Source organism: Zingiber officinale, chromosome 4A (assembly GCF_018446385.1).
Source record: "Zingiber officinale cultivar Zhangliang chromosome 4A, Zo_v1.1, whole genome shotgun sequence".
Classification (NCBI taxonomy): Eukaryota; Viridiplantae; Streptophyta; class Magnoliopsida; order Zingiberales; family Zingiberaceae; genus Zingiber; species Zingiber officinale.
In genome coordinates, this window is record NC_055992.1 from 126004053 (window position 1) to 126070942 (window position 66890).

General features: G+C 40.4%; 3 protein-coding genes across 3 annotated transcripts; all 3 read left to right on the forward strand.

The window, feature by feature from the left end:
* Window positions 1-1486: 1486 nt before the first annotated feature.
* LOC121972762 (putative uncharacterized protein DDB_G0271982) lies at window positions 1487-31807 on the forward strand. The gene is made up of 2 exons (XM_042524398.1): window positions 1487-1730; window positions 31377-31807. Exons 1-2 carry the CDS (start codon window positions 1487-1489, stop codon window positions 31805-31807), a joined length of 675 nt encoding a protein of 224 aa, XP_042380332.1.
* Window positions 31808-55815: 24008 nt separating this feature from the next.
* LOC121972763 (LOB domain-containing protein 24-like) lies at window positions 55816-56295 on the forward strand. The gene is made up of 2 exons (XM_042524399.1): window positions 55816-55971; window positions 56053-56295. Exons 1-2 carry the CDS (start codon window positions 55816-55818, stop codon window positions 56293-56295), a joined length of 399 nt encoding a protein of 132 aa, XP_042380333.1.
* Window positions 56296-56931: 636 nt separating this feature from the next.
* On the forward strand, window positions 56932-62345 carry LOC121971011 (uncharacterized protein At2g38710-like). The gene is made up of 5 exons (XM_042522066.1): window positions 56932-57235; window positions 59827-59946; window positions 61330-61444; window positions 61613-61706; window positions 61999-62345. Exons 1-5 carry the CDS (start codon window positions 57132-57134, stop codon window positions 62199-62201), a joined length of 636 nt encoding a protein of 211 aa, XP_042378000.1. The 5' UTR covers window positions 56932-57131; the 3' UTR covers window positions 62202-62345.
* The last annotated feature ends 4545 nt before the right edge of the window (window positions 62346-66890 follow it).

Below are 66890 nucleotides of genomic sequence, written 5' to 3' on the forward strand. Positions count from 1 at the left end.
CTCAATATATTGAGAGTAGTGTTTTTTTTTTAAATATCAATATATTTGAAAATTTTAATCCATGTTTAAAAAATCATTGCTCTCTATATTTTAAGTCAAATTGATATTTTGAGAGCATAAATATAATCAGGAGAACTAGTCGAATATATAGAATATAGTTTCATGTCAATCCAAGGTTATTCGGTCCATCAGCCAGATTTTTTTAACATGAATAACATTTTTAAAATATTTTTATTTTTAGAAAATCATTACTCTCAATATATTAAGTCAAATTGAGGTTTTAGGGCATGAATATAATCAGGAATTAGTTTCATGTCAATCGAAGGTCATTTGGTTGATTTATGAAAATATTTAAAAAATTTAATCCATGTTTAAAAAATTATTACTCTGGGTCAAATTAATGTTTGAGGATATGAATATAATCATTAGAACTAGACGAATACCTATGATTTAGTTTCATGTCAATTCGAGAAAATTTGGTCTATTAGTCAGATTTTTTTAACACGAATTAAAATTTTTAAACATATTCACGTTAAAAAAATCATTGCTCTTGATATATTAAGTTAAACTGACATTTATGGGTAGAGATATAATTAGGAGAGGTAGATGAACACATAGAAATTAGTTTTATATAAATTCAAGGTCATTTAGTCCATCAGCAAAATCGGCTAATGTGATAGGGTATGAATATAATAACAAGAGATAGTCAAATATATAAAAACTAGTTTCATGTCAATCTGAGATCGTGCATCAACTAATTTTATCTAAATTGACTTTTAAAAAAAATTAAATCAATTGATTGATTTTTTTCGACATTTCGATATAGATTAAAATCGATTTATTTATTTAAAAAATATAAAATAGGAATGAACATGTGATTTAATAATTTTAAAATTACCTAATTTGATAATTTCAAAAATTTATCTACATGGTTCAGTAAAGTAGTTAATATTATATTATTTATTTTTAGCAATTAAACTTATTAAAGTTAAAAACTAAAAATGGAAAATAAAAACTCAAATTATTTATGTTTAATTATGTAATTTATATTCTAAAATATTTATTATCAGTTTCCAAATTTTTTGCATACTCCGGGTCACAAACGGCGGTTTATTTTCTGCCCTGTACCAGTCCCCAGCGCCGCCGCAGAAGGAGGTGCTCCGGCGCCGCCTTCTTCCGGTGTCGCAACAAGGCCACCAGGCTGGAAAAGCGCCACCTCCACCACTCTTTCCTCCTTTCCTCTTCCCTGACGCCCCCTCGCATCGAGGACCGCCCCGCCGCGACTGTCCTCGACCGGAACAGGCCCGAAGCCGACGGCGGTAGCGGCTCCTTTCTCCCCGCCTCCGCCGACCTCGAGAAGGGCCATAAAGAAGTCCAAGCCCTTCCCCGGCTCTGGCGCCGAGACCTAGACGTCGGATCGTCACCGGTGGTCGGGAGGTGGGGTAAACCCATCGATCGGGAACGCCGGAAGGCCGGCTCGCTCTCGATGAGCAGCGAGACGGGACCCACAGGGCCTAACCCGGGCTCTCCGCCGGCGGTCCATCTTCCAGTTCCGGAGGATCCGGCGGCCTCGGAGGAGGAGGAGGAGGAGGAAGGGGAGCAGCCACAGGGGCGGAGACTGTGGCAATCGGGGCAGAGGCAGAGCAGGCGATCTCGAAGGCAGGCAGAGCAGACTCCGCTGGGAGACCTAAGCGAGTGCCTGCAGCATCTCCACTCGGCCTCCTCCTCCAGCACCGCCTTCTCCTTCTCCTTCCCCTTCCCCTTCTTTTTCTCCTCCTCCTCCATCTGATCGGTCCTCCACCATGGCAAAACCTCCGCCATCGCCGATCACAGGCCGTCTCTCATCCTCCGGCGGTCGATGGGATCGGTATTAATAGAGCAGCTATATCCACAAAGGCCCTCCAACGTGTGCTCTATTTACGACTAAGCCACTTTCCTCCATCACTGTCCGTCGGTTCGTTGTTCCTTGGCGACATCCACTGTTTAGAAAAGTCAAAATAGTTATAAAAATAAAACTTAGTCTATTGACTTGCTTTAAATTTCTAGAAGCTTTGAATATTTGTAACTTAAAAAGCATACTTAAAAGTCTAGAAGAAATACGCGAAATAAAGGACTGCAAAAGTCGAAACAATCCAGAGATTTCAACTGCACTATATTTTCCTTTGTAACTTTAGAAATCCATCCTAGTCAATGCCCTTAAATGACCTCAAGAATAAAAATTAATCTGTTCGTTCACACAGACAACCTTACCTTTTACTTACAAATTATTGAATCATGCATTTAAAATTTCTAAATATTTTATTAACATCACCTACATAAGTTTTAAAATTACGTATCTTATATTCATTTTATATTTTTTTTTACTGGATTATCAGCAGGTCCCGAATTAGACTGTAACAATGGATTTTTTTTAATAACTGATTTATATTTTAAAAATTATTATTATAAATAAAATATGTGAATATGAATATATAATCAGGAGAATTATACAAACATATAAAATTAAGTTCTATATTATTTTAAACTTTCTAAATTTATAAATTGATTTTGATCAAAATTTATTTATGGAACTAGAGAGCTCGTAATAACATGGAACTGTAAGATCGATGACATACTAGAGGGAGGAGTGAATAGCACTCGTGGATAATTCATTCGTTTCGAAAAATTCATAGTAATGTAGCGGAATAAAGAACAAGACAAAAGCAATGCTAACAGAATTTCTTTTACTTGGTTCAGAGCCTGTGACGACTCCTACTTCAAGGCATACGATCGTTGATTGCTTTCGGCGGAGAATCACTAATAGTTCAAAAACTTGAAGTATAATATAACAAAGTTACCAATAACAATAGAATTAGAAGTCTTTCGTCGGTTGTTTGAGCAACATTGAAGAAAGCAGCAGTTGTTCGTTCTTGATCTCAAAAATCGTGTTGTTGAAGCAACTGGTCGAGTCCTCCTTAAATAACCAAGCTAGGCCTGATCCAGATCCACTGATCTCGATATCAGGTTTGACTCGTCGCTGATCGGTCGACCGATCCTGCCTTAATTGGTCTGTCTTCCTGTCCAGATTCAGCTTTGGATGAGTCGTCGTTAGGTCGACCGATCCCGTCGTTCAATCGATCGATCCCGCTATATCCTCACTGACTTATTTGGTCTGATTCAATCAATTAGGCCTGATTTCAATCACCGTATATCCACTGTTCGGTCGACTGAACCCCAGGTTGGGTCGACCGATCCTTCGGTCAAACCTGTTCAGCTGGCTGGAAATCTATTTATTTGCTTTAGAGGTTCAGTCGACCGATTAAGGCTAAGTCTGACCCTGTAAAATTGTTAGTTTCTTGCAAAACAGAGTTAGACAAAATAGCAAATAATATATAAATCAATAACTTGATAGCCTTCAGATTGTCCGGTTTTGACTTCGAATTTCCTCTGGAAAACCTAGGTCGAACCGACGCCTACTGTTCCCTCAACGGGGAACGCGTCCTCACCTACTCCTCTCAAGAGAGATTACCTGTTGCCAGACTAGTCCTCCAGACCGACTGAAATTTCTGTTAGACGTTCGTTCCACGACCCGTCCAGACTTTCCGCCTAGGGTTACCATCCCCTAGGACCTAAGGTTACCACCCCCTAGGACCTAAGGTTACCTCCTCCTAGGGGTTTCCATAACCTAGGGTTACCACCCCCTATGACCTAGGGTTACCTCCCCCTAGAGGTTTCCATAACCTAAGGTTACCACCCTCTAGAACCTAGGGTTACCACCTCCTAGGGTTTTCCACCTGCCTAACCGTAGCTAGGACTTTCCATCACCTAGGGTTACCGCCTCCTAAGACCTAGGGTTACGTCCCCCGAGGGTTTTCCACCTACCTAAAATCTACTAGGACTTTTGCCTAAGACAATTTAGGACTTTCCTGCAAGCTCAATCAACCTTGTTAGATCAGAAGACAACTTAACTTTGGACCCTTTGACATAATCAAATCTCAGGTTCGATCGTCTAGTACTTCCTGTACCAATAATCTCCCTCTTTTTTATTATGACAACCTGGTTCAAAGTTAAGTAAAACATAACAATAATTAAAAGAAGTTTAGCATGAGCATAAATACAATAATTTTGTAAAAAAAACTCCCTTATGTTTCCCCTTTCATAAAAATTATGTTTAACTCTTAACTTTAATTTTTCTCTCCTCCTTTGACATAAATCAAAAAGTAAGATAAGTGAAGAGAAGGTTGTTTAACAAAAAAGTTTTTACTCTATTTAACTTTAAGCTCCCCTGAAGGCTAGCACTTAAAAAAAAGAAAGCTAATTTTTAAGCGTTGAAAGTGAGTTAGTTTTTTCAAAAAACTTAGCTAAACTTAGCTTTGAAAATAATTGCTTTCAAAACAATTAGCTAAATTAGAAAATAATTGCGTTGAAACTTAGTTAGCTTTTTTTAAAAAAATCGTAGCTAAACTTAGCTTTGAAAATAATTGCTTTGAAAAACACTTAGCTAAATTAGAAATGCTTTTAAAATACTTAGCATTTTAACAAAAACTTAACTAAACTTAAGCTTTGAAAACTACTTAGCTAATCTTAAGTTTTGAAACTGTTTTAGCTTTTTTCAAAAGAAAAAAACTTAGCTAAATTTTAACTTCGAAAATAATTGCTTTGACAAACACTTAGCTTAAAAATACTTTATTAAGTACTTTAACTTTCTAAAAAGAAATTTTGATAGCAACTTAGCTTCTAAAAAGACTTTGATAAAAACTTAATTAAGTACTTACCTTTATAAAGGTTTTGATAAAAGCTTAGTTAAGTACTTAGCTTTATAAATATTTTAAAAAAAGCTTAGTTAAGTAATTAGCTTAAAAAAAACTTTGATAAAAGCTTAGCTTAAAAAAAATTGATAAAAGCTTAGCTTAAGTACTTAGCTTAAAAAAATTTGATAAAAGCTTAGCTTAATTTTTTTTTCAAAAATATTTGAACTTACTTTTTCAAACAAGGTTTATTTTCAAAAATAGAAAAAAAAATTGAACTTAACTTTTTAAACATTTACAAAATTAACTTTAAAATATTGAAAACCAATGCTTTAATTAAAAAAAAATTAATACCTTAAACATTTTTTTGCACTCCCCCTTAATTAATGTTAAAAAAATAAATACTTTTTAGGGTATCCTAGAGTCCAAGCATGTAAAATAAATATAAAAATTATTTTCCTAATTTTCCATCCCACCCATTCTAGGTTATCAAGTATGTTTAGCTTTTGTGTGAGATAGAGTTTAATATTTATGATATTGAAGGATAATGAATTTGAAAAATAAGTTAAGTTAAATTGGATTTCAATTGAATTTTGAATTTCAAAATATTTAAGTTTCAATTTTAAAATTTAAAATTAATTAATTAATTAAGATTTTAAAATTAATTATATTTTTGAAAATCGATTAAAGAGAATTAAGATATAAAAATAATTTTGAAATTAATTATGATTTAAAAATGATTAATGATTTGAAAATGATTAATATTTTAGAATTTAATTATGATTTGAAAATAATTAATGATTTGAAAATGATTAATATTTTAAAAATAATTAAGATTTTGTAATTAATTAGATTTTGAAATTAAGTAAACTTTTGTAATTAATTAGATTTTGAAATTAATTAAGATTTTATAATTAATTAGATTTTAAAATTAATTAAACTTTTGTAATTAATTAGGATTTTTAATTGAGTTAGTTTTAATTTAATTAATTTAGATTTGGTTAACTACTTTAAACCTAGGTCCATCTCACCCTTTTCTAGATTTTCAATCAGGGAACCTTAATAATTTTATGAGATAGTTAATTTAATCTTTAATTTAAATTCCAATCTAAGGATTGATCAACATTTGGGTTAGACTAAGATTTAACAGTCAGTTAATTAAATATCTATTTCAATAATTGGCTTTCAGCCTGTGGCGAGGCACTATGCCTTCATGGGTATGAGATCATCCACCACTTCTAGACAAAGCCTTTAAGAAATTAAATATTTAATTTTCTTTATGAAAATCCTAGGTCTAACTAGTCTAGTGTGAATCAAGTCTAAGTTCTTATCTATCTTAATCTAAGCATGTATAATGAAAAACAGTAAAACAAACATCCGACAATTCTATTTTATGATAGAGACGGTCTTTTTGTTGGTTTCCCCTGGATCATAGCCTCGACAAGGTCTATCAAGGTAATGAATTTGATCCTTGGGGATCCAATATTGACCAAGTCCAGGTTGATTAGTTAAGTTAGACTTGGGGACCCATGCTTGGACTATGTTTCTATTTGATCGATTTATAAGAGACAAATCATATATGAATTTATATTTAATCTTATATCCAAGTCTAGATTGGTTGTATACAACCCTTTGTTTTTCAAGAATTAGGTTAAGGTTCTTGGAACCCAAAGTGAACCATTCCAATGAGTCCTTTAGTTCTTTACCTGAGTTTTTAAATTGGAATTCTCTTCCTGAACTTGCTCAGTCAAAGAGCTCGAGTTAGTCGCTTCCTTAAGGGTTGTTACCTCCTTTTGGAGTGACTTGACCCGGACGTTAAATTTGACCAGCTTTCTTAATAAATATACAACTAAATTTTGTAAGTCATCTATCTGAGTACTAGAAATTAGGGAACTTACAATGTTGTTTAGCCCTTCGGAAATAGCTACGGATTCGTGGCTACTCTCAGACTTGGTTTTGGACTCGAACTCGGTTTTGGCAACGTACGCTTGTACCGATAGAGTGAGGAAGCTTGTTTGGTTGTATTCTTCTTCGTCCGACTCTTTCGATGACTCAGATCACATTGCCTTCAAAGCCTTCCTTTTTCCTTGCTTTTGGTTTGTACAGTCAGGCTTGTAGTGTCCCTTCTAGTTGCATCCGTAGCAGATAACTCCAGACTTGGTCTTCGAGTTCGATTGAGTCACCTTCTTTTTGAGAGCTTTCAGAACTAGTTTGATTAGTTCGATGGTGATTTCGTCTTCGAGATCCGATTCATCTTCGGATTCGAGTTCGGTTCAACGCTTGATTTTTGGTTCCCTCTTTCTACTTGTACCTGCAATCAAAGCAATACCTTGCTTGGTTGGGCACGCATTAATCTGCTCATGAAGTTTGAATTCTGAAAAGAATTCATCTAGTCTAATTAAGGAAAGGTCCTCAGATACCTTGTAAGCATATACCATTTATGCCCACAAGGTGTTCCTCGAAAAAGTGTTCAGTGCGTACCTTATGACGTCGCAGTTCTCCACTTTCTATCCAATCGCGTGGAGTCCGTTTAGAAGATCTTATATGCGAGCATGTAGTTGGCTCGCTGACTCACCTTCCTACATTTTTATATTATATAATTTATTTAATATTAAATCTCATTTGCTTACCTTCGTGTTGGAAGTACCCTCGTGCAGCTCGATTAGTTTATTCCACAACTCCTTTGCACTGTTGAAGGGGCCAACCTGGTTCAACTTTTCTTTTGTTAGGCCGTATTGTAGGGCTCGAGTCGCCTTGGCGCCAACCTCAATTTTTTCATTAGACTTGTATCTCATTTTTCACATGATACTAGTTTGCCAGCGCCGTCGAGTGGAAGCGCAAGACTAGTTTGGATGATTATCTACATCTCTACCTCGGTCTTCAGATAGTACTCCATTCGACTCTTCCAGTAGTTGAAATCTTCTTCAGAGAGTAGGGGCGGATGTGCAGTGTTGTAGCCTTCTTGGTGTGCCATTGTAGGAGAAAATCTCGCACACAAAAAAAAAAGAAACAAATGTCCCAAGACTTGGTCTTGGATTAGTAGTGCGGGAGAAAAATAAAACTAGCAATTTACTAATTTTGAAAAAAATAGTGAAATATTAATAAAAAAAATACTCTTATAAATTTTGGTAACTGTGATATTTTGCTAGTACTAACCAATGGTGAAAAAATGAAAATAAATTTTTCAAAAATAATTTTGGAGGGAAAAAACGAAAGACCTTGCTCTAATACCAATTGTAGGATCGATGACGTGCTAGAGGGGGATGAATACCACTCGTGGCTAATTCGTTCATTTCGAAAAACTCAGAGTAATGCAGCGGAATAAAGAACAAGACAAAAGCAATGCTAACATAATTTCTTTTACTTGGTTCGAAGCCTGTGACGACTCCCACTCTAAGGCTCACGATCGTTGATTACTTTCGATGGGCAATCACTAATAGTTCGAATAAAGATTACAAAACTTGAAGTACAATATAACAAAGTTACCGACAATAATAAAATTAGAAGTCTTTCGTCGGTTGTCTGAGCAGTATTGAAGAAAGCAGCAGTTGTTCGTTCTTGATATTGGAAATTGTGTTGTTGAAGTAATTGGTCGAGCCCTCCTTAAATAGCCAAGCTAGGCTTGATCCAGATTCACTGATCTTGAGATCAGGTTTAACTCATCGTTGATCGACCGACTGATCCTCTGGTTCGGTCAACCGATCCTGTCTGAATCGATCTATCTTCCTATCCATATTCAACTTCGGATGAGTCCTCATTTGGTTGACTGGTCTCGCCGTTCGGTCGACCGATCCCACTATTCTCGTTGGCTTATCTGGTATGATCCGATTAATTGTGTCTGATTTCGGTCACAATATATCCACTGTCCGGTCGACTGAATCCCAGGTTCGGTCGACCGATCAAGGCTAAGACAGACCCTGTAAAATTGCTAGTTTCCAGCAAAACAGATTTAGACAAAATAGCAAATAATATATAAATCAATAACTTGATAGACTTCGGGCTGTCCGGTTCTGATTTCGAATTTCCTTTGGAAATGACACCTATTGTTCTCTCAACGGGGAACATGTCCTCACCTACTCCTCTCAGGAGAGATTATCTGTTGTCATACTGGTCCTCCAAACCGACTGGACTTTCCGTTGGACGTCCGCTCTATGACCCGTCCAGACTTTCCGCCTAGGGTTACCACCTCCTAGGATCTAGAGTAACCTCCCCCTAGGGTTTTCCATAACCTAGGGTTACCACCCCTAGGACCTAGGGTTACCACCCTCTAGGATTTTCTATAACCTAGGGTTACCACCCCCTATGACCTAGGGCTACCACTCCCTAGGGGTTTCCATATGCCTAACCACATCTAGGACTTCCCATCATCTAGGGTTACTACTTCCTAGGACTTAGGGTTACCTCCTCCTAGGACCTAGGATTACCTTCCCCTAGGGTTTTCCACCTGCCTAGAATCCACTAGGACTTTTGCCTAAGACAACTTAGGACTTTTCCTGCAAACTTAATCAATCTTGTTAGATCACAAGATAACTTAACTTTGGACCCTTTGACATAATCAAAACTCAGGTTCGATCGTCTGGTGCATCCTACACCAACAGGAACTAGATCATATATATTTATTTAGTTTTTCTTGATTATATTGATACCCTTAAATATCAATTTGACATATTAAATTGAGAGTAATAATTTTTTAAATTTAAATAGATTATTTTTTTAAAAAAAAATCAATTGTTACAATGTAATTATCTATTAAAGTTATTGTTCATAGTCCTACAACCACACCTTCATTAAAAATGTTTAAAAAATTATTGATAGTAATGTGTCAAATTGATATTTGAGGACATAGTTAAAATTAGTTAATGAATATAGAGAGCTTGGAATAATATGAAATCAAGTCTTATATGTTCGTCTAATTCTACTGATTATATCCATGCCCTTTGATATGGGATGTTACGAGCAGTCCTAGGTATGACATGACGGTCAAAGTCAAGGTGAGGTGGTAGTCAAAGTCAAAGAGAGGTGGAAGCCAGCGTGTCACTCTCAACATGACTTCACTCCGCATCCAGTGCTAAGACCTTTAATATAAGGACGATCGACAAATAAACTGATAGGACTTGAAGGACCTGGTGATTCACTCGTGCTAAGACACCTAGTATCTATCCGATTGGTTATAAGCCGTCAGATTAATAGATTGTCAGTCTACCATCATGCCAGTCAAACTTATAGCCGGCCTGATTTAGGGGATCTAGCTTCCCATTCTCAAAACACAGTTCTCAGCATGGTCGGTCGTCCCTATAACTAATCAAATTGCAAGGACTTGAAGCTCCACTTATAGCTGAGGCACACGAAGTAAATCTAACTGCCCTTAACGTGTCGGTCGAGCATAAGAGATACAATTCCCCAATACTATAATATGATTCTCGACATATAGCTGATCAATCACAATGCCGGGCAGGTTTATACAGCGCAGTTCTCTTGTTTCATGCATGTGCACAAGACAAACACTAGGCAATTCTCATTACAAATCTGACCAGATAATAGTACCGATCGGATCTCTAGAAACTCAATCTTGTACTATTCAGAGGCAAGTATCCTAGTAAACCAATGGTCGGGAATATAACCGGCCAGGCCTATAGGACTTGGATCCCTATTGTTTCAATATCAGATCCCCAGGATCATAATATATCGTCGAGCAGCCCAGAGGTCGAATGACATTACAAAACTCATCACCTCTCTTATGTACCAATTGTTAGGATCGATGGTCGCGGCTAGAGAGGGGGGGTGTGAATAGCCGACCCCAAATCTTCGCGTTTCTTCCTACGATTAGGGTTAGTGCAGCGGAAATAACTAAATAGAAACGCAAAAGGAGAAGCAAACCTCAACACGAAGATGTAACGAGGTTCAGAGATGATACTCCTACTCCTCGGCGTGTCCGTAAGGTGGACGAAGCCTATCAATCCGTCGGTGGATGAGTCCCCGGATAACCGGCTAATAAATACTCCTTGTGGGTGGAGAAATCTCGCCACAAACTTTGCAACAGCAATACAGGAGTAGAAAGCAGCAAGAAGCAAAGTACAATACAAATGTATGACTGGATGAAGCAGCAGCTTCAAGCGACGCCTACAACAGCAGGAACCCAGCCGAAAGGAAGCTCACGCGAAGCTTCAAGCGTAATCGAGCTCAGCAAACTCAAATCACAGCAGAGAACTTGCAGCAGCAAGAAGAAGAAGAGCAAGAAGAAGTCCCTGCACCGTAGAAGCCTTACCTGCATCCACCGCGAAGAAGAGAAGACAGAAGACTGTGAGCCAACGGCTAGTGCCATCGAGGCATCACCACGATCGGTGCTGATCTGATCGGTCATGGGACCGATCAGGTGACGTCTTGACGGTCCCCGGACCGATCAGCACACTTCACGAGAGTTGCCCAACTCTCCGTGCGTGCCTGATCGGTCCCGGGGACCGATCAGGCTTCATGCCGATCGGTCCCCGGACCGATCAGTAAGCTTACAGAGGCACCGATCGCTTTCGATCGGTCTCCGGACCGATCAAGAAACCACAGTATCACTGGATCGGTCACCGGACCGATCCAGGTCTTGGTTTTTGCCCAAACCAATATCCGATCAACCTTGACCTATTGGTACATCATGCTTAGCATCCGGTCACTCCCTTGACCTGCTAAGACTCCCCACCAAGTGTCCGGTCAATCCCTTTGACCCACTTGGACTTTTCTCTTCGTGTCAAGTATCCGGTCACTCCCTTTACCTACTTGACCTTCTCAACACCAGATGTCCGATCACCCTTGATCCATCTGGATTTTCCCTTGCCCGGCTTCACTCACCGGGACTTTCACCTAGCTTCACTCACCAGGACTTTCCCTTGCCTGGCTTCACTCACCAGGACTTTCACCAACTGCCTGGCTTCACTCACCAGGACTTTCACCAACTGCCTGGCTTCACTCACCAGGACTTTCACTTTCACCTAGCTTCACTCACTAGGGTTTTCACCTGGCTTCACTCACCGGGCTTTCCATTGCCCGGCTTCACTCACCGGGACTTTCCAACTGCCTGGCTTCACTCTGACTTTCACCTGGTTTCACTCACCAGGACTTTCCGAACTACCTAACATTCCAGTTAGGACTTCCCAGTCAAGTATCCGGTCAACTTTGACCTACTTGACTCTTCTTCATCCAACCTGATCAAACCCTGATCAGTATCTCTTCGTATGGACAACTGCACCTGCATTGTCCATGTTTACATGTCTTTCTGTATTGTCAAACATCGAAACCATGACCAAGGTTTACACTTGGTCAACTAGGTCAACCTTGACCTACTGGAAATTGCACCAACAATCTCCCCCTTTTTGATGTTTGACAATACCTTTAAGTTAGGCTAATCCAATAGCCTCAACTTTCTTCATGCCACTAGGTAATGAAACATAAGTTACAACCTTACATTCTCCTTCTAAGAAGACAACCTCCTTCTTAGATAATGAAGGTCTAACTTAAACCCTTCATTCTCCCCTTATTGGCACACATCAACAAACTCTCCCCCTGAAGAGTAAGTTATCGTTGTTCACAACTTCACTCGTTGTGATCAATAAACTCTCCCACTAACTCCAATGTTCTTCCTTGAACATTCTCTAGACATTCTTCCCCTTTTTGACACACATCAAAAGGAGTGAATCAAGGTCAAGAGTTTCTTCCTAATGAAAGTCTCATACCTTTCATTGAAACTCTTAATTTCCCCCTTGATACTAAATTCAACAATCAACTTAGTGATAATCTCATATCACTCATCCTCAAAAGCTTCGACGAGTAAACACTCCCCCTAAAAGTCAACTCCTCCTTGACTAATAGGTAAAACTCCCCCTAAAGGTCAACTCCCCCTTGACCATTGCACCAACAATGTCTTGGAGAGTTTCAAACCTTTAGAAATCCAAAACACCAACTCCCAGCTGAAATTTTAGACAAAACAGCCGAAAATCAGCAAGTTGGCATGCACTGATCGGTCACCAGACCGATCAGCCTTCACTGGATCGGTCACCAGACCGATCCAAACTCTCCTGGATCGGTCCTAGTGACCGATCCACATAGACCTGGACCGATCAGGTAGCCTCCTGATCGGTCCACGACCTCTGATTTCTGATTTCTGAATTTTTCTTCTCCCGAAATTTAGAAACCTCTAGAAAATCACAGAAAATTCCAAAAATTATGAAATTTTGAGGATACATTCCTCATAACATATACTATCATGAAAAAATAGTTTTCTAAGAAAATAACTTCCATTTCTCAATCTTGATACAAAGTTCAAAAGTCTTTGAAATAGCTCAAAGTTAACTTATCTTTGTATCAACTTGTTCAATGATGAATGCTATCACTAGAAAAGCTTCATCAAGGTTTTTCAAATCAATTTTGAAATGATTTTAAACCATTTAATTTTGGATCACAATCTTTGGGCTAGATGTACATGACTGCACATAAGCTTTCCCTATGATCCCCAATTTCGAATTAGGTTCATCTAGGTACAAGAACTATGCACCTTGATCCTAACTCATAATCCTAATATCTCACACACATCTAAGGTGTATCAAACACATCCAAGTCAATTTTGATGTGAGATATGGGTTTAGGTCATCTTAGGCTAAGTTCTCATACATTTTCTAAACAACAATTTGATCTCCATATCAAATTATGTTTTTGTCCTTAAATCAAATTAATTGATGATAAAAGCAAGAGATGATGACATGACATATAATGATATCATAAGTAAAAACATGTGCCAATGTCATGATGTCATGGCATAAAGTATGAAACTTAAATAGAGCATGACATTTAACTAACCTAAGCATTATCATGACATTTTAAATGATCATAAAATAAATATGATGTCATGACATGACATATGGCAAACAATATATGACAAATAACATGTAAAGGTATAGAAGATACCTAATTCTAGCTTTAATTGCCATTTTTGATAGTTTTGATCATTTTGCCATAGGTTCTATATTCCTAAGTGTAATAGACCTAGCATCTTATACCAAAGATTTTTAGATCACTATGTGCCAACTAGATTGACTCTAGAAAAATTCCTCAAATGTGGTTGGCACATCCTAATTATCTTAGGAGTAATTTTCACTCTCATTTTCAAGGCTTGATTAGACCTTGAAAATTCCTAAGGTGCCACCTTTTGCCATGATTAGGTTAACTACCTATTCAAGTAAGGTTGGCACACCCTAAACCATCTAGTGTGATGGAATCACGCTCCTAGGAACCCAATACCTATTGGAGCTCATTGGGTTCACTAAGTATTCACTAGGGATGACTTCCCTAGAAACCCTTCTAATGACCCTCCTAGGCTTTGAAGCCTTGGTCATTTGGGACTCATCAAGATCAACTCTAGGGGTGACTCCCCTTGTGACCTTGGTGATGGTCTTCCTAGCCCTAGATTTTGTTCCATAATCGAATGGAACATTGTGATAAGTGGGCTTGACCACTTGGAACTTAGGTTTGTGACCCAAACCTTTCATGTCCTTGGACTTGGGTTTTTGACCCTTAGACCCTAGAGTTGACTTCTCTAAATTTTTAAGGGTCTTTTCTAACATGTCAAGTCTTGACCTCAAGACTTGATTTTCCTTCTTTAATACTGTTGGAGCAATCCCAATGGTTCGTGGGACCATGTGTTTTGGTGTTTGGGCAAAGGGTTTAAGTTAGGTTTACCCTTGTTATTTGATATGTGTACTTGAGTTGTGCAGGACTGCAGGTGACACATGTGACTCAGGTTGACAGCTTCGGGTCCGGTGAAGGATGGAGCATCCGAGGGACCATGGACAAGGCAGCGAGGACAAGAGCCGAGGGAAGCAACTTCGAGGCATACGCGAAGGATGGCATTGGGGACGAGCCGCGGGCTTGGATGCATCCGAGGGACGAGAGCCAAAGGAAGTAAGCTTGAAGGCAAGAGGTCAAGGCTGTAAAAGAAGAGTCAAGTGAGTCGTGAGGGTACGAGTGCATAAGAGATTGTACTCGGAGTAAAATCCTAGTTTTAGGGTTTTACTGTAGCGGCACTGTAGCAGTTACTGTAGCGTACTGTAGCAGTTACTGTAGCGTACTGTAGCAGTCGACTGGTGTATGGACCAGTCGACTGATGCACTGTAGCAGATAGCCGTTGAGAGAGCCGTTGGGCTGGCATCAGTCGACTGGTGCAAGGACCAGTCGACTGGTAACGGGCAAATCAGGTTCTGATTTGTTCCAAGCTCTATAAGAAGGAGCTTGGTATGGTCGGCCAAGGCGACGAAATTAGACTTGGTTAAAGCCTAATTAGTAGTCACAAGAGTGCTCAAGTGTTTGTGGAATCCAAGAGGTCTTGGTGTGTTGTGGTGAGGTTTCTCCACCCACAAGGAGCGACTTGAGATAGCCGGAGGTTGCCGGGGGCTAATCCACCGACGGATAGGGATCGTCCACCTTACGGACAGCCGTGGAGTAGGAGCATCATCTCCGAACCACGTTACATCGACGTGTATTGGTTTGCTTGTTCTTTTCTTTGTCTTTAGCTTTCGTATTCGTAATTAGTATTTGTATTTCCGCTTGCGCACTAACGAATACGTAGGAAGCGAGTTATTGGGGGCGCCGTCCATTCAACCCCCCTTCTAGCCGGCCACCGATCCTCCAACAAGTGGTATCAGAGCGAGGACGCTCTCCGTTGGACTAACCGCTAAGAAAGCATAAGATGGCCGGGTTTATTGTCCCTCCAAAATTTGAAGGAGGAAGCCTTAGGGACATCACCTTTTGGATGGTGAAGATGAAGAGCTTCCTCGACACGGATTGGGACACAATGATGGTCGTCGAAGAACCATTTGAAGCCCCAAGAGACAAGAAAGGAAAGAAGCTCCGAACACGACATTGGACGGAGGAGCAAACCTCACGATCGGAGGCAAACTCAAAGGTAATAGCAATTTTAATTGATTTATTGCCTCCTAATGTGATAAATGGTGTAGGTGAGTATAAGAACGCCCATGATTTGTGGAGCAAAGTGAAGAAATTTCCATGGGAGGAATTTTTGTCTACACAAGAAGAAGAAGAAAAATCCGAAGAAAGTGATGAAGTGGTCCAAGAGGAGAAGAAGGACCAATCGGATGTGGAGCCCAAGGAGTTGAGCTTAGTAGCTCAAGAAGAGGAGGAGAAGGAAGATGAAGCATCATCAACATCCTCAAGGGTTGAAGAAGAATCCAAGACGAATGAAGAAGAGGTCTTGGAGGTCAACCTAGTGAGCACCTCTACCGAAGCAAAATCAAAAGCTCACATTGTGTGCTTCGGGTGCAATGAAAGGGGACACTACAAAAGTAGATGTCCTATGGGTAAGAAAGAGGTATCTCCTAAACCCATTCAAATTAATTTAAACACTAACAAGGGTTGTAGGAGTGAAGAAGCCCAAAGGAGGAGATTGCGCATCATATACTTCACGTGTGGAGAGAAGGGCCACTACCACACCAAATGCCCCCAAAAGGGAGAAATTAAGAAGCTAGCGCATCTAAAGAAATGGGAGAAGAAGGAGAGAAGCAAGTGTCAAGGGGGAGCTTCAAGGGTAAGGGAGGTATATCCTAACTTGAAGTTTAATTCAAATTTAAACTCCTCCATGCATGTTAGAAATAATTCTTATTATTTACCCATGCAAAATTTTGGATTTAAATATCATGATAGGAATAGGGTTAATGTAGATCATAACCCTAGGAGGCCAATTCATGAAAAACCTAGGAATGGTAGACCTAAGGAGGCCCAAGGCATTAATCCTAAGAAGGGGAGACACATGCCTAAAAAGGGTAGGTCTAGGAATGTCCAAGGTGGACATGTTGACTCTAGGGTTAGGAACCTAGAAAGGGAGAATCAAACTTTGAAGGCAAAGCTTGATGGTTTAGAGAAATTCCTTAAGAGATTCACTATTGGATCTAAGGGATTAAGTATGGTGTTGGGTAGTCAAAAACCCAAAAATGATAGATCGGGTTTGGGATACCGATCTAGTGTCTCCAAGGCCAAAAGGAGACCATGTGCTAGGGTGGCACATGATGAGGGCAAGGGAGAGTCATCTAAAGCCAATGAGAAGAAATATGCTAGGGTTGCATATGATTATGGCAAGGATGATGTGTCCAAGATCAAGAAGATAAGGAGATCTTCTAAGGGACATCATTGTGGTTTGGTCACAATAGATGAGTCACCTAGGGAGGTGACTAAGGTAAAGAGCTCTAGGGGGAGCTCCAAGAGTCAATTTGGGACCCATGGCCAATGGATCTCAGGTGGGTTCTACTTGGGAGTCTAGAGGAGCCATGGAGTGTGTCAAATGGTTTGGAGATGGATTTGAGTCTCAAACCTAGGGATTTGGCACACATGAATTGTGTTTCATGCAAGAAATATGACATTTGGGGTCATATAGCATGATAATTGGTTTTGGATGTATAGATGCCATATAAACCAATGATAGGGATGCATTGTGGGTTGGTATGGGCAAATACATCAAAAGGAAGCCAAAACTAGGACTTTAGGTCAAGGTTCAATTGAACCATTTAGCTAGTTTTGGATTTTGTGTCAATCTTGGGATTGGTAATAGATATATTTTTTAATATATTTTTCCCAAGTAGACAAGGGTACAATAGACCTCTCCACAAAATTTGGGAATTTTTGGAGGTCTAGGGAATTTCTGGTGCATTTCTGAAGGTGGCATGAAAAGGCTGATTTTTTCAGAAATAGGGTACCAGTCGACTGGTACAGATACCAGTCGACTGGTAACAATGTTTTTGAGCACAGAATGGTTCTGTAAGCTCATTTTGACGAGGGCAGTCGACTGGTGACAATACCAGTCGACTGGTAACAGTAGATTTCGACTACAGAATGTTTCTGTAAGGTTCTGTAAATCGACTGGCACTTGGGGCAGTCGACTGATACCAGCCTGAAAGTGCTTTTCAGCGCTGATCTTGACCATGTCAACTTGTTTAGATGTATGGGATCCAAGGGGGATTAATACATGAGTTTAGGGTCAGTTTGGATGAGAAATTTTCAACAATTGGGATATTGTTGGAGAACTTTTTGGATGTTAGGCAAAGGGGGAGAATTAAGGTTTAGTTGGGAAAACCTTTAGTGCCTTTGCGTAGGGGGAGCCTTGGGATAGGTTCTTAAAAAGCCCTGTGATAAAATCCTAGCTAAATGGGGAGCTTAGGTGTAGGGGGAGCCTTGTGATAGGTTCCAATGCTTGGTGCATTGTTTCGGCGGTTGCCAAGTGTGTAGCCTTGGCAACGTAAGTCCATTCGGCGGTGTAAGTCCAAGTGTGTAGCCTTGGCATCGTAAGTCCATTTGTTTTAGCATGTTTGTTTTGCTATTTGTTTTCCCTAACTTAAACGTATTGCCAAACACCAAAAAGGGGGAGATTGTTGGAGCAATCTCAATGGTTCGTGGGACCATGTGTTTTGGTGTTTGGGCAAAGGGTTTAAGTTAGGTTTACCCTTGTTATTTGATATGTGTACTTGAGTTGTGCAGGACTGCAGGTGACACATGTGACTCGGGTTGACAGCTTCGGGTCCGGTGAAGGATGGAGCATCCGAGGGACCATGGACAAGGCAGCGAGGACAAGAGCCGAGGGAAGCAACTTCGAGGCATACGCGAAGGATGGCATTGGGGACGAGCCGCGGGCTTGGATGCATCCGAGGGATGAGAGCCAAAGGAAGTAAGCTTGAAGGCAAGAGGTCAAGGCTGTAAAAGAAGAGTCAAGTGAGTCGTGAGGGTACGAGTGCATGAGAGATTGTACTCGGAGTAAAATCCTAGTTTTAGGGTTTTACTGTAGCGGCACTGTAGCAGTTACTGTAGCGTACTGTAGCAGTCGACTGGTGTATGGACCAGTCGACTGATGCACTGTAGCAGATAGCCGTTGAGAGAGCCGTTGGGCTGGCATCAGTCGACTGGTGCAAGGACCAGTCGACTGGTAACGGGCAAATCAGGTTCTGATTTGTTCCAAGCTCTATAAGAAGGAGCTTGGTATGGTCGGCCAAGGCGACGAAATTAGACTTGGTTAAAGCCTAATTAGTAGTCACAAGAGTGCTCAAGTGTTTGTGGAATCCAAGAGGTCTTGGTGTGTTGTGGTGAGGTTTCTCCACCCACAAGGAGCGACTTGAGATAGCCGGAGGTTGCCGGGGGCTAATCCACCGACGGATAGGGATCGTCCACCTTACGGACAGCCGTGGAGTAGGAGCATCATCTCCGAACCACGTTACATCGACGTGTATTGGTTTGCTTGTTCTTTTCTTTGTCTTTAGCTTTCGTATTCGTAATTAGTATTTGTATTTCCGCTTGCGCACTAACGAATACGTAGGAAGCGAGTTATTGGGGGCGCCGTCCATTCAACCCCCCTTCTAGCCGGCCACCGATCCTTCAACAAATACCTCAAGACTTGATTTGTCATTTTTCTTTGAGGCATTCCTAGGCATGTGTCTAGTTGATTTGAGATTCCTACCTAGGTTTTCCTTAGCCTTAGATGGGTTAATTCTAGGGTTGGCTTTCCTAGTGTTATCCTTATCTAGGCTCACATGTTTGGCACCTAAGCATGTGTATCGATTTCTATAATTATCATGCTTATCATTATTGTCAATTGCAATCAAACTGCTAGCATGCATCTTACTAGTATTGCAATAATGTGCCTTAGAGATTACCTTAGGGTTTGCCTTAGCTTCCCCTATCGATGTGCTTGATCTCTTGTCCTTGTAAGATTGCCTCCCCCTCGGACATTGGCTCCGATAATGTCCCCTTCGCTTGCATTGGAAGCACACCACGTGCTCCTTGCCCTTACGTGTTGGGACTTCGACTTCCTTGACTTTTGGTGTCGGTGGAGTCTTCCTAATCATCTTTGGACACTTACTCTTGTAATGTCCATACTCCCTACACTCAAAGCACATTATGTGTAATTTATTTGAAATTGAAATGCTTGAGTTACCTAGGGTTGAGGATGGATGAAGACTTTCTTCTTCATCCCTTCCGGAGGTAGAAGCTTCTTCCTCTTGCTCCATTCTTGAAGAAGAACTCTCCTTCTCTTCTTCCTTAGATGTTGAGTAGCCCTCAACTTCTAATTCCTCTCCTTCATGATGTGAGCTACTTGGCTCACTTGACTCCTCTTCATGGCTTGAAGTGGAGTTCCCCTCATGGAACTTAGCCAAGTTGTTCCACAACTCCTTGGCATTGTTGTATCCACCTATCCTACACAAAACATCATTAGGTAAAGAAAATTCAAAAATCTTCAATACCTCATCGTTGACTAGGGATTGGTGGACTTGTTCCTTGGTCCACTCCTTCTTCTCTAGGGTTTCTCCTTTCTTGTCCGTCGGAGGCTTGAAACCTAATTGGACACAACTCCAATTCTCAAGATTAGTCATAAGAAAATATTTCATTCTTACCTTCCAAAACGCGAAGTCGTCGCGATCGTAGAAGGGTGGAATGGTGATGTCATCTCCGAGTTGATCCATCTCTAGCTTGTGCTCCCTCAGGTGTTAATCCGGCGAAGAGCGACCTCAGCTCTGATACCACTTGTTAGGATCGATGGTCGCGGCTAGAGAGGGGGGGTGTGAATAGCCGACCCCAAATCTTCGCGTTTCTTCCTACGATTAGGGTTAGTGCAGCGGAAATAACTAAATAGAAATGCAAAAGGAGAAGCAAACCTCAACACGAAGATGTAACGAGGTTCGGAGATGATACTCCTACTCCTCGGCATGTCCGTAAGGTGGACGAAGCCTATCAATCCGTCGGTGGATGAGTCCCCGGATAACCGGCTAATAAATACTCCTTGTGGGTGGAGAAACCTCGCCACAAACTTTGCAACAGCAATACAGGAGTAGAAAGCAGCAAGAAGCAAAGTACAATACAAATGTATGAAACACCTTCGCTTACTTGCCTTCTCTTCGACTGGATGAAGCAGCAGCTTCAAGCGACGCCTACAACAGCAGGAACCCAGCCGAAAGGAAGCTCACGCGAAGCTTCAAGCAGAATCGAGCTCAGCAAACTCAAATCACAGCAGTAGAACTTGCAGCAGCAAGAAGAAGAAGAGCAAGAAGAAGTCACTGCACAGTAGAAGCCCTCAACCTCTTATACCTGCATCCACCTGCGAAGAAGAGAAGACAGAAGACTAGCCGTTGTGAGCCAACGGCTAGTGCCAGACCGATCAGGCATCACCCTGATCGGTCTGGGGCTGATCTGATCGGTCATGGGGACCGATCAGGCTCTATGCTGATCGGTCCCCAGACCGATCAGCACACTTCACAGAGAGTTGCCCAACTCTCTGTGCGTGCCCTGATCGGTCCCGGGGACCGATCAGGCTTCATGCTGATCGGTCCCCAGACCGATCAGTAAGCTCACAGAGGCACTGATCGCTTTCTGATCGGTCTCCAGACCGATCAAGAAACCACAGTATCACTGGATCGGTCACCAGACCGATCCAGGTCTTGGTTTTTGCCCAAACCAATATCCGATCAACCTTGACCTATTGGTACATCATGCTTAGCATCCGGTCACTCCCTTGACCTGCTAAGACTCCCCACCAAGTGTCCGGTCAATCCCTTTGACCCACTTGGACTTTTCTCTTCGTGTCAAGTATCCAGTCACTCCCTTGACCTACTTGACCTTCTCAACACCAGATGTCCGATCACCCTTGATCCATCTGGATTTTTCCTTGCCCGGCTTCACTCACCAGGACTTTCCAACTGCCTGGCTTCACTCACCAGGACTTTCCCACTGCCTGGCTTCACTCACCAGGACTTTCTCCAACTGCCTGGCTTCACTCACCAGGACTTTCACCAACTGCCTGGCTTCACTCACCAGGACTTTCACTTTCACCTAGCTTCACTCACTAGGATTTTCACCTGGCTTCACTCACCAGGATTTCCCGACTGCCTGGCTTCACTCACCAGGACTTTCCGAACTGCCTGGCGGTTTCACTCACCAGGACTTTCCGAACTGCCTGGTTTCACTCACCAGGACTTTCCGAACTACCTAACATCCCAGTTAGGACTTCCCAGTCAAGTATCCGGTCAACCTTGACCTACTTGACTCTTCTTCATCCAACCTGATCAAACCCTGATCAGTATCTCTTCGTATGGACAACTGCACCTGCATTGTCCATGTTTACATGTCTTTCTGTATTGTCAAACATCGAAACCATGACCAAGGTTTACACTTGGTCAACTAGGTCAACCTTGACCTACTGGAAATTGCACCAACACCAATCTGCCTGCATAATATACGGTCGATCGGCTAAATATCCGGCCAATCGGCTAAAAAAATTCGACCAAGTTATATTTCAGGAGACAACATTATTAGGGAATTATAACAGATTGTCGGAATAATAACTATTCATCAGAGAACATTCTTCGATTACAACATATGCATTCAATGGAACCCTTTTATGAATGTGACTATACAACTTCTATCATTTCTACGGAGGTTACACAAGACTGTTCATATACATATAACAGAAGATTCCTAAGAGGATAACCATATAAATTCCAGCATGTACACCTTCCATTATCCGACATCACACTAAATATTCATTGTCATCTCATTATTGCGGAGTTATGAGAGGTGATATAAAAGGAGGGGGTTCCCTCTGCTAGTGAGAGACGATTGACATACTATTGCATAACATTAATCTTTGCTACACTCACTCAGTTTTACTACTGACTTGAGTGTCAGAGGGCCTATGCGAGGGATCCCTTCCTTGATTTTTGCCCTAATGTTTTGTTGGATCTTTCGGGTGTGCACAGAGAGGAGCCAAAAGGAGTGTGAGGTGTCATCGTCTCTCCCTAGCGAAATCTTCTCTAGGTCAATAGCGGTGCCATCTTTCCTAGTGCGTTATCTCCACGGCTTTCAGATAGGATCACCCTTGAACATAAATTTGAAACACTATGTTTCGAGCAGTGATTTTTTTTTTTAAAAAACAATCATTAAAAAAAAAATCTATTGCTACGTTATGACAATCAATCTTTACTATGTTGATGAATAATATTCTGAAATAATTGCTACACTATAGTAATCGATTTGGTATAGTAAAAAAAAGATAAAATAAGTATGTGGTGTATCATTTGGTAATTTTGAAACTTATTAGATATGTAATTTGATTATTTAGAAATTTTAAATAGGTGGTTCAGTGATTTACCATTTTTATTAAATCATTGGGTCATTTCTCGGCCGGCCAGACTAGGCTACAATTTGGTTCAAGTGAAACAATCCCAAAACTCAACCTGATCCAATTCACCATGATTGTTTGCGCGGTTATCCTAATTCTCTCCTTGCATCCTCTTTGATTCTCGGAGTTCACTCATTCTCATCTTCCATGGCTTCTACGCTATCTCACTACCTTGACCGCCTTCAAACTTTGCATCACTCTTTAAGCATAGCTTGAGCAAATCTGACTCGCTAGTAGAGATGTTCATGATCGTAGATGGTAGGTGGAGCGGACAGGGAGGTTTGATGCTCTTAGATGTTAGTATGTCCAAGTACTCTTTTAGACCACCCTCTTGTTGATCTAGTTGTTGACAAAGTGATAGGAACTAGTGTAAGTACCCCGTAGTAGTTTTGATGTGATCAACTAAGTTAAGTTAAGTCCTATTGTGGTTTGATGTCTGGTGTCTAAGTATGCAGGAACTTAGAAGAATAGGAGATCAATCAAAAGATGCAGCTAGCGAGAAGGATGACATGAGAGAGAATCGACAGACTAGGTGCGTTCGAGAGACGAGGCGCTACGGAAGGGTACACTAGCAGACGAGAAGGAGGCGCGCGATGTTTTCAAGGGACGAGAAGTTGGAGTGGAAGGTTGCTTGAGAAGGATGGAAATGAGTTCGGGTGAACCCTATTCCAGATGGACGAAATCACCCAAATGAGCGGCGTCAGAGGGAAAGACCCGGACAAAAAATCAACTTCAAGTTGACTGGAGTCCTGGTGCTTGGACCAACTTGGTCCAGCTGGGGTGTCTTGGCAACGCACACCCGTGCCAAAGCGGTCCGGGCGCCGGGAACCCTTTCAAGTGACTGGACCAGAGATTTTATCTAGATTTGTCATGACACGATCCGTTGCAACGTCGATAAAGTTTTATCCACATCCAGGCGCCTGGAACCCTTCTAAGTGCCACGATCAGGGCTATAAATACAACCCTGATTCCAGTAACTAAACACAACACTTGTAAACATTCTACTTTCAGTTTAGCTTTGTAATTGAGTACTTTAACTATTGTAAGAGGTTTCTCCGCCCAAAGGAGACTTTAGTCGGTATTCAGCAGGGTTCAATCGATTGAGACTCAACTTCAATTGATTCAAATGCTAATTTTGGTTGGTAAAACTTATTTTCAGCATTTTTAGTCTATCAAACCACTCCTAACCCCCTTGGAACATGTTTGTATACATTTAAGGGGGTTTTTGTTGGTTAATCCTAGGAAAACGTACCGGTTCCACTATACAAAAATTTTTATACAAGTGTCGAACCTTTCCTTAAATAACCTATTGTGTTCTTTAGAAGTTAAATAAGGAATCGCAGACGGAACTTAACATCATTGATTCCAAATTTAACTTATCTGTTCCTAATGGTTTAGATTTGAATCGCAAGCGGAACTTAACACTATTGATTCAAATTTACCTAGGTTATTAATTCCATAAATATTAATTTCCAAAATTGGCTTCCAGGACTGCATGGCGAGGCACATGACCTTCTTGGATATGGGAGCAACCACCACCGCCTAGGCAAAGCCTTTTAAGGAAAGCTAATATTTATTTCCTTAAATAACTCTAGGTTAACCAAAAAGAACAATCGAATCACAAATTCAAAAAAGAAGAAAACACAAAATCGAAAAATAATTTCGATAAACTAGATCTAATTGCCTCTTGTATTTAGAATTCACACAAAGAAAAATAACTAGTATGATGCGGAAGAAAACTACTAGTTATACCTTCTCTTTGTAAGCTAACGACCTCGAGATCTTCTGCTGTATTCCTCGCCTCGCCTTGGACGTCATGTGGGCGACGATCCTCCAAGATGAACACCACCCAAAAGCTTCATCCTTCTTCTTCTAAAATCCGGCCACCACCACCACCAAGGAGAAGAGAGCAAAGGGAGAGGAAGAAGGGAGAGGGTCGGCCACCAAGAGATCACCCAAGCAAAAGAATAAGAGTTGTGTCTCATGAAACCCCCTCACCCCTTCTTTTATATTACTTGCCCAAGGCAAATAAGGAAAAACCTTTTACAAAAAATAAAATCATCCAAGAGTTTTTCCTTTTCCCTTTTTATTTTTCCTTTTCTTTCCTCTTGATTGAATCAATCACCAATCAATGGTTATGATCAATCTTATTTGGTTTAGGATTGAATTTGCTTTAATCCTATTGGTCGGCCCTTGCTTGGGCACCAAGCAAGGTGGCCGGCCACAATTAAAAGGAAAGGAAAAATAATTTTTTTAAAAATTTTACAAGAAGAAATCCTCTTATAAAATTTATAAGCTCTCTTTCCTAAAGTATGAGTTAAAAAAGGAAAGTTTCTAAAAATTAAAATCATGTTTTAAAATTTATAAAAACTCTCTTATAAAATTTCCATTTTTAATATGGTGATAGAAAATTTAAATTTTAAAACTTCTTTTCTTTTTTTTTTTTCTTAAACCATAAGGATGGTTAAAAAAGGAAAGTTTTAAAATATTTTAAACTCTCTATTTAAACATGTGACCTAATTCAAATAAGGAAAGTTTTAAAAATTAAAATCTCTCTTTTAAAACTTATAGTTTTCTACAAAGAGAAGATTTTAAAAATTCAAAACAACCCTCCCTTTTTGAATTATTATGGCCGACCCCTACAAGCTTGGTCACCAAGCTATAGGGCCGGCCCCTTTAAGAGGATGTGGCCGGCCATTGCTTGGTCACCAAGCAATGGTCTGACCCCCTTCTTGGACACCAAGAAAAGCCTTACATTTGGATGGACTTGAGGCTATAATGAGGCTACGACAGGGACCTAGAGGAGAAATTGGTTTTGGCCTTCCGATGAGCTTGAGTATCCCGTGTTCGCCTCGAACACACAACTCAAGTTCATCGATAATAACTCATTCCACTAGAGAGTTATTACCGCACTACCGCACCAATCCCAAATTACATTATGGGCTCCTTCTTATCATGAGTGTGTTAGTCTCCCTGTGTTTAAGATTACGAATGTCCACTAATTAAGTAAGTTACTGACAACTCACTTAATTAATATCTAGCTCCAAGAGTAGTACCACTCAACTTTATTGTCATATCGGACTAGGTCCACCTGCAGGGTTTAACATGGAAATCCTTATGAGCTCCTCTTGGGGACATTCTCAACCTAGATAACTAGGACACAGATTCCTTCTATAATCAACAACACACACTATAAGTAATATCATTTCCCAACTTATCGGGCATATTGATTTATCGAGCTAAACCTCACCCTTTGATAAATCAAAAAAATAAATATTAAATATATGTGCTTGTTATTATATTAGAATTAAGAGTACACACTTCCATAATAACTAAGATTTAGTTCTTTTACTAAGTCAGTACAAAAAGAACATACCTAAATGATCCTACTCAATACACTTAAAGTGTATTAGTGTAATTTATTAGTTAAGATAAACTAATACTTAATTACACTACGACTATACTGATAGTTTGTTCCTTTCTATCTTAGTCGCGAGCAACTGTTTATAATTTATAGAGAACCGACAACATGATCTGCTGAGTGTGACACCACACTCCATGTTGTCTACTATATAAATTAATTGAACAATTACATTTAATAAATAAATGCAGATATTGACCAATGTGATTCTTTTATTTTAACAAATAAATGTTTACAAAAGCTAGGCTTTTAGTATACACTCCAACAATTTTCATGATGAAAACAAGGATGGATTGGTCAAGGAATACTAAGTAGAGGTTTAGGTTGAGGTTTGGTTTCAATATTGAATTTTTGAACCTTAAAACTTCTAAATTTGGGTTTCCTAAAGGTTTAGGGATTCCAAGTCATTGTTGGTGCAATGACAGAAGTTATATGCATGTCTTTAAGGTGAGTTATTCTTTAAGGACATGAAAATATATTTTTCATACACCTTGGAAGGTGGTTAACCTTTTTTAGTAAAAATGCTCAAGTTTGGACATTTGAATGTAATGGAGAGTGGATATCTTCATTATTCAAGTGGTATATGCTCACGGATGAGCATTTGATGACAATGAAGGGTATGGAACGTTCATTTGAATTGTGTGTGAATATACCAAATGGTATATGCTCAAGGATGAGCGTTAAGAATAATGAAGGGTATGAGACCTTCATTATTATGTTGTGAACAACGAGTGAAGTTGTAAACAACGTTAGGTAACTCTTCAGGGGGAGAGTTTTGATGTGTGCTAATAGGGGGAGAATGTGTGGTTAAGTTAGATCTTCATTGCCTGAAGTGGGAGTTTGCCCTCTGGGAAAGGGGAAGAATGAAGGAAACCACCATTCATATATTGGCATGAAGGGAGTTGAGGCTATGGGATTAGCCTAACTTAAAGGTATTGTCAAACATCAAAAAGGAGGAGATTATTGGTGCAATATTCCCTAGGGTCAAGGTTGATCAGGTTGACTAAGCTTGAGTTGGCTCAAGCTCAAGTCTTGATGCTTGAGTTTCGATATTTGACAATACATGGAGACAATACATGGAGATTGCAGGTGCAATTGTTCATGTGGGGAGATTGTGAAGGAGACTCAAGTAGGTCAAGGTTGACTGGATACTTGACTGGAAAATTCTGGTGAGTGAAGCCAGGTGAAAGTCTTGGTGAGTGAAGCCAGACAGAAGGAAAATCCTGGTGAGTGAAGCCAGGCAGAAGGAAAATCCTGGTGAGTGAAGCCAGGTGAAAGTCCTGGTGAGTGAAGCCAGGAAGAAAGAAAGTCCTGGTGAGTGAAGTCAGACAGAAAGAAAGTCCTGGTGAGTGAAGCCAGACAAAAGGAAAATCCTAGTGAGTGAAGTTAGGTGAAAGTCCTGGTAAGTGAAGTCAGACAGAAAGAAAATCCTAGTGAGTGAAGCTAGGTGAAAGTCCTGGTGAGTGAAGCCAGACAAAAGGAAAGTCTTGGTGAGTGAAGACAGGCATAGGAAATCCAGATGAATCAAGGTTGATCGGACATCTGGCGTTAGGAAGTCCAAGTAGGTCAAAGGGATTAACCGGATACTTGGCACGAGGAAATCCAGATGGGTCAAGGTTGACCAGACATCTAGTAGAAGTCCAAGTGGGTCAAAGGGATTGACTGGACACTTGGTAAGGGAATTCTAGCAGGTCAAGGGTGACCAAACGCTAGACATGATGTACCAACAGGTCATAGTTGACCGGATGTTGGTTTAGGGGACTTTGGACTTGGTTTTGGACAAAAACCATGAGCTGGATCGATCAGCCGATCGATTGGCTCATGCCCAATCGATCGGCTGATCGATTGGGTGAGGCCCCGCGACAAGACTCCTCCCAATCGATCAGCTGATCGATTGCGAGAAGCTCGCGATCGCACAGAACAACTCTGGATCGATCGGCCGATCGATCCAGAGCCTCCAATTGATCAGTCGATCGATTGGGAGCTGCGATTTCGCGCTATAAGCACTGGATCGATCGACCAATCGATCCAAGCAATTCCTGAGAGCATAGAGGCGCTTTGGATCGATCGACCGATCGATCCAAAGCCTCCCCAATCGATTGGGAGCAATCCAATCGATTGGGATTTGACCGTTGACGCTGGATAAAGACGTTGGCGTGCGATTTTGTCGATAGAACTTACAGAACTTCCACGACTTTCTTCCACGCGACTACAGGCGATTTCTAAACAGCTTTCTTCTTCACTCTCACGCCAGTTCTTGAAGGATCTTGGAGGCACGTCCAAGTCAAGAGGTGAGAATATAACAAGAAGAAGAAACTAGAGTTAGAGTTTCTTGTGTAAATCTTATAAGCTTTCCCTTGTATTTGCTTCTTTTTATTTCTTGTTGTATCGAGAGTGTTGTAAGGCTTCTCCGCCTTCGATAGTTATCGAGAAGGAGTGTTTTCATAGTGGAGGGTGCGTGAGTGTGTGGATCCTTGGACTAGTCACCTCTTCTTGAGGTGGATACCAAGTAAGTCCTCAAGTTAGCGTTGTTGTATTTGTTTTCTTGTATTTTCCGCTGCACATCATTGAAGAAACAAGCAACGTCAAACACGAGATCGTGCCGAGCTATTCACCCCCCCCCTCTAGCTACATTTCGGTCCTAACACGTGCCAGCTATCTGGTCGATCCGTTGGCGTAGCTATACTTCGTACCAGCTATCTGGCTGACCTGTCGACCTAGATGGATTTCGTACCAGCTATTCGATCGGCCCGTCGACCTAACTGAAGATTTAGAGATTAAGTCTTGGGGGAGGGTATATTTTTTTAAAATCATGTACTTACTATTTGTTTTGTTAATTAGTTTTGGTTTATCCTAACTTTATTTGGGGTTGCTCACATCAAAAAGGGAGAGATTATAAGTACCCCGTGATAGTTTAGATATGATCAACTAAGTCAAGTTAGGTTATGTTGTTGTTTGATGCCCTGTGTCTAAGTATGCAAGAACTTAGGAGCATAGGAAGTCGAACAAAAAACACAACTAGCAAGAAGAACGACACAGGAGAGAGTCGACAGGCTAGGTGCGTCCGAGGGATGAGGCGCTGCGGAATAGTACGTTGATGGACGAGAAGGAGGTGTGCAACCTTTCCGAGGGACGAGAAGTTGGAGCTGAAAGTTGCTCGAGAAGGCCGAAAAATGGGTTCGGGTGAGTCCTATTCCGGATGATCGAAATCACCCAAGCGAATGGAGTCAGAGCAAAAGACTTGGACGAAAAGTCAACTTCAAGTTGATTGGAGTCCAGGTGCTCAGAGCCATTCTGACCGCTCGGATTAGCTTGGTCTAGCCAGGACGCCTTGGCAACGCATTCCTGTGCGAAAGCGATCCGGGCCCTCGAAACCCTTCCAGGTGCCTGGACCAGAGATTTTATCCAGATCCATTGTGACATGATCCGTTGGGACGTGGATAAAGTGTTGGGGTTGCAAGGTTGTAAACATAGTCCCATATTGAAAACACATGGAAAAGATCATGGGTTTATAAGAGAAAGATATCTCCATTGGCATGAGGCCTTTTGGGTAGAGCCCAAGAGCAAAACCATGAGGGCTTGGGCCCAAAGTGGACAATATCATGCTATTGTGGAGATATCTAAATTCTTTTCGATCCTACAATTGGTATCAGAGCCCGGACTGCCAGAAGGTTTAACCGCCGACTGTGCACAAGAGCTATGGTCTGATTGAACCATGTGAGTACAATATTGACCTCGAACAAAGAAAGTGGGGGCTCCTATGTTCGGATCAAGAGGACCAGACACCAGGCAGGAAGTCCTAGTAGGTCGGGTGGACCGAGGGGCAGGAAGTCCTAGTTGCGGCTAGGCAAGGAAATCCTAGTAGGTCGGGTAGACCGAGGGGCAGGAAGACCTGGTGGGTCAAGGATCGGACGTGGGAAGCCCATGGTCCTTTGTTTGAGGGGGGGATTGTTGGGGTTGCAAGGTTGCAAACATAGTCTCATATTGAAAACACATGGAAAAGATCATGAGTTTATAAGAGAAAGATATCTCCATTGGCATGAGGCCTTTTGAGTAGAGCCCAAGAGCAAAACCATGAGGGCTTGGGCCCAAAGTGGACAATATCATGCTATTGTGGAGATATCTAAATTCTTTTCGATCCTACATAAAGTTTTATCTACATCCAGGCACCTAGAACCCTTCCAAGGATCCCAATCAGGGCTTTAAATACAACCCTGATCCTAGTAGTTAAACACAACACTTATAAGTTATAAACGTTCTATTTTTAGTTTGGCTTTGTAATTGAGTGTTTTAACTACTGTAAGAGGTTTCTCCACCCGAAGGAGACTATAGTGGGCTTTCAATATATTGGATTAGTAATCTTCTTATTACAAACCAAGTAAAATCTCTGTACCTCTTTTTCTTGTTAATTTACTTGTTATTTCCTTTTTTGTACAAGTGTTTATGTTGATAAAAGTAAAGTCGAGAAAGGTGTTCGTTTTTTTTTTACTTCAGGCTATCCACCCCCCTCTAGCCAGCCATAAGAGACCAACAACCCGCGGCTTATCGTGTGGAAAAATCGAAGGAAAGAAAATAAAAAGGAGATAGGATGATCACTTCGAGGGGATCTGTTTCCAATAATCAAGTGAAATTGATTTAAAAAAATTACTTGTCTTCCAAAATTACATAATATCTCTTTAAATAGGTACACCTATATTACCTTTTCAAAAGAAAAGGTCTAAAAGAAAAATAAAATAAAAAAATATTTTTAAGAGAAAAGGTCTACCTTAACTAAAACTTATTTTAGAAAAAGAAAAGATCTAAAACTTATCTTTAGAAAAGGAAATAAAGTTAAAGGATTTATTGAATATATCCATTAAAGGATCCTATCATTCCACCTCCCTTCAAAATAACCTTGTCCTCAAGGTTGTTTAGCAATAAACTCTAGAAATTTTTCTTAAATTGTACCATGATCCGGTAAAGAGATATAAGGGGGAGGGCTTTTTTGTAAAAAGGGGTTTTTTAGGTTTTTTGTTTGGGGATTAAGGGAAGCACACGGAAGAGAAAGAGGAGGAGGCGGCGGCGGCTCGGGTTCGAAGAGGAAAGGGGGTTTCCGCCGCCAGAGAGAGAGAGAGAGAGAAAGAGGAGGAGCGTTCCTCTATCACCGCCACCCGCAGTCAGCACTGCCTCCGGCCTCCTCGCCGGCTGACGCTGCCAAAGGACCGGACTTCCGCCTCTCCTTCTCCTCCTCTCGCCATAGCCACCGCCGGCAGCCACCGCTGCCCTCTCCCGCGGCCACAGTCGCCGCCGGCAGCCACCGCTGCCCTCTACCGCGGCCACAGCCGCCGCCGGCAGCCACCGCTGCCCTCTCCCGCGGCCACAGTCGCCGCCGGCAGCCACCGCTGCCCTCTACCGCGGCCTCAGCCGCCGTCTTTAGTAGATATCGTCACCTTCCAGGTAGCCACAGCTTGGTACTAGTTGGGTCATTCCGGCCATCGCGCCGAGGTATTTTACTTTTTGCATCATTATTATCATTGTGGGTTATTGGGCTTATCCGGCCTGCGTGCCGAGTTCCGGCCTGCGAGCCGTTGTGGTATCCCGGCCTACGTGCCATCTTTTGGATCCATGCCGCACTGGATTCCGAGTTATCGCCCGCGGATTCGGCTGCCCGACCGACTTGCATTCATCCACCTCACCGGAACCAGCTCACTGCTCCATCCGAGGGCGCCCCCCTGGGCCAAGGTACGTTCTCGTACCTTTTCTGCATTCAGTCAATATTCTATTATTATCCGGATATTTATGCATCTGTGGGATTCGCCTCGAGCACCGAGGTACCAGAGACCGGGGGAACCCGGTCGCTGGATACAGGTACAGTTGACCGGAGGAGGACTTCTGACGATCTGGTCAACGCAGCGGACAGATCACCACCGGGTCAAGAGGATGCGGTCAACCCTCCAGACACGTCACACCGGCAGGTTCGTCTCCTCAGCTTCTAGACAGGATCAAATTGGCGCCGTCTGTGGGAACGCGCCTGATCTGGAACGTGAAGATGAACGATGCCGGATAGTTCTGCCATCCTCATGATCACGGTCAGTTTTTCTGGTATTTATCCTGTCAGTTATATGATCTGTATTAGTGCCGAAGGCCCCCGAGCCGTTCGGCCGGGAGGTTTATATCCGAGCCACGGGCTCGAAGCCGAAGGCCCCCGAGCCGTTCGGCCGGGAGGTTTATATCCGAGCCACGGGCTCGAAGCCGAAGGCCCCCGAGCCGTTCGGCCGGGAGGTTTATATCCGAGCCAGGGGCTCGAAGACGAAGGCCCCCGAGCCGTTCGGTAGGAGGTTTATATCGAGCCGGGCTCGGCCCCAAGCCGCGCGGAGGTTTATATCCGAGCTTGGCAGAGGAAGTCAGTGTATAAGGCTCTCGTGCCGAAGGCCCCCGAGCCGATCGGTAGGGAGGTTTATATCCGAGCCACGGCTCGAAGTCGAAGGCCCCGAGCCGTTCGGCCGGGTTTTATACGAGGGGGCAGGAAGCCACCCGCGCCGATCAGGATGTAGAGGGAGTTGCCTGGAGCGAAGGCCCGAGCCGTTCGGCGAGGTACATTCTAGCCGTGGCCACCTCGATGATTAAGGCCCCGAGCCGATCGGCCGGAGGTTTATATCCGAGCCACGGCTCGCGGCCCCGGCCGGGAGGTTTATATCCGAGCGGGGGCTCGACCCCCGAGCCGATCGGCCGGAGGTTTATATCCGAGCCACGTGCTCGATGCCGTTCGGCCGGGAGGTTTATATCCGAGCCAGGGGCTCGAAGACGAAGGCCCCCGAGCCGTTCGGCCGGGAGGTTTATATCCGAGCCACGGGCTCGCAGACGAAGGCCCCCGAGCCGTTTGGCCGGGAGGTTTATATACGAGCCCGTGGCTGCCACGGGCTCGATGACGAAGGCCCCCGAGCCGATCGGCCGGGAGGTTTATATCCGAGCCACGGGCTCGCAGACGAAGGCCCCCGAGCCGTTTGGCCGGGAGGTTTATATACGAGCCCGTGGCTGCCACGGGCTCGATGGCGAAGACCCCGAGCCGATCGGCCGGGTTTGAATTAGCCCTCAGGGCCGTCTAGCCCAGACGTTAAACCGTAGAGTCGAACCGGCGACTATAAAAACCCCGGCTTGAAGACCGTCTAGCCCAGACGTTAAACCGTAGAGTCGAACCGGCGACTATAAAAATCCCGGCTTGAAGACCGTCTAGCCCAGACGTTAAACCGTAGAGTCGAACCGGCGACTATAAAAACCCCGGCTTGAAGACCGTCTAGCCCAGACGTTAAACCGTAGAGTCGAACCGGCGACTATAAAAACCCCGGCTTGAAGACCGTCTAGCCCAGACGTTAAACCGTAGAGTCGAACCGGCGACTATAAAAACCCCGGCTTGAAGACCGTCTAGCCCAGACGTTAAACCGTAGAGTCGAACCGGCGACTATAAAAACCCCGGCTTGAAGACCGTCTAGCCCAGACGTTAAACCGTAGAGTCGAACCGGCGACTAGCTTGAAGACCGTCTAGCCCAGACGTTAAACCGTAGAGTCGAACCGGCGACTATAAAAACCCCGGCTTGAAGACCGTCTAGCCCAGACGTTAAACCGTAGAGTCGAACCGGCGACTATAAAAACCCCGGCTTGAAGACCGTCTAGCCCAGACGTTAAACCGTAGAGTCGAACCGGCGAATATAAAAACCCCGGCTTGAAGACCGTCGAGCTCCGACGTTAAAAATCGAGAGTCGGGCCGGCGACTATAAACCTCCCGGGCGACTGACCAAGAGTCGGGACGCAGTCGGGCCGGCGACTATAAACCTCCCGGGCTGAAGACCTCTGCATGGACCAGCATATCATATATTCTATCTCCCCTGTTCGGGGTCGAGTTATCACCGAAGGCCCCCGAGCCGTTCGGCCGGGAGGTTTATATCCGAGCCACGGGCTCGAAGACGAAGGCCCCCGAGCCGTTCGGCCGGGAGGTTTATATCCGAGCCACAGGCTCGAAGACGAAGGCCCCCGAGCCGTTCGGCCGGGAGGTTTATATCCGAGCCACGGGCTCGAAGACGAAGGCCCCCGAGCCGTTCGGCCGGGAGGTTTATATCCGAGCCACAAGCTCGAAGACGAAGGCCCCCGTGCCGTTCGGCCGGGAGGACCAGTGTATCGGACCAGTATATCATACACCTATCTCCCCCGTTTGGGTCGAGTAGCCGTCGCGAGCATCTATCTCCCCCGTTCGGGGTCGAGCAGTCCCCGCGGCCCGGCATCTATCTGACCGATCGACGTCACCACGGTCGCACGCGCGGCATCATCCGCTCGGCATCTATCTGACCGATCGACTTCACCACGGTCGCACGCGCGGCATCGTCCGCCCGGCATCTATCTGACCGATCGACGTCACCACGGTCGCACGCGCGGCATCGTCCGCCCGGCATCTATCTGACCGATCGACGTCACCACCGTCGCACGCGCGGCATCGTCCGTCCGACATCTATCCATCCGATCGACATCATTCCGATCGCTCGTTCAGCATCATTCCAACCGCTCGTTCAGCATGGCCAACTCCTCGCTACTCGACTGCCGGTCCAGCATTTTATGTTCGCTCGTTGACCATTCTCGATGCTGCTCATTCAGCATGTCAGGCCAGCATTTCATGAGCGACTGATCGTCATTTTCTTTGTCGCTCGTTCGGTATTGTCCGCTCGCCATCTACTCACTCGATCGACATCTTTCCGATCGTCCGTTCGGCCACACGCTTGATCGTCTATCCACCCGATCGTCATCACTTCGATCGTCCGGTCAGTATCTTCGCGGCTGCGCACTCAACATCAGTGCGATTACAGACTTGGTCCGCTCTGTATCGTTACCATCTCCTATGACACCATTATTATAGCGATTGCTCAAGGGATATTATATTCAGCGATTTGGCTTTGACATCGAGAGCGGTTCAGCTCTTTGCGATTGACTGTCCAGTCAGTCGGACTCACGCCTCCTTCGACTAGACTCGAAGGGGAGGCTTGTGATCCGGTAAAGAGATATAAGGGGGAGGGTTTTTTTTTAAAAAGGGGTTTTTTAGGTTTTTTGTTTGGGGATTAAGGGAAGCACACGGAAGAGAAAGAGGAGGAGGCGGCGGCGGCTCGGGTTCGAAGAGGAAAGGGGGTTTCCGCCGCCAGAGAGAGAGAGAGAGAGAAAGAGGAGGAGCGTTCCTCTATCACCGCCACCCGCAGTCAGCACTGCCTCCGGCCTCCTCGCCGGCTGACGCTGCCAAAGGACCGGACTTCCGCCTCTCCTTCTCCTCCTCTCGCCACAGCCGCCGCCGGCAGCCACCGCTGCCCTCTCCCGCGGCCACAGCCGCCGCCGGCAGCCACCGCTGCCCTCTCCCGCGGCCACAGCCGCCGCCGGCAGCCACCGCCGGCAGCCACCGCTGCCCTCTCCCGCGGCCACAACCGCCGTCTTTAGTAGATATCGTCACCTTCCAGGTAGCCACAGCTTGGTACTAGTTGGGTCATTCCGGCCATCGCGCCAAGGTATTTTACTTTTTGCATCATTATTATCATTGTGGGTTATTGGGCTTATCCGGCCTGCGTGCCGAGTTCCGGCCTGCGAGCCGTTGTGGTATCCCGGCCTACGTGCCATCTTTTGGATCCATGCCGCACTGGATTCCGAGTTATCGCCCGCGGATTCGGCTGCCCGACCGACTTGCATTCATCCACCTCACCGGAACCAGCTCACTGCTCCATCCGAGGGCGCCCCCCTGGGCCAGGGTACGTTCTCGTACCTTTTCTGCATTCAGTCAATATTCTATTATTATCCGGATATTTATGCATCTGTGGGATTCGCCTCGAGCACCGAGGTACCAGAGACCGGGGGAACCCGGTAGCTGGATACAGGTACAGTTGACCGGAGGAGGACTTCTGACGATCTGGTCAACGCAGCGGACAGATCACCACCGGGTTAAGAGGATGCGGTCAACCCTCCAGACACGTCACACCGGCAGGTTCGTCTCCTCAGCTTCTAGACAGGATCATACCATATAACTCCCATATTGCATCATCGATAGATAAGTTGTCCCACTGAATTAATAGTTCAATTGTCGCTTGATTGTTCTTCTTTACAAGTCTCATTTCTAAAATAGCATAAGATTAAAACTTAACTTCACCATCTAAATGTACTTCAGGAAGGTATTGTTGAGGAGTAAATTTGTCGCCTAATTTCTTTTTTAAAAAGACACATGAAATGCAGGGTGTATTTTAGAATCTCGTGGAAGCTCCAAGCGATAAGCAATCAGTCGAATACACTCTATCACTTTATAAGGGCTATAAAATTTTGGTGACAACTTCAGAGAGGTTGAAGGATGAATTGAAATTTATTTGTATGGTTGAAGTCTTAGAAAAGCTCAATCTCCTATTGCAAATTCTCTTTCCAAATGATGTTTGTTGGCAAGTTGCTTCATTCTTGCTTGTGTATTGCATAAGTTGTTTTCCAAAAGTTGCAATATTTAGTCCCTTGTGCTTAGGTTTTGGTCGACTTGATGCACATTTGTTGATCCACATGTGTATGAGCTAATTGAGGTTGGTACACATCCATAAATGGCCTAATCTTAGTAGTTGAGTGGTATGTCGTAATGTACCACCATTCTACCCATGAAAGTCAATGAACCCATTCCTTGAGTCTATCACCAGTTAAGCAACGTAAATAATTCTCTAAAATCAATTAACTACCTCTGTTTGTCTATATGATTGTGGGTGGTAGGATGTGCTAAAATTAAGTTTAGTGCCTTGTAATTGAAATAATTCTCTCCAAAATTTACTTGTGAATACCGAATTCCTATCAGCGATAATAGATCTTGGTAGCCCATGTAGTTTAATTATATGATCAACAAATGCTTGAGCAACACGGACAGCTGTATAAGGATGTGTGATAATGAACAAAAATGGGCATATTTTGTAAGATGATCAACAACCACCATGATAGTGGTTTGTCCTTGTGAAGTGGGTAACTGATCTATGAAATCCATGGAAATGTTGGTCTATATTTATTCAGGTATAGGAAGGGGCAGAAGAAGACCTAGTCTTGCTACATTTTCTCCTTTGTTTCTTTGATATACATTACATTTAGCAACAAAGTTTTTGGTGTCTCTCTTCATTCCTTTCCAATAGAAAGCTCTTGAAATCCATCTATATGTGCGTAGGAAACCAGAATGCCCATCAATTGGTGAAGAATGAAATTCCTCTAATATTTCTCTTTTTTCAACTGAGTTTGTTGGAAGGAAGATTCTATTTTTATATCGTAAAATTTCTCCATCCCAAGAATAGTGGGGTTCTGGCAATGAATTTTGTAATATGCTTTGGATGAGAGCTTGTACCGCTGAATTTTCCTTTAGCTCTCTTTTTATGTTGTCTAAGTTTTTGCAAGTTACTATATTCCCTTCTTGTAAACAATTTCATAATCATATCCCAAGAGCCTCTTGATCCATTTTTGTTGATCCATATTTGAGATATGTTGATCCAAGATGAACTTAAGACTCATATGGTTAGTTCGTATTTGAAAGTGTCGACCAAGAAGATAGGGTCTCCATTTTATAACGGCATGTATGATAGCCAACATCTCTTTGCCATAAATAAACATCTGTTGATGTAGAGAAGATAGTGCCTTGCTAGTAAAAGCTAATGGTTGTCCTTCTTGCATAAGTACTGCTCCGTTTCCAACTCCAGATGCATCAGCTTCAATGATAAATTGCTTATTAAAATTAGGTAGTGCAAGAACTGGTGTTGTCATTATAGCCTCCTTTAAATTTTGGAATGTCTTTTCTGCTTCAGGACACTATCTAAATGCATCTTTCTTTAACATAGCTATTAGTGGAGCACTAATCTTTCCATAATTTTTTATAAATTTATGATAATAACCTATGAGACCTAGAAAATTATGTAATGTTTTGATATTCTTTGGGGTGGGACACTCTTTCATAACTAGCACCTTTGAGGAATCAGTAGCTACTCCTTTTTGGCTTACAATTAACCAAGATATCCCACCCTAATTGTCCCAAAGCTGCACTTAGATCTTTTCACAAAAAGAGAATGCTCATGCAAAAGAGTGAGTACTTTATAAAGGTGATGCAAGTGATTTTCGAACGATGAACTATAAACAAGGATGTCATTAAAGAAAATCAAAACAAACTTATAGAGGTAAGGTCTGAAGATATCATTCACCAAACTTTGGAATGTAGAAGGTGCATTAGTTAAACCAAATGACATGACTAAAAATTCATAATGATCATCATGAGTCCAAAAGGTTATTTTTGGAATGTCTGGCTGATGGATTCTTATCTGATGAAAGCCTGAGCGAAGATCCAACTTTGAGAAGAATGAGGAACCTCCTAATTCATTAATGATGGAGATGGGGTACTTGTCTTTTACTATAATTTTATTGAGTGTCCGACAATCTACACACATTAGCCAACTTTCGTGTTTCTTTCGCACAATCAATAATGGAGAAGAATATTGACTTACACTTGGGCGAACGATACCAGCTTGAAGCATCTCTTGTACAATCTTCTCAATTTCCTCCTTCTATTTGTAAGGGTAGCGATAAGGCCTAACATTTATTGATGCACTCTCCGATATTAGAGGTATATAATGATCATGTGAACGTGATGGAGGAAATCCCTTTGGCTCAACAAATATCATAGAAAATTTTGAAAGAAGTGCCTCTAATTCTTGGGGGATATGTGATGTACCTTTAGGATCCTTTTTGATGGAGAGTTGCATGAGAAAAATGGAGCAATCTTTCTTTAATAATCACTCTACCTAATAATTACTGATTGATGTGATAGTATCTTGTTTCTTGCCTCTGATGCAAACTTCTTTTCCTTGATTTTGGAAGCGTATTGTTAGTTGAGAGAAATTTCATATTATGTCTTCTAATGTTCTCAACTATTGTGCTCCAAGTACAACATCACATCCATCTAGGGGTAGAAGAAAGAGATCTGTGATTAATTCATAATTTGGTAAGAAAATTTTAATATTATCGCACTTTCCTGGACTTGTAAGTGATCTTCCATCCGCCACCTTAACATTAAATATAGATGCTTACTCTATTTTTGTTTAAGCCTTCTTGCCAAGGTTGAGTCTAGAAAATTGTTGATGCTTCCTAAATCTATAAGTATCATCACTGGTTATTTTTTAATGAATCCTTTTACCTTCATCGTTTGTAGAGTTTGTAGTCCTTCTAAGACATGAACTAATATTGTCATAGAGCCATTTTGTATTTTGTTGATATTATCTTATGTTTCACCTTCATTGAAATAATCTTTTTCCTCAGAGTTCTCTATTGGTTCAATCATCAGTATCTTCTTTTGCTTGCATTGATGACCACGACGCCACTTTTCATCGCAATGTCAGCATAATCCCTTCACTATTTTTTCCTTGATCTCTTTTTTTGTCAATATACGGGGTGTTGAATAATGTGATGTGTTTTCACAAATTACCTTGTTATTTCTTCTTCCTTTCTCATTAATCTTCTCTTCTTGTAGTTGTGCAGAGGATAAGGCAGCCTTCATAGTGCGAGGTTGATTCATTTTTATTTCTCATTGTATATCAAGGCGAAGTCCTTTAATAAAAGTGCATAGTAATTACTTTTCTGACCAATCACGAGTTTGATTAGAGAGTCGGTCGAATCGTCCTTGGTACTCTAGTACGGTTGTAGTTTGTTAAATTTTGGCCAATTCTCCATCAACATTTTTATAACCGGAGGGACCAAATCGATTGAAGAGTTCTTCTTTCAAATCCTCCCATTTTGGAGGTGGCATGTTTTAAGCCAGTCATACCATTGGATACGTCGCCTTCAAGGTTTATAGATGCTAATTCTACCTTTACATAGTCTGATGTGTTGTGGAAATGAAAATATTTTTTAGTCCTTGAAATCCATCCAATCATATGGTTTTTCTCCAAGTGAGGAAATTCCACCTTTAAACGTGGAAGGTTGTGCTCTCAATCTTCATTTGAGTTCGCTCTATGGTCATATTGTCGTTGTCGAGGCTGCTGATTTGTTTCCCTTTTCATTAGTATGCTTGAGTTGGAATCCACCTCTAAACGGTCCTTCAATTCTTGTATTATTGTGACTAATGATGCCACAGTTTTTCAAGTTTATCCATTCTTGTCTCATACTTAGCTTCAAATTTCAAAGCCCATTTGGCGTTAGGTTGAAATCCTCCAGCTGTCATGAGGATTTTCTTCTCTTGAAGTCAGGTTAAGACCATGTGCTTGTTGGTAGATGCGGCTTGAGGTGTTGAAGAAGTTGATGCTTGATACTATAGGGTGATGATAAATTGAATCTGGCTCTGATACCAAGTTGATAGGAGTTTGTGGCCTATCATGTGAAAAAATTGATAGAAAAAAAAAATAAAAAGGGGATAGGATGATCACTTTGAAGGGATCAACATCTAATAATTAAATGAAATTGATTAACTAAAAAAATTATTTATCGTCCAAAATTATATAACATCTCTTTAAATAGGCATTTATACAACCTTTTTAAAAGAAAAAAATTAAAAAATTAAAAATAAAAATACATTTTCAAAAAAAAAGTCTAACTTATCTTATAAAAGGAAAAGATATATGATCCTATCACAAAGATACAACATTGTGGTGTAATCGCTGGGTAAGACAAAATGATACTATTTGTTATTTGCAAGATTGGATATTTATTCAAAATATAAAATCGTTTTTAGGCGTAGCCAATTTGTGTATTTGCTTTTATTTAAATTCGTAATGGCGAGTAGGGCTGTAAATGAACCAAGCGTTCGTGAACAAGCTTGGTGTTCGGCTTGGTAAAAGCTTGTTTATGTTCATTCAATATGCACAAGATTAACTAAACAAACAAGCTTGAACAGCTCGTTAAGCTAAACAAACAAGCTTGAACCCATATGTGTTCAGCTCGTTTACGTTCGTGAACAATGTTCGTGAACAATGTTCATGAACAATGTTCAGTAATAAAATTCTTTTCAATATACTAAATAAATAATAAAATAAAATAAATAAATTTAAATTATCAAGCTCAATAACCAATCAAACAACTGAAAGTTTTAAACAATCAAACAACCTTGAATTGAGAGCTCGATAACATCTAAACAAACCAAGCTCAAACCAAGCTCAAGCCAAGCTCGAACCAAGCTCAAGCCAAGCTTGAATTGAGAGCTCGATAACATCTAAACGAACCAAGCTCAAGCCAAGCTTCAAACAAGCTCAAGCTCATCAAAAATAAACCAAGCCAAGCTTGAACACTCATTTCAAAAGCTTGGTTCATTTTAAGCTCGGCTCGGCTCGGCTTGGTTACCTTATCAAACAAGCTTGAATACCCCAAAGCTCAGCTCGGCTCGGCTCGTTTACAGCCCTAATGGCGAGGAATCGAGAATGGGAGGCTATGTCTCTGATAACTTCAATTATGTGTCATTCCTCATGCCAACCATTACAAATGTGTATAGAAACAGATACACAAATTGACCAGGTCTAAAATGTCGGCTTGTTAAAATGAACGATCTTAAATTCTAAGTAAATATCTAATTTTGTAAATAACAAACAACATCGCTCTGTCTTACTTAGCTCTTGCTTGCACCATAATGTTGTATCTTTGTCAACAAATAGATCAACAAGAGGGTCGGAAAGAGATATTGACATCTAGGATTATTGAACTTTAGGGTTGACCTGACTTTCGGGGGCCCTTGAACGAAAAGAGAAAAGTAATTTTTATAGAAAAAAAATTTATCAACGTACAATTTGAATATAGTTTAATAAAAAAACTTAAAAATCAATATATTTCATTTAAAATATGGTAAACTTCATACAAAATTTATTTATCAAGATTCTTCAAAAAGTACAACACCATACAAAATATGTTTCCTAAGTTTCTCCAAAAAGTATAATACCTGCAAATAAAAAAAAATAAGTATAAAATAATCATTAAAAAAATCTATATCTTCTAGCATTTTGAGAAGCAAAATCATCAATAAGATCTTCAAAATCAAATTTTTCTAACATCTCATTTTCAATACATAAAATTGTCAAGCCATTTACATTCAAATCATTATCATTATTTTCTCTCAATTCTTCCTGCTCATTCGTTGCATGATTTTTAATCATCATTTTCTCTCAATTCTTGATTACTCGATTGCTGCTCATTTGTTACATGATCATTTAGTTCTTCTTGACTTTCTTCTTGCAATTCATCAACTGATCAATTTTCAATTGAAGAGCTAGCTTTAAAAAACTTACAAAGAACATTTTTGTGAGTTTTAATAATCTGTTCCACTCTTTTTCTTTTGTTTCTTTTTCTAACTCCAAGATTGATATTTTTTTAAAAACATGTTTATATTACAAATTTCAAGTGTAAAAATAAAACATACAAAACTAGCAATAAAGCTAACAATGAAACAAACACAAGCAGTAAAAATAATAGTCAAAGAACAATAAAGTCTGGTTTGTGCTTGAAGCAGTCGATATAACTTATTAATTCTATGATGATTAAAGTTGGGATGATTTATTTAAACTCTTTCAAACTTGTAAGAAAAATCATAAAATATTAACTTCAATACAATATTAAAAATCAATATTGAATATTGACAATAAAAAAAATATAGATAAGTAGGTAACTTACGTTGTAAGTTTATATAATGATGATGTTGATAAACTAAAATTAATAAAATTTTCTAATTTAATTAGAAGAGATTCAAAGGAAAAGAAAGAGAAAATTAGATTGAAGATTCATACTTTACTTTTTAGAGTCTTAAGACTTCTGTAAACAAATTAATAAAGAAAGAATTGTATAAGAAATAAAATTTTGGAAAGAGAAAAAAGGATCGTTTACCTTCATTTTTTTTTTCCTTTTCTTTTTTAGATTTTTTTCTTAAATTTTAATAGAAAATATATTTTTTGGACCTTTATTAAAACAATTCAACTATATATATATATATATATATATAATCAAATATATATATATTAAAATATATTTTTTAGATTTTTATTAAAAAATTAAGTATATATAATATATATTATATATTTATGTCAAATTTGAAGACCCCTAAAAATCGAGTCCTTGGTCATCACCCCGATGACATGCCTCAGGGTCAGTCCTACTAAACTTTCTTGTCCGCTCCTCCTCTGCAATATTTCAAGTGCAAGAATATGAATTTACTAGCTCCGTCCCTGTCCTAGACATAGCAAAGTTGTAGTTGCATGGCATAGCTCTTTACTTGGCGTGGTTCATTAATGATGCTAACCCAATTGTGATATCTTGCTCATTCAAAATCATCTTTCCATGTTCCAGAGGACAATATATTTCAAGTTATTTGGCTATATAAGTTGTTTCTCAATCGTATAGCTAGAATGTACATTTGTTTCAATATGTTTCATTGAGGACTACTCATAATTTTCTTATTTTTGATGAACTATGTTGAGTAACCATATAGAAAGATTGATTTTCTTGTATTCCGTAGTAAGTTTAGGATAAACCGTTACTTATTTTTCACATACTACTCTACATTGTATGTATTTTTAAGTCATGAGTACTTGTGTTTTTAGACAAATGTAGATGTCAATAATAGGATAAAAATTGAGAGGTACAATGGAGAAAACTTACATGTGTGCCCATTTACTTGTCATAGTACCTTCTATTCCTGGACGGCATCACAGAGCCAAATGAAAGACTTATTGAATTTGGCATTGGTGGGATCTGCAACTCTTCTTGTTGAAAATATTTTCTAAATGCATGATAGACGAATTAATTAAATGCGGTAAAAACTTACAGCGATCTCCCGCAGATCTGCAATCGGCAATGACGAAACTTGCTATCGGAAGAGCGATCACAAGATCGGAAAGCCCTCCGCAATTCCACAAACCAAATCCCGCCGCTTTGGATGTTCTCCTCTGACTCTCGTCGCACGATCGCGATTTCATACCCTGAGCCTTGGACGGACCCCTTTTATATAGGGTAATACCCTAGGGGCATAATGGACATTTCCATTATGTGTAGTGGAGAACATGGGCCACGTTCCCCACTATCCCCATTTCTAACATCTCCCACTCGTCCAAGGTAAGTCACTAAGACTAGTTCATTCAGGTAAGTCACAAAGACTTAATAAGTCACATAGACTATTAGAGAGTTTGGTCCCATAGACCATATGAGAACATCCAATCCATACTTAGAGAAAATGGTTCGTGCGACAGCAAGCACACTGAGCGATAGTTGCTAAGAAGATTGTTACACCTTGACTTAGCCGCTCGTTGAGCAATCAATGCTAATAAAGTTGTTACACTTTGCTTAGCTGCTCAAATAAATTAGAGACACACTCTTTATGGCACTTAGCCACTTTCCTGGTGGCACATAGCCTTTATCCAGGATCCATCCAATCTTCAAATGACACATAGTCATTATCTTGAAGATATCCATGTCTTGCTATTTACTCAGATTAAATAATTTTCATTTTCATCGATATGAACATCTCTAATCCCTTATAATGACCATTATGTCATGAGCATGTTCCATATCCAATATTCACATTCATTTCCGTACATAACAAAAATGGGTCGACCAGTGAATAACAACAAAAGATATATTTAATCTTCCTTTTTAGCTAGAATCAATTCATTTTAATCAGTCGCTTTCCTAGTTATGCTCCATAGACCGAATCATCCATAGCCATAGGATACACGCTAAAGTAGCAGTCACTGATTAAAACTTCAAGTAGACAGCTAAATAGTCACTAAGGTAAAAATTGAGATTAACATATAATCTCAAAGGTCTCACATAGTAGAGAAACAGGGATTCATTCTCCTACTACCTTTATTGTCGCAATAGCACATGTGGTATGAATCACATGCTACGATGTTATTCTCTTTACTAAAAAGAGTGCATGTTGTCTTCAAATTTAACATCGTACAGATTTCGATCTAGACATACCTAACGTCTAATCCTGAATTCAACATATGAATTCTAATCTGGCTTTCAACAGGTTTAGTAAATGGTGGGTTCATTTACTTCGATCATTATTTACACATAAATGATCTCATCTTGACACAATTATCAAGGCGACCTCAACTTATGAATCTGTCTCTAATTTCATAATTTCAGCTACGTAAACTGTTTCATAAGTAACGGTCTTACCCCTATTTGTACTTAACAAACAGAGATGATTGTCCATGTGAGTGAACCAATCTCCACCTGCCAACATGCTCACCGAGATCTTACATGAATGTAACAAATACAACATATACACTGAATAAATTATGGCAAATGACACAATCATAACACAAAGTCTGATTGTTATTTCAATATTGTTACATTCTACGAAGTCCCAAAGATTTTACATGTTCTTTAAATGACTCTTTAGTCATTGACTTAGTAAAAGGATCTGCAAGCATAACACGTGTAGGGACATACTCAAGAATGACTTTTCTTTTAGCCACTATATCCCTTACAAAATTATATTTAATTTCTATATGCTTGCCTTTGCTATGATATTTGGGATCCTTGGAAAAAGCTATTGCAGCTTGACTGTCACAGTAGATAGTTACTGGACTCCCACTATCCTCAGCAATTTTTCAGATGCTTCAGAAACCTTCTCAACCAGACTGCTTCTTGCACAACTGCTGAACATGCCACATATTCAGCTTCCATAGTCGACAAAGCTACACAAGCTTGTTTCTTGCTGTTCTAGGAGATGGCGCCACCATTCAGCAAGAATGCATATCGTGATGTGGATTTTCTATCATCCAGGTCTCCAGCCCAATCTGCATCTGAATATCCTTTCAGACTCATATCTGATCCTTGAAAACAGAGACAATAATCTGTTGTCGCCTTCAGATATCTGAATATCCTTTTTACTGCCTTCCAGTGTCTCGGTCCTGGGTTTGACTGGAAGCGACTGACCAAGCCCACAACATAGCTGATATCGGGACGTGTACACAACATAGTGTACATCAAACTACCAATAGCACTGGCATATGGTTTTTTATTCATCTCAGCTATTTCCTCTGGAGTTTTAGGACACATACTCTTGCTCAACATAGTACCTTTCACAATAGGTGTATGTTCTATGTTGCAATTAGACATGCTGAAATGATGTAACATCTTATTTATATAAGACTCTTGTGACAGACCCAAAAGTCTTTTAGGACGATCTCTCATGATCTTCACCCCTAAGATGTATTCAGCTTCTCCCATATCTGTTGTATCAAATTGTGATGACCACTTCTTGACTTCATTCACATATCCTATGTCATTTCCAGCTATCAGCATATCATCAACATATAATGATAAAATGACATATTTTCCTTTTTCCCTTTTCAGGAAAACACAATGATCCTCATTGATCATCTCGAAACCATAAGATAAAACGACTTCGTTAAATCTTATGTTCCATTGTCTTGACGCTTGCTTTAGCCCATATATAGACTTTCTAAGTCTACATACTTTTTGCTCTTGGCCTTCAGCAATGAAACCTTCTGGTTGAACCATATAGATTTCTTCGTCAAGATCACCGTTAAGGAAAGCGGTTTTTACATCCATTTGATGTAATTCTAAGTCATAATGTGCCACAAAGGCCAAAATAACTCTTATTGATACAAATTTCACTACGGGAGAAAATGTCTCTTCAAAATCAATACCCTCCATTTGGGTATATCCTTTTGCAACTAAACGAGCTTTGTATCTGTTAATCGATCCATCTGCTTTCCTCTTTATTTTGAGAACCCATTTATTCCCAATAGCCCTTCGGCCCGGAGGAAGATCGACTAAGTCCCAAACATGATTTTGAATCATGGACTCCATCTCTTCAACCATTGCAGCTTTCCATTTTTCTCTAACTCTACATCCCAATGCATCCTCAATGGATTGAGGCTCGTCGTCGTCAATTGGAAGTGTAACCAATGCCTCATTCTCAATATCAAACCTCTTCTTAGGTTTGATCTTACGAACACTTCTTCGTAAGTTGGGCTGTTGAGAAGTCAACTCATGACTCGGCATATCACTCCCACTCGGTTGACTAGACTCAGGTATCCCTTTTGACACCTCTCTTGTTGATAATATCTCATCCTCCTCAAATAGAGGAACATTTTTATCAACATTACCTCTGATTGGAAACTCTGTTTCGAGAAAAGTCGCATCTCTCGAGTCTATTTCGGAGATGGTTCCATCTAGTTGCTCACCTATGAAAACATAACCTTTGGAGGTCTCATGATATCTTATAAAGATACATTTCTTACCTCTAGGCCCTAGTTTTCCATACTTGTGAGAACTATCATGAACATAAGCAGCTGACCCCCAGGGTCTCAGATTACTCAAATCTGGTTTTCTGCATGTCCAACGTTCATATGGGGTAGATGGAACTGACTTTGAAGGCACTTTGTTAAGTATATAGGCTGCAGTTAATAATGCATCTCCCCAATAGGAGATTGGCAAATTCGCTTGCGCCATCATAGACCTAACCATTTCAAAAAGAGTCCTATTTCTTCTTTCAACTATCCCATTTTGCTGTGGAGTTCCAGGGATTGTCAGCTGTCTTATAATCCCTCTATCATTACATATTATTTGAACATATCAGACAAATACTCCCCTCCACAATCAGTGCGTAAAGCCTTAACTTTACATTCCGTTTGATTCTCAACTTCGTTCATATAATGAATGAAGCAATTTAATGCTTCAGATTTGTGAGAAATCAAATACACATGACCGAACCTAGAGAAATCATCAATAAATGTAATGAAATAGGAAGCTCCATGTCTAGCCTTCACATTCATTGGACCACAAATATCCGAATGAATTAACTGCAATGTTGATTCAGATCTAATAGCCTTACCAAATGGTTTCCTAGTTGCTTTTCCAGCAAGACAATGCTCACATATAGACAATTGAATCTTAGCTCGAGTGCCCAATAAACCCTCTTTAGCTAATCGATTCATACGTTCTTATCCTATGTGTCCTAATCTAGCATGCCAAACCTCATCAGTTATATCTGCATCACTAGTTAAAGCAATGTTTGAAAAACAACCATCAATAGCATAATTGACATCTGGTTCTACATCAAGAACCATAAAATCATTTGTTAAAAAAACATATCCGATTGACACTGAGTCAATCTTAAGTTCAACAGACCGACTGTAAAAATTAATACAATACCCTAAATCAAGAAGACACGTAACGGAAACAAGATTCCGTCGAATTTCAGGAGCATACAGGACATCATGTAGAAATAAAACTCTACCACCACGTAGGTTGAGTTTGCAAGTGCCGACTCCTTTGACTTCAACTCTTGCATTATTTCCCACATAGATCCACTTGTTGCCAGCTGGTACCCGACGGTACTCAACAAATGTAACTCGTTCCCGAGCTACATGGTTGGTTGCTCCCGAATCTATAATCCACAAAGGATAAGAATCAGCTAACAACACTGAACTAGCAACAAAATGCTCTTGAAAAGAAGACACACTTGGATTTACCTTTTTCGGCTCATTGCACTCCCGAGCAAAGTGGCCCTTTTTTCCACAGGTTAAAACAAGTCAACTTGTTTTAGGTTTCTTTCGATCTTCTTGACTATCTTCTTGATTGGGCCTGTCCCACACCAGCTTCTTCTTCTTTTCCTTCCCTTTCTTGAACCATTTCTTTTCTTGGATCCATATGATCCTGCAGAACCTATAGGTCCAGAAATCCTTGCGGATTCAACTCTCTACGCCTCCAATTCTACATGGCGTGAGACATCAGTGAAAGTCTTGATACTCTCACTGTGAGTTAAGGTCTGCTTCATGGTCTCCCAAGAATCTGGAAGTGAACGAATAACTGCTTGAACCTGTTGTTCATCAGTCAACTCATGACCAGCAGTTTTAAGTTCCCGAATCATGTTTGACATCTCCCTGAGGTGTTGAACCATTGACACATTCGGACGCTTTTTGTAACTGTCAAATTTAATTGTCAGCTGTCGAAGCTTGCTCAGACTTACTCCACTGTATTTTTCTTTAAGGGCAACCCAGACTTCATGAGCCGTAAGATATGACTCATATTCAAAAGCTAGGTCGTCTACCATTGAACTAATCAATATACCCTTTGCAGTGGAGTCCTTTTTCTTCCATGCCTTATAGGCATCAAGATCTCGTCTGTGTTGTGCAGTGGGACCATCTACAGGTACTTCCATAACCTGATTTACAGCCTCTAGAACTTCTTGTTCCTCAAGTACATATTGTATCCTGAGGTGCCAGATCTTGTAGTTATCCCCATTAAGTTTTTCACCTTTGTTGAGTTCAGCTATTATGTTTTTGGTTGCCATAATCTATCATAAATAAACACATTATTTAGTATTCAGTGTAAATCATATGTATGCAATTTATGATTGACTTAATATTACTTTGAGTTAGTTTACAAAATCAAGTGACAACTGTGTTTTCACTCATCATCCGTATGACCAATCAAATTAATATTAATCAATTCTATTACATACATCCCAACAAATGAACTAATCATTTATAATATCATGAATTCATTAATTAAATGAACTAATCATTTAACATATCATGTATTTTTTTTAAATTAAATGAACTAATCATTTAATACATCATGAACTAATCATGCATCATGTCAAGCAAACAGCATAAATAAATGAACATATCATTAATATAAAATTATGCTGCAAATTGTTAACATATAACCAACTGACATGAATGAAATGGACTAACTATTGTTCATACAAAACGACAATAAAAATAACAGAACTCTAATCAACTAGATAGGCAACTACCACTCCCACTAGGACAGACACTAGTGCAGTGGCTAATATAATCCCTCTCAGCCTGGACTCATTTGGGGTAATTACAGGCAGGACAGCTTCAAGGCTCTCTATTGGATCCATAATTGGATCCTTTTCTGGTTCCTCCTCGATCATTTCCGGGTCCTCTTCGAACTCTTCCGGATCCTCTTCAGTCATCTGATAAAGCAGTTCCTCACATAATACAGAATATGTGACGCGTCCTTGATGACGCCCCCAAATATAGTCTGCTATCATCCTAGGATTTGTTGGCAATGAACGCATCAAAGCCCAAATCCTATAACTGTCCAGGACTGGAAACTCTTCTCGCTCAAGTTTCCAAAACAGATCATCAAGTCGTCCAATGTGTCCGTCGATTCCATAAGTAGAGTTATACTCTATCTCCTGAATCTGCTCCCTGAGCTGATTTCGTCGCACTTCGCGACGAGTCAATGTGGTAATCGTCCGTGCCATCTGAAAAATTGAAAATAAATAAGTCAGTACAAAACCGACTAACCAGTACAAAACCGGCTTATTTCAATTTATACAGGCATAGTACCAACAACATAATCAATCAAGAAAAACAAATCTTCTCGATTTTCAGGAGTTAAATCGACAATTAGAACTAATCTAATTGGTCAAACCCATCGGATCGGTTGATTAGGGATCCAGATCCTAAGCTTGGTCCATTGTCCTTAATTAGAACTAATCTAATTGGACAGGGATTTTTGTACCTATGTTCTGTTAATTTTCCTCTAAGTCCATTTCAACCAATTTCAGACTTATTGATCAAACTCAGATCCATTTGATCAAACCAATGCCCATTGGTTTAAGTCCGACCAATTAGAACAAATCTAATTGTTTTGATCAAATCTGAATTTTGATCATATTTGGTCTAAGTCCAATTAATTAACCCAAATTGATTTTGGGTTTGGATCAAATTGATTCGATTAAACCAACTAATGATTTAAACCTGAACCGGATCTAAATGGACCAAAATTTATTTTGATCATTTATCATTAATGATGAAATTAATTGAACTTATTTTCAATTAATTACTGTATGCACCCAAATTGAAATTAATGCTACGGTAGGCATGCATCCAAAAAATGCTACAGTAGGCATACATTAGCATGAAACAATAAGCATGCATTAGCATATTTCAACGATGCATCATATGGCAAACAAAAAATTATACTTTAATTAAAAAACATAAGCATATTATGTTTCTTAATTTCATATGCATGCAGTATTTTCGTTCACGGTTTTTTTTTTATTATTATTTGATTTTTCAAAATCAAACTTTATCTCACACGAAGCACTGTGCTTCGTTATTCTGTCGATTTCTTCACAACTGCCCACGTTGCACAGGCCGCTCAAGCCACGCACGCCGCTCACAGCGACGAACGCTGTACAGAAATTTCAAAAGCAGCCTCGAGTACGCCGTTGGCCAACACACAGAGACAAACTCCATGAGTGTTCATTCGAGACCTTTCAACAGACGTTGATTACGGCTGTTTTTGATGCCGACGACTGTAGCAGATTGCAACATGAACGCAATATGCTTGGCTACGGCAAAACTAGACGGAAGACGGACTCCGTTCACGGCAGCAATTTTAAACAGGAGATCGCACATACATTTAGAACAAATAACTTGGCTCTGATACCAATGTTGAAAATATTTTCTAAATGCATGATAGACGAATTAATTAAATGCGGTAAAAACTTACAGCGATCTTCCGCAGATCTGCAATCGGCAATGACGAAACTTGCTATCGGAAGAGCGATCACAGGATCGGAAAGCCCTCCGCAATTCCACAAACCAAATCCCGCCGCTTTGGATGTTCTCCTCTGACTCTCGTCGCATGATCGCGATTTCACACCCTGAGCCTTGGACGGACCCCCTTTATATAGGGAAATACCCTAGGGGCATAATGGACATTTCCATTATGTATAGTGGGGAACATGGGCCACGTTCCCCACTATCCCCATTTCTAACACTTCTGTCGGTAAGCAATTTGAACATTCAGATCTTAACACAAAAAATAGCAGAGAAATCAAGCTTTATTACAATGCCAACAAATAGTTGAATTGTTTTTTATGCAATTTCTTTGTATTGAGAGAAATAGTTTGCCTTGCAGATCCAGCAAATGCAGCAGTGATGATTCAATGCGACGGTGTTCCTTTGATCACTTCGAGTCATGGAAATTGGGAACAGCCTCCAGTTGTGGTCATTGCTTCATTTCTGCGACGACATTTTTTTTCGTTTTGGCAACAGATTGCCCGTTTTACTAGAGAAAACATGTCGATTTTCGCAGCAAATTTTCAGTTTTATAAACAGATTTTTCTGATTTTAGTTTTAACTGTTTTATTAATTAAAATGCAAACGACAGGTAACACATGCTCTTGGAGCTTTGTACTATCTTCGCACTCATTCTTCTACAGAAGAGATTTCGAAGCCAGAAGTAGTGGAAATAATCCAAAGGTATGGGGCAGCCGGATCTATCAATCTCGTGCCGAGCCATTCGGCAAATGCCATTTTGAAGCAACATGTAAATATCAATCTTCCTTGATCATTTATCTTTGATGTATATTGATCTGGTCTAAAGTCGGTGAAAATTAGACTACCTGTGAGATATCTTCAAAGTTGACCGGAAGAAAACCTTGAAGGGGGATCACATGCAAGATCACAAGGTGGAGGAGTAAGAAGGAGCGTTAGGAAGCAGAACAAGGGATCTCTAGCGTAGCTACTCTGACGTCCAATTTAATGAAGTGGAGAAAAATATGAAAGATAGATCGTAAAAGAATATGAGACGTGTGTGAAGTAAAAGACGTAACTACACTTGTAGGGGCTGGACCTTTTAGAGCATCTGCATCAGATACCCTATTCAAAGATTTTACCTTAAATTTTAGATAGGGTAGCTAAAAAATCTTTGCATCAGCTACCTTATCCATTCCCTAAATTATGCATTTATGAATAGTACTTTTCTAAATTTAGGGAATGGATTACATTCCCTAAACATTATAGAGGAGAGAGAAGAAATAGGGAAGCTGATATATGATATTTTGAAAAGTGGATATCCAAATTTAATAAAGTAATTTTTTTATCCTAAATTATGCATTTTGTATAGGGAAGCTGGTGTGGATGCTCTAATACTTTTATAATTGCTGCATTAATGAAATATCATGACCGGATAAAGAAAATATTTTATCATTGTATTTTTGTTCTATTGGGTAGTTTCATTGCCTACACAGTGATCACATCTCATATTTGTGTTGGTGCGGGTAGCACTAACGGTCTAACCTAGGTTTTGATGAATGACAAATAGGTTAAGTTAGTTTTGTTGTTGTCTGACACTTTGATCGAGTGTGCAGGAGAAGTCCAGACAGGTCGACGGGCTGACCGGATGTCTGGCACGAAGTCCAGCTAGGTCGACGGGCTGACCGGATAGCTGGCGAGTCGAAGGCTGACCGGACGCTTGGCAAGAAGTCCAGCTAGGTCAACGGGCTGACCGGATAGCTGGCGAAAGGTCCAGACGGGTCGAAGGGCTGACCCGACGTCTGGCAGGTAAGTAAGGTAAGTCACTGGAGGGGAGTGACTGCGAGGACACGTTCCCAGGAAGGAAACATTAGGCGTCGATCCGGCTTAGATCCATTTCGGAAATCTAAGTCGAGATCGTGACTAGATTCCGGTCTCGGAAAGACGGAATCTAAGTCATACTTTTTTTGTTAATTCATACTTTATAAATTGTGCTAACAATCTGTGTTGCAGGGTATATCTTGCCTCAGACTAACCTTGTTTTGCAGGAGAATGAATCTCTGGAAAAAGGTGGTCCGGGCGCCCGGAGGTCCGGGCGCCCGGAGGTCCGGGCGCCCGGAGGCAACTTTTATCCTCTGCGTCGCCTCACCACGTAGAGCATCCTGACTGGACTTACCACGTCGCACCAGGGCGCCCGGAAGGGATCCAGGCGCCCGGAGCAGCATATAAAAGAAGCCCCAGGGGTGGAGCTTCAAATACAACTGAGAACTCTTCGACTGCTTGTCCTACTGCTCTACGCTCCCACGACGCTCACAAAGCTCCGACAAAGTGCTCATTCTTCTTTGGTTAATTTCCTTGTCGGTATTACTTTGTTTCATTAGCATTTCTTGTACTCATTTTGTAATCATATTCGAATTGCTAGTGATTGCTGAACGAAAGTGGTCAAGGACCACGTGCCTTCGAGTAGGAGTCGTCACAGGCTCCGAACGAAGTAAAATCAACTGTGTTCATTTACTTTTCCGCTACGTACTTTTACACTCAAGTTTTCGAATCGATATTCACCCCTCCCCCCCTCTATCGAATGATCACGGTCCTACAATTTGTACCAAGATAATATCTCACTTACTTTTGACAACTTCACGCGTGGCATTAATTATAGAATGGACTTATGAGTCGAAGGGCTCATTGGGCTTTTTGGATCGGGCTCAAATGGTGAAAAAATGGATTGATAAAAGGGGCTTAATATATGATCATGGGTTGGTCTATTTATATGTCTATCCATTTTATATGTCTATCCATTTTATAAGAGTTGAAGGGTGCTAAACCTCTAGAGTTGGGAGGATTTGATCGGATGAGAGTCGGGAGGATCTGATCGGATGGTGGTCTAGGAGCTTGCAGAGTGAAGTACGGAAGGAGCATGACCTGTCAGATCGGGGTTGTCCGATCGAGACAATATAAGGGAGCAAAGCTCAATGAGTTGAAGATTAGATTGGGACAATGTATGAGAGCAGAGCCCAGTGAACTAAAGGTCCGATTGGAACGAGGAGGGAGGGAGCGAGCTCCGTAAGTCGTACATCTTTCGAATTGACAAAGTGAAGTACTGAGGGAGCATAATTTTTGAGATCGAGGTTGTTCAATCGACTGATGGTCTCTGATGACCCAATCGACACTTCGTTTGGGTTGACCAATTTTTAGACCTCGGCTTCCATGTCATCAAAAGATTAATCTTTTTTGGTACTACGTGGAGGTTGCCAATTTCGCGTATCATGTATGGAAATAAACATCTATTTTCATGTATATGTTTTTTGGGACAATTCTAAATTAATTTTATTATGCACTGTACTAATATTTCATCGTGATGTAAACAAAACAAACTGAGTTTTATATATCTTTGTTGAAAATGCAATTAAATTATACAAAATTTGTGTTCTTTCATCCCATGAATATTAGCCCACATTCTTTTATATTTTCGTAACTAATTATTTATGTTAATGAAAAATTAACTGAAAAATATGTTAGCTTACCTTCACTTAATGTTAATAGTATATTCTTTTTTTTTTTTTAAAGTCATTAGTGTTAATTATATTCCCTCTCATATTATGTAAAGAACGTTAGTAGAATATAATTCCAATGAATGCACGCAATTTCATCCAAGGCGACAACACTTCATGCCATCTACAAATGTAGCCAGAAATAGAAAAAATAATCTTGCGATAGATTTTCTTATAGCATAATGCGTAAATTTCACATACCATTTTATCATTCCCACCTTTTTAAATAATATTCCTAGCCGTTGAACTTTCCATAATAGGGATGAGTTCCTCCAAATAAATCTAGGCTAGATTTTCACACTAGATATGATTCTCATAAATCTAACCAGCAAGATTCCACAGATCTTTGCTAGATCTCTGAAGACTCGAATCCAGAGGAATCAGCATGTCTAACTTCACTAGATGCGCGGCTTGCAGATATCTTCGAAGGCGATGTTGCGAAGACTGCACGTTGGCTCCCTTCTTCCCCTCGACGAACCCCACGCGATTCGCATACGTCCACCGTGTCTTTGGGGCTAGCAACGTCGCTCGAATGCTACAGGTAGTTTTATTGATTCGAGCCACCGGACTCACGTGCTTTGCTTTTCTACAAAATTTAATTAGTCGCAAACGTATTGGACAGCAAATTCCGGTCGAGCAACGAAGGCAAGCGGCCGATGCCATCGCTCTAGAGGCGTATTGGAGAGTGCAAGACCCGGTGTACGGGAGTGTCGGTGTGATATCGAGGCTTCAACGAGAGATCAACGTGGCTCAGCGTGAGCTAGCCGAGACGCAGGCGCACATTGCACTCTATGCGGCTCGAGTCCAATCACCGAGCACTCAATTTGATCCGTCTATAAGAGATAATAGAGCACCTGAGAATTGAAGATGTTAGTGTAGTTTATGATATAGTCTGAATTAGTAGTTTGTATTAATGATTAGTAGTTATTTATAATTTATTTTATTACAAATTGATAGGAGTATCATCTTTTATCACTTGTTGTAACTTGAGTTACTCGTAAATAATAATCTCATGATTTTCTTCCAATTAAAATAATCTAAAAAAAAGCTCGGCACACGATTCAGGTCTCTAAGAATACATGGTCTCTAAAAGCAGATTTCTAAATTTTTCTGTCCCGTGTCTCTTGCCGATCGGACGGATCAGATTATATCTTAAGGCATTATGACATCCTTAAAATGTGTGCAGTATCCTCGTGATGTACAAAGTATCCTTGAGATGTAATCTGATCCGTCCGATCAATAAGGGGATACGGGGACAGAAAAATTTGGGGACAGAAGATTTGAATTCCTCTAAAAGGAAGAGTTATTTTTGAAACTCAAATTGAAAATTATTTGTCAAAAATTTTAAAATATACAATTTTTTTTTTTTGAAAGTTTGGTTGTTAATTTTATTGCACCAGATTTTTCATCTCAAAAATAAAAGGAAAAAGAGAGAGATTTTATTTTATTTTTTTCTATTTTTAACTGAAAAGAATCTTTCTGCCAAATCGATAAATATTTTGATTTTGGTTGTTTAATCGACGCATCGAATCGACCTCCAGACGAAACCCTCTTCCGCAAGCAACCGCTTTCTCTGTCTAGTCGCCGCCGGCGGGCGGCGCTGTTCTTCCTTTCTGGATCGGGAAGCCGATCGATCCGGGATCCCTTTTTCGATCTCCGATCGTACTGTCCGCGTTAGGTTCCCTTCGCTTGCGGCGCAAGATGATGTCTGCCAATCAGGAAATGGCGGTGTACTGCTTCGACACCCTCGTCGCGCACTACAACGGAGAGCAGGTGCCGCCACCGGAATTCGAGGAAGGCCACCAGTATGAACCTTGGCCCTGCCTTTCCGTGTATTTTCGAATCTAAGATTGGGTTTTGATCAATGCTCTTTGCATCCTGACGGATTTTGTTGCATGATCGGAGGGGGTTTTAGTAATTGCTTGCTCTGATAAGTTATTTTGGGTAATTTTGGTGTTTGGTTGAAGGAGAAGGCGTATCCTAGATTGTTGGAATTGATTTCGCTAGATTGTGTTGTTTCTCTTTTGGGATTTTAGTTTCCTTTCCCCCAGTGTTGATGAAGCGACGAGATGATTAATTGTGTCGATCGTATTTGGGTTTTCAGATTGAGTATATTGTCAAACTAAGGGCTTTTCTGTGTTTTATAAATTTAGATCATTTTAGAATTCTCACCGTGGATGATCGGATAGTTTCTATAGCTAATTAATTAGCCCTCCTTCACTATTATATTTTGATTTGCTCAATTTTTAAGATTTTGGTCCACTATTTCCATCTTACACAGCAATCGGAAGCTATCCCACTGGTGCTTATTTCTATAGCATTTGAAATTCAATCCTTAGTGGAGCCTCTTTTGGACAGGATTGAAAAAAATCCTGAGCTTCACGTGTATAAGCAGATAGATTTTTTTCCCCTCCATCTTTCTTTTTAATTTGGAGACTAAGATTACCAACAGCAGCTGAAGCATAAGTTCCATGATTTTTTTTCCTTGAATGATTTTGAATGTTATGATTAGAGGAACTGGCCTTTTGTGTCAACTAACTTTTGTAGGAGCTAGTGGCGTGACTATTGAATTTTAGATACAGACATCGGTTGTTGATGATTAGATTTGTAAAATATCTGAAGATATTATCTCATGAACTTATTTTGTGGCATTCAATTCAAGTGCTGAGTTCACCTTTCCTTCTTTGGTCGGGGATGGTCACTTTGCATTGCACATAATGAGGCTTCTAAATGATAATCTTGATAGGATACTGAAAATCTCTGTAAGTTGTCAGATTTGTCTCTCCTTTTTCCCCTTAAAACAAAAGAATTCCTATTGTAAGAAATTATTGGGATGAGGATAGCAGCCATATTATCAGAACATGTTATTTGCCTATAATATTGTGTTAATTGCTGAGAATTTAAATAGAATTAGCTTGGAATTTTGAATTGCAATGAAAAACTTGATAACCAAAGGTTTCAAGTGAAGAAGAGCTCAAACCAAATATACAAATGTAAGTTCAATAATAAGAAAAATAAGTAAGAGAATAGTTAACATGGATGGATAGGAAATTCCCTTAAGCATTTTATATTTCTTGAATTTATTATTTAAGAAGAAGATATTGATAAAGGTATTGCCAATAGGTTAAAAACTGTATGATTAAAACGGAGAACAATTTCTAGTCCCAAAGGCTAAAAGGAAGCTAAAAGAATTAATTCACTACTTTTTACACTTTATTCCTCATAATTTGGGGCATTTAAGAAACATCACACGCACAAAAAATAATGTAACAGAGATGAACATGCTATGATGATGGTTAAGGTTATTAGAAAAAATAAGAAAGCTTCTGTTTAGAGCAGCTAGGTGAAGCTCCAATAAATGATAAAAGAAGATAAATTTATAAAACATGGAACGTCTTCAAAGACATCAAATAAATTCTATAGTTTAGTTGAATTGGTAGAGTTGAAGGTGTGAGGAGCAGTGGGACACCAAACAAATTCTTTAATCTAATTAACAATTATTTTAAAGAACTAAATATAACTAGCATTAATGAGTTAACTTTGCATAGATTTCAATGGGGGGATATTCCATGCAGCTAACCACATTTAATCGGGACTAACATGACTGGCTGCAAAGTGATATTATTGCTTAATCTTGTGTATACCTTGTTGAATATCCAACTTAATTCTGATGGTATGCTTTCAGCTTCAAAATGTTGGGTTGATTAAAAACTACATAGACCTATCAAAGATTTACTGCCTGTTGGTATATACTAAAATGTTATTTCTATGAACATTGACTTCTTGGTGTTGCCTCGAAGTTTGATTTTGTCCAGTGGGTTTACTAAATATTCATCTTTTGAATTTTGATGGCTATCTAGTTATATGTTTTTTTTTTTTGCTGAAACCACCCTGCTTTGTTGGAGGGAATGCCTCATAATTTCTTTCTAGGCCCTAGGCTACTCTTAGGCTTTTAGCATTATTTATGCTATTCTATTTTACGTCTGACAGTTAAATGTATACATTCTATTCACATGCCTTCTCCTGTAGATATTTACCATATTCTTTCGTTACTGTGACCTACCCACTTCATACTATGTAGTATGAAAATACATTCATAACAACATTCTGAGGTCAATACTATTAATTGTGAGGTATCTGGTAGTATTTTATGCTAGACATTCCTTTCATTTGCTTTTCCTATGGATTTGAGCTTAACAATCTGGCATCTGCGCAATAAATCTGGTGAAAGTTTATAGAAAATAACTCACTTTTGTTAACTTTATTCATGGTGTGTAAACAGCTACCTTTATTGCTCAATGAACTTAAGGCATCTTTATTATATACACATCTATTAGTGGGCTAAACAAGAGGACTTTGTAATCTTCTACTCATATTGAGAATTGTACCATTTCAGCCCATTGTTTGTTACATGGAAGAAAGCAGTGAATGGATCAGAACCTCGTTTGCGTGGATGTATTGGAACTCTGGAAGCCCGTGGCATAGTCACTGGTTTTCGGGATTATGCATTAACTAGGTATTTCAACTTTATTCTGTAACCTGGAGATAATGACATTATATCAGTTATAGTGGGGCATTCGCAGTTAAATACAGATATGAGCATATATATTCTTGATCATTCCTAAACCACTTTCACATTTATAATTTTTTGATATGAATTATTTTGACATCACTAATTATTAATTGATAGAAATGGGACTCTACTTTCAGCTTCTGTTTTTCTTGTTGACTAGCTATAAGAATGAAATCGTTGATGCTTATCCATTCTCTGTTATTAAATAAAGTCGTATTAGATAAATTGTTCATAGAAATGTACTTGTCATCATGTTTAAGTTTTCATTTATTCAAGCCATTTCATCTGTGGAAATCTCTAACATGGTTGACTGAACTAACCCACCAGATTTCTCAAATCTGTCCTAGAAAGAAACTTAAGCATCAGAGGCTTTTTTTTGTCAAATCAAATGGACAAAAATGGAAAGTGATGGATTGATTTAATATCAACTGATTTATCTGCTTTACATATCATAAATCTGAAGTAGAACCCAAATGGTTTGATTGATGTATCCAAAGATAAATGATAATTAATTAATTAACTAGAAAATTTTGATTGCACCAATTATACTGGTTAATGTACATAAAGAATTAAGGACCAAAATTACCGTGTTACAGAAGTGTTGTCATGGTGGAGTAAACTAAAGACATCTGTAATATGAGAAGTTGAAAACAAATCGTTAGCATAGAAGGTTTAAAATGTAGGCGTTCAAACTTGAAATACTTGACGAACCATTTTGCTACCTTTGATCAATACTAGCATGTACTGAGAATTGTTGGTAAAAACCTGTAGTTCTGAGCAATCAAATACAAAAGATTGTGCAAATCTATTATGGAATTTAGTGACACGTGTTCTTGGTGATCAATACTTTAACACGGCATCAAAATTAGTATATCTTGCATTCTATTATGGTAATGTAGCATTTACAAATATATATTCTTATGCTAGTTCACATTTGGATTTGGACTAATCCAATCTTGCACGCAAGGGAAGCCTGCATAATATAAATATATAGGTTTCGATAAATGGCCAGTCAGTCAATTCTAACAATGAACATTTAAAGAGATAATTATCCATTCTGATGCAAACTGTTTGCAATTTCAATAGTATCAATTTTTTCTCGACAGTTATTCTGATCTCTGCCAGCAAATATCTTCTGCTGAGTCCGCAATGCGGATAGCAGAAAATTCCTTGTTTCATTTCTATTAAATGAATTGGTTAAACATTTTGCCTACGAGTTTGCGCTTGCCGTATTAGTTTTTGTAGCTTCTCACAGTACAGGAACCTTTTCAATTTCACTTGTTTTTCTATGGCACTAGATAGCTAGTGATCATCATTATTTTACAGTGCTCTGAGGGATCGCCGTTTCCCACCCATTCAGGCTAAAGAACTCCCCTATTTGCAATGTACAGTGTCTATACTAACCAACTATGAAACTGCTGCAAACTACCTTGATTGGGAGGTTTGCCACTTCGCTTTAATTCTGGTTTCTCTTTTGTAGTACATTCCTGCATTGTATACCAAATATGTTTCTTTCGAGCTAATAATTCTAGCCTCTTTATGTGATGGTCGTAACGATTTGGTTTCAGCTTTTAACAAAAATATTTCAGACGATTGTTAATTCTCTCAGATTGAAAAACATGGATTGATCATTGAATTTACTGACCCTGATTACAACACGAGGCGCAGCGCTACGTACCTACCTGAGGTAGCTGCCCATGAAGGTTAGTTTGTATCTCCTGCTCGGTTCATCTCTATTGACTTCTTTGTACAGCTTTTCCCCTAGAGATTGTTAAAATCCTCATCACCGCAAATATTTGAAACTTGTGCATGATAGTCTCACCATTAGGGTTCTGTTTGAGTTCATATATCTACATAGCAATGCAAACACGGTTCATAAGCCGAACCATTAAGGGTAGACTTTTATCCAATCGGCCAGGTTGATCGGTTGAATTTGACCTGATACCTCACTGACTGTCCTTGCTTCATCCCTTTCTTTTTTATTTTTTTGAACAGGTTGGACTAAGATCGAAACCATTGATTCGCTCATGCGAAAAGCAGGCTACAAGGGCGCGATAAGTGAGTCGCTGCGCTGCCGAATTTGTGTGACTCGCTACCAGTCCACCCTTTACACCATGCACTTCCGGGACTACGCCTCCTATGTGAAGGACACTAGAGGGGCTGCTCCTGCCATTAACGGCACTAAACTTGCCCATTGATTCACCCGCAATGCAATTATTCGACATTATTAAACTCGATTCGAGGGGAATCAGCTTGTGTTCCCCCATTCAAATTGTCCCCCTCAAACATGTTTAACTTCTACCCGCGGGATCTTTATTATATATCCTTAACATCTATTGTTATATCGCAGGCGTGTAGCTCAAGACGAGATGTGAGAGCCATTTCATTAGGTAAGGAAAAAAATGATAGGAATTTTATTAAATTTAAAAATCACATCAGATGGATCAATTCAATCGAGACTAGTGATTCAATATTTTTTTTAAAAAAAAATTGCATTATTGATATTTTAATTTGATTGGCTAAACACTTCGCATGTTAACAACTATTGAATGACAAGGAAAGAAATATGACCCTTGTTAGTGCAAAGTAGTGATAAACTCAATCATCATCATCCTCCTCGACAATGTCAATGGGTTTGTGATTTTGTGGGGGTCTACTTGGATCTGCCACCTTAAAATATTAATCCAACTGGGCACACCTCATCGAATACTACTACGACGATTAGTTCCGTAGTTTGGATCGAGTTTTTAATTCATATAAATATTGTCGAAGAACAATGTGGAATAATTAGGTCATACGGTACCGTGTTTCAATAAATAGACCAATTTGTGTTATTTTTCTAGCGACTAATTGTTATTATTGTTGTCGTTGTCTTAGTTGCTTGATCAGTGAGATCGATGTAGAGTTTGACTAGATCAAGTCGGAACATCTCTCAATGAGCATGCGATGGCTCATGAAGACTCTTTTTACTAGAGATCGATGTAGAGTTTGATTAACTCCACTTTTTATTTTCTTCTAGATGATAAGCACTATCAAATTCGGGATGTCAAAAGAGATGAGCTTATGATTAGACTTGACATAGATTCAAAACTGACAGTTCTTAATAAGTCGGTCTTTATCGTCCAAGTTGATTATGGATCAGAATTATCGGTTCACTGTTAATTCCTTATATAAAATATTAAATTATAAATTTATAAAAAAATTTACACTTATTTAAGTTATTTACATATCTCCTAGAATAGAAGGGAATCAAATTTCATATAGTTCTCTTATATTTTTTTATCCTTTTACCTTGTGAAGTAGTATTGTTATTCACTTTTATTTTTCGTTTCCGTAGTATTTATTCCTTCAGTATCATTTTTTTTTTGACTTTGTCATTCGTAAGTTGCATTCCTTGATTTCTTTTTTCAGCTTTAGTCCCATTGTCAAGTAATATTTTGACTTCCAACGAGTCAGGAGGTAATGTCAATCGTCATTTATCCAATATGTTACTGTCAGCATTGAATGTCAGTTCCACAACAACTGTTGATATTGGACAAGTTAAAATTTCTTTGGTGATTATGGAAAGGACAAAAAAACTTTGTGACCGCCACTTTAAGATATTATTTGTTTCATTAAAATAAAAAGGAGTCAAAAAAAAATCTTAAGTTCTATATGGAACTTAAGGATTCTCGTGGATATTTCGTTTGTTCTTTTAATAAAACTTGTATTTTGTAAGTTTTAAATTATTACTACTAGTATTTTGTATTTTAAAAATATTAATTTGTATTTCATATTTTATACTATATTCTTTATAAATATCATATAAATAATTTTTAATATTATATACAAATATTATTAAGAAAAATCTTTAAATATAATTAAAGCTTTATATACAAACCTAACATTTAAATATAAGATAATTGCAACTAAATAAATTTTATTAATATGAAAAAAATATTTTTATTTATTTTCATTGCTAATACCTAAGAAGTTTTTTTTTTTTTTGCTGATACCTAAGTCTTAGATAAAAATTTATTGGTATTATTTTCATTTAAACTAACACTACACTACAAAAATTCTTTGAAATTAAATAAGAAGTAGAATAATAAAAATCAAAAAATTATTTGATTATATCATTACATATTTTTTAAATTCACAAATACTATTACAAATATTATATTGTTGTAAAAATAAATAGATATTAGCATTATTAATATTTTGTATAACAAATGAACATAATAATTTTTTATATTAAAATAAATCTTATAATAATTGATATATTAAATTCCAAGATATTGGTAGGTGGGAAATTTTTAAGACTCATTTTATTATTTATATAAAATTTACCATATTGTTTCATTATTATGCGATTATAAATAAAAAATAATAATTCTAATTAGTTTAATATGATTTTTTAAAATTCTTAATATATCTTGAATATATAAATTTAAAAGATGACATACACAGTAATATATGAAAAATAAACAACCAATAAAAGGTTGATATATAAATTTTAGTTCATCAATATTAACGGTGTTAGAACTAGCATTATCAAATACTATTGAAAATATTTTATGAGTTCTAATAAATATTTTATTAAAACTAGTATTATCAATTAATTATTCTCTAAAATATTTTATCAATATTAACTGTATTAAAATTAGTATTATTAAATGTATTTGTCTATTGATAAATGATCCGGTAGTAAGAGCGGGCCCCCCTGCAAAGTCAACGCTAAGGGGGAGTCACCGGAGCAGCCGTCCATCCGGGGGAGAGTGTGGTCCGACCGGACGGGCGGCCGTAGACGGCCGGTCCTACCGGACTGCCGGCCGGCCGGCTCGCACTTATGGTTGGAAGGCACCCTGTCAAATCGGGGTTCCGACGCTCAGTTCAAAAGGTCATGGACCGAGCTGACCTTTTGACCGACCAAAGTCATAAAGCACCCCTGTTTATTAGTCTCCACAAAGCACAAGTAAACCACTGCGGATGTCCGGCCGGATGTTGAGGGAGCTGTCCGCCCGGACGACAAGTTTGGAGCAAGGGAAAAGAACAGGGGACTCCTTTCTCTGACAACCGGTAGGTTTCACGTGTGTGCCATGCTCCAAATCTTGTGACAGGGGATTCTGCTGTCCCATCAAGGGCATGCTTTGACTGTAGCGATATGGGTCAGGTAAGCTTTCTGACAGCCGCATACCTAGGAAAGGGCAGAGGACACGTATGCACCTCGGTACACGTGCCCAAACCCTTCACAGCTCTATATAAAGAGCCTCAGACTTCGCTGGAAGAAGATTTTTTTTGAGGTATTCTGAGACTTTGGGAGCCACCTTGTTCATCGTAATTTACCTGACTTGAGCGTCGGAGGGTCGCCGCCGGGAACCCCCTTCCCGGCCCGACTTCTGTGCAGGTTAGCCGGAGCATCGCGCCACCAGTTGGAGATCTACATCAGCGAGTTGGAGAGCGCCACGTGCCCAGCGTCTGTTGACTTCTGGTTCGGACAGGATCAATTTGGCGCCGTCTGTGGGAACGCACCTGCATCCGAACGGGAACAATGGACGAGGCTGGACGACAACACACGGTGACGCTTTCGACAGAAGAACTCGACGCTCTGGTCGAGATGAGGGCCGCCAAACAGAAAGCAGCAGCCGAGCGGCCGGAGCAACAAGCAACATCTGCGTCGGGTGGCCGAGCGGAAGCACCTCAAGCCACCGTCGCATTCCATCGGGCCTTATTTCGCACCCCTGAAGTCGTACCAGCTCGAAGAAATAGAGGATCTTCTTCAGACGAAATGCCCAGACGAGATGACAGAAAGGGGAAAGCTCCCCGAGCGGACTCATCTCCCGAGCGGATCAATCGTCAATTTTCGGAGGCTATTCTACGAGACCCTCTGCCCAAGCACTACGTGCCTCCGACGATCGGCGAGTACAATGGAACAACGGACCCGGATGATCATCTGGGTAAGTTTGATAACACAGCCACGCTCCATCAATACACCGATGGAGTAAAGTGCCGAGTCTTTCTTACCACTCTCTCGGGATCGGCTCAACGGTGGTTTCGGAGGCTGCCGGACGGATCCATCACAAGCTTCAAGGACTTCCGAACGGCCTTCCTCCACCACTTCGCCAGCAGTCGGCGTTATCAGAAGACAAGCGTCAGCTTGTTCGCCATCAAGCAAGAGCCGAGAGAATCGCTCCGAGCTTACATCCAGCGGTTCAACAAGGTGGCAATGGATATTCCAACGGCTACCTCGGAGACGATGATGAATGCCTTCACGCAAGGCCTTGTGGATGGCGATTTTTTCCGATCACTCATTCGGAAACCGCCCCGAGATTATGATCACATGCTACATCGAGCCAATGAATACATCAACGTGGAAGAAGCGCAAGCGGCCAGAAAAAAAGAAACATCAACCGAACGGGCACCTCCTGTCGAGCGGAAACCCTTCTCCGCTCATCAACCGTCGAGGGGACCAAGGGCCGAAGCAATCCGCTCCCCTCGTGTAATGTCCCAAGTACAAGAAGTAGCTACCGCTCGAAGCAAGCCAAAGAAGAAATGGACCCCTATGTTCTGCTCCTTCCACCGGACGGATACGCACAACACAAGGGATTGTCGAAGTCTTCCCTTCGTGGCTAATCCCGTTCCCAGGAAGGCCGAACGACGGTCTCCTTCCATCGACAGGAGGCAAAGGACCCATGAAGCCGACCGGACCCGCACCGAGAGGCGACATCAACAGACGCCCGATCGGCATCGATCTCCAAGGCAGGAGAATCGCCGAGCGTCAAGAGAACGATCCCGGCCGTCCGCTCGGGAAGAGGAAAATAGAAGCAATACTTCCCGAGGCGAGATCAACGTTATTGCTGGTGGGCCGACTGGAGGAGACTCCAACCGAGCCAGAAAGGCGGGCGTCC

Coding starts and splice junctions, on each gene's coding strand:
- LOC121972762 (XM_042524398.1), top strand. CDS start 1,487: ATGAGCAGCGAGACGGGACCCACAGGGCCTAACCCGGGCTCTCCGCCG. Junction 1,731..31,376: donor CCACTCGGCCTCCTCCTCCA/GCACCGCCTTCT, acceptor TTGGGGATTAAG/GGAAGCACACGGAAGAGAAA.
- LOC121972763 (XM_042524399.1), top strand. CDS start 55,816: ATGTCTAACTTCACTAGATGCGCGGCTTGCAGATATCTTCGAAGGCGA. Junction 55,972..56,052: donor ACGTCGCTCGAATGCTACAG/GTAGTTTTATTG, acceptor CGTATTGGACAG/CAAATTCCGGTCGAGCAACG.
- LOC121971011 (XM_042522066.1), top strand. CDS start 57,132: ATGATGTCTGCCAATCAGGAAATGGCGGTGTACTGCTTCGACACCCTC. Junction 57,236..59,826: donor GAATTCGAGGAAGGCCACCA/GTATGAACCTTG, acceptor GTACCATTTCAG/CCCATTGTTTGTTACATGGA. Junction 61,445..61,612: donor CAAACTACCTTGATTGGGAG/GTTTGCCACTTC, acceptor TAATTCTCTCAG/ATTGAAAAACATGGATTGAT.